Raw genomic sequence first — 59,365 nt, forward strand, 5'->3', positions numbered from 1 at the left:
AAGTTACGAGCCTCGGTTTAGTATACCAAATATTATTAATTTCTCGTGAAACATCCCACTAGTCAGTTATTCCAACTGATATCCAGTGATTATTTGTTACCAGCTTGTTATAATTGGTGGCAGCCTTAAAATTTTCCATGGGACTCGTCTTTTTTGTTATCGAATGGTTGTGTTTTAGTTAACTAAGAAAAAAGTGTTTCTCATCACCACTCCACGTCACGCTACGCTTCGTCTCGGTAAGTCACATCACGCACCTTATCTCACATCTGAACACATCGCGTCACGTCACCTTAACTTCACACACACGTTGCGTGGCATCACTCAAACTGTCACTTTGACAGTCGAGTGATTTTCGAAAAAAAAAAAAATGCTTCACAAGAGAAAATACTTGTTAATTGTTTAAACAATGGCATCAGTCTATCTAATAATTTATTTTCCTTTATACAACTTGTCTTCACGTAAGTCCTGAAGGTTCATTTACAAACGTAAACGTAAAATCACACGAACGTTTAACATAAACGGCGAAACAGTTTTCGTTGAAACTATCAAAACTGACTATAAATAAAGTTTGAATGGCTTTTGAGACTAAAGAGTGAGAGGGTATCCACATGATCAAAACTCTAAATTTGACAAAATCACAGCGACAAGAAGTTGAGAAATGCTGGATCTTGTATAGACCTGGATCAGTAAAATACTTGAGATAATAAATTGTAGACGGAAAGACTGATCCATTACGGCAGTAAAAAGTTGGATATATAAACTGAGAAAAAATATATGTATAAAAAGGCCATGCTCTTCAGCCGCTCAGTATAAATAAGTGCGACGAGCAGAATTGATGACATTAAATCTATCTAGCTAGCTCTTGACCTTTCAGCTTCATTTATTTCATTAATTTTTATACTTATTGCGTTCGACGTAGAAAGAACGCACTATACAGATTGGAGTCGAGATTGTATGGGACAGTTGGTCTATCAACGAATGGATCTTGGGACACGTATCTGGTATCCCCCGCAGATTTTGCAGGGGCGGATGACATTATCACCAACTTGGGGAAAGAGAGAAAGCCTGGGATCGACATCATCCAATGCACTTCCTTATCTTTGATATAACGTTCCTGTAACGTATTTTCTCATTCTATTCTTATTGCCCTCAAGGTTTGTTCTCCAAACCGAAATCAGTTTCCGGGAATTATTATACATATTTTTTTCAGTTTATATATCCAACTTTTTTGTTTTCGTGTTTTTCACTGCCGCAAAGGATCAGTCTTGCCATGACGCCGGCAGGTCTTTCATATCAATACGACTTCAGCTGTGTATTCACGGTACTCCTAATCGTCTTAAACCTTTATTGCTCCAGTATCAACATGGAAATTCTCCTTACTCTTCCCTGTATACTTCTTGTATTGCTTGTTTTGAGAATTTATCTAAAAATCAAGAGATTTCATTTTTGGTGATTATTTCTCTTATTCTCAGAACCTGAATGCTTGATCAAGAAGTGGAATTGTAAGGAGAAAATAGATGTTGGTCACTTTTGGGGCTTAAAAGGTTAACTGGACGTGCAGCCAGATTGGGTATCGTTTCACAGCTTTTGTCTTGAACAGGGTATCGATATTTGTTTTGGTCAGTGAACTGAAGCCGGTTCAAAATCACATACCAGAATTGAAGACTCTTACGTCGGAACGAAGACCTCCTTGGTAGTATACAGGATTGGTTCATTGCATCGCACGGTCGAAAGGAACCTTATACCTGTATCGTGTAAGCGTCGTATGACTCTTCGTTTTCAGCAACTATGTATGTTTCACATTTTCAACGTTTTAACAAACAAAATAGTTTCGTCATGCACTAAACCAAAATGAAAGTCAAACTTGTAAGAATGCATGCAAACACCTTTGAGGTTAAACACATTTACGAAAAGTACCCAAAAGTTGGAATAAGATTGTTAAAAAAAATATTCTCATTTGTACAAAACTTCAGTGAAAAGGTATCGAGATAAACCAGTTGTCTCCTGTTCAAGCTCTTGAGTACTATAGCACGCAGAATTGTTTAATCTCGTTGTCGCCTGATATAGGAAAAGTCTTTATGTGATGATTGTTCGATCCCATTTTGATGCCTTCTCGACTGTCGATGTCATGGTTCATCTTAAGACCATTTAAATGATGTCCGTTCCGTCCTTGTGTTTTCCCAAGATTTGTAAGCCTTTCAACCTCATTTGCCAAAGTTTCGATAACTTTTCTACACCTTTTTCGTTCTTTACCTATTGTCGTCGTAAGTTCGTCGACTTTACGCTCCAAAACTTCGTTTCGCTTTCGTTCGTTGTCGATCTGCAGATGCAATTCTCCGATTTTCATCTCAAGTTCCCGGATTTCCCAGGCGGAGTCGGATCCAGGTTCCCGGATTGGTTCTTGTACAATGACTTTGGTGGGTTCTTTGGCAGACAGTCGCTGCTTCAACTGCAAGTAATCCAGTTAGAAGCTATTAGTGACAAATTAAATTCAAAGCACGCGACTAACTGGAAGCGATTAAAGAAAACATATCAAGATGCAGCTGACCCCGAACATCACACATGGTATTAACATTGACCGCAGTGGTCTTGTAAGACGTATAATTCATAATTCGTCAAGATAAGTACAAAAAACAGACGTCAGGTGGATTATTCATTTGAGACAAATATAATAAATGCGTCTCTTTCGCGCGTCTGAGAGACGCATAAGACAAAGCGGACAAACAATGCGTCTTAACCCCTTTGGCGATTCGATTGTTTTCGAACTCGGTTTCATCTGATTAGAAATTAAACCCAACGCACGAAAAAATACTAATCATTTGGCGAACATGATACGCTTTCAATTTCTTTCCTCGGAACTAATATTGTAAGTTGTGCTCACTCTTTCTCTCGACTATACTTTCAGGACCTTTTTACTGAACTGATTTCGGGTCATCCCATGTTTACGCCTGCTCTCTCGAGATCACCGGATTCTCGGCGGGCTTTGTTGTTAAAATCTCGTAAGCTGGGATGACCCGTCAGGTTTAGGTCCCAGACTCTAACTTCAGCCTGAGACGGATAACGCGCCTTCCAAGGTAAATACAACCACTGGCATAGACTTTAAGCCGGATTAGCATAAGGGCCAGCAAGCATGAAGCAACTTCCAAGGCAGATAGATAGTTTGTGCGCGGTAATGGAACATTGAGTTTATTCTGAGTCCCTTAGGTTATACTGCAGGTTCTCGCTTTTCAAATCTTGAACATAAGTAGTCTGGAGCCAACCCTTGCAGAGGTCTACAAACCATCGCAGCTCTTTGGATTTGCTGCTGGCGAGCTAGGGTTTTTATCCAAGGAGTTACAACAAATAACTAGCAACCGGATCATTGTTTGAAAAAGTCAAAACACGGGCTGCTTTATTTGGTACAATAGCAGTGAAGAAGGACGATATTAGCTTGCATAAACAGGCGCTTATTTAGCCGAGCGCGGAGCGCGAGGTAAGCGGAAAAATAAAAATAAAAAAAAAGCCTGTTATGCAAGCTAAACAACATGAAATGCGTGGGCTTCCTACCAAGACAACGCAGTGAAACGTTTACTGAAGCTAAACAAGAGGCGTACAAACGTACGAACAAACCATGAAATTTTGGAACCTCACAAGAGGATGTTAATCAAAGTTCAGTATTTACCGTACCTTCTTATAGTTCCTGCCAGTTTTCTCCAGGGACTTGTAAGTCTTAATGTACTTTTCATGCTGCGCATGCGCCATTTCTATAGTCCTCATTGCGGCGACTGCGCACAGCTGACTTGCATTGCTCTTGACCACGTGATCAAATGAAGAGCCCTTACCAGACTCCCACTCGTCAAAATGTTCTTCCCATAGCTCCTCCTCGTAGATGTTGTCTCGCCCCAGGGCAAGCACGGGATCATGGTGTTCCTTTCGGTTAAGCTGGCTCAGTTTTTCGTTGAGAAAATCCTGATTCTTTTCGTCCTCCTGGAGAATCAAAATAACAAGGATGCCTGGTGTTTAACGTACTGAAGTTTAACGGCCCGGAAATTTACTCATTTAAGTATAATAAACTCTGCAAAGTACAGACCTTCCGCGCAGTCTTAATCGGGAAAACTTATTACTAAAAAATAGAGAGCCCGCCCTTGTAAAAGGCACTAGTATGAATAAGCAATTTATTGCTAGTAACTTTCTCCAAGCACTTTACATAAACTAAAAAAAAAACTAGTAATAATAGTATATGAAAGGTTAGGAATTTCATAAGCCGGAGTAGAGAAAAGGGCACGAAAAACTGTGATTTAGGTATTTAAAGTGCTACTACGATCAAACTTCATGTCACGTATGAAACAAAAATGCGTTCTTTACAGCTTATCCAATGTGCCTGTAGGACCAGGCCGCAGGAACATGGCGGTTCAATGGCGGATGAAAATTCGTGGAGTTTGAGCGCAATAAAAAGGCCCTTTCCTTCATCTTATGAAGATATAACTTAAAATCGTGTACTTTAGGACATAAACTACCAATCAACCAAAAATAAAAGGTCTTCGACAATTTGATTGTAGTAGCAGTTTAAAAGGGCCGGACAGACCCAACGAAACGAAATGCAGTGTTTCTACTGTAGGTATGTGAGGGGGGTACCATTTCTTATTGAAGGTATGTAAAGAGTTGCCTTTTCTTTCAAAAATGGTACATAAAAAGGTAAGGGTTTGGACCTTGGGGCGAAGCCTACTCGTTTAAAACTCAATAATTGTTGTATTTTAGCCTGTTCATCACTGTATTCGTATATTTAACCTCATTTTCTTTAATATAGCAGCTAGATGTGATATATTGTCTGCAAATAGCCACTGTAATACCTGGGGGTCATACTTTGTAATTGCAAATAATAAACTCGACTCAACTCCATGTAGACCCCCCTCCCAAACTGTGCACGTCCCATCCCTTATTTAGATCCCTCTAATGTGATTTAAACAACTTAAAGTATAAAAGAGGTAGACTTGAGAAGTAAACAAATAATTAAGTGAATGCGTGCAATGTTTTATCTAGCATGTGCATGCCAACATAAAAAGTTAGCCGTTGAGACAGATCTGCTTGTATCGGTATTACATTATCCGGGTCAAATGCTTTCAAAAAACGCTGATAAAAACAAGATTTCAGTTGCTGCTTGAAAGAAGTAACAGGTGCAAGTGATTAGATGTGTACTGTAGTTTTGTCTGTCAAATTTACGAGACAGTTAGATGTTAACGTGCAGTCGTGACTAGGTACGTAACGGAAAAACAAGACAACGCGAGTGTGATATCTTAGGTGATAACAAACAAACAAAAATTTAAACGACACGCCATTCAGGTCGACGAGGAAAAAAGGAGAAATTGTACCAAATCAGTCACGAAACTGAAACCACAAGTAACATACTCTAAACTCTTTTTTATATATAACAACGCTGTTTATAAGACGTTGAGGCTGAGATTGACCAATATTTCACGAACCATTCCACGGCCAGGCCGCTTGGCTGAGAGTCACTAAAGAACGTTATTATTTTGACTATTTAAGCGGTATGAACTCAGATAAGGTAAAAAGAAAACTTTAGTCTGCAAAGTCCACATAACTTAAATGCCGAGCGTTGGCTGGTACGATATCTTGTACGTAGAACTGGAGTAAGCCGTACAAGCATGTCACAGATAAGCGATATACATGACAGCAAATCATAATCTTTAAGTAATGGTCCGGATAAGAACTACAATCTTGGACAGAATAAAAAAAAATTAAACCCCGTCTCCCCCCAAAATCAATGATGAATTCACGCGTGTAAAGAACTGGGGAGAGGGGTGTTCGTAATTTTTCATTTGATTTGTCCAAGATTGTAGGTAAAAAGAACAATAGGCCGCGACTAGGTTCCTGGTCTCACATGCGTATTGATTTATGGAAATGCTCGCGCTCACAGCAATAACAGGTGACCAAGAATTGATAGGAACATCTAAAATTGCAAAAAAACAAAAAAACGAAAACAAAAACAAAAAAAACATTCAGCCTCAGCCTCGAAATTAGACGTTCATGTAAAACAACAACAACAACAACAACAACAACAAAACAAACAACAACAACAACAACAACAAAAAAAAAACATTGCGTACTTAGCGAGGAATGTCGAACGGAACCCAGGGTCAAACGGTCTCAAAAATCTGAATTCTGAATTCATCTCGACCTGACTAAAACGTGTATTAACGCCGGGACGGTATTATAAAACATGGCACGAACAATGTGCGCTATTGTGAAAGCAATAGTCAACGCGTGATCTAATGCAATTATCAAATAAAAACAGGTTACAAAAGGTGAAACAACTATACTTAGCTGTGTAAATAAACTGAGAGTAACACCTGTAGAACATAACTTTTGCCACCAGACAGACAAGAAGGCATCTAAACAATGACAACTCGATCAATGTTCGTGGACGAAGTCGGATTAATTTTAAAGCCGCTTTAACTTTACTGAAAGAAGGATTGCATTGAAGAAAAAAGCCTCTGAAACTTGGTCAGACTGATTCTTCTGAAATACAGGTCTCCAGGGATGAGCTGCATAAAATTTAACGTCGGGCGTAACTGCTAACGCCAGACCTTCAGCCCGATAGCATTTACGCCTGCCGTTAAGTTTTATGCAACTCGTCCCAGGAGCCTATATATATAAGAGGCTCATAGTCATGGTCCCGGGACGTGTCATAAATGATTCATAATAGAAATCGACTTAAGACAATTCTGACAGAAGACAATAAAGAACAATAACTCCCAAATGGCTTTGTAACATATATTTTGCGCACAAAAGGCAGCCTTAAAAAAGCAACTGCATGCCCCAAACATTTGATCGATCGGTCGCACACGAGACGTGAAAAAGAGAATATCGAGCGCATGCATAATGCTACATTTATTTTGAAAACACAAACATACCTAATGCGTGATAAAGATTTATTTCTGCATAGCCCCTACTGCAACGATTACTTGAGCAATTCAAAAACGGGGCCTTTGTAAGCTTTTTTTTATAATGAATTTCAAAGGTTCACTTCACCGGAACAAATGAAAGGGCGGATGTTCTTCTATCTTTAGCACTTAAATCCCCGATATCAAAATACAAATTCTTCTTTCTTGTCCACATGCACTTCTCAATGTAGTAGTGGGGAGAAAAGTGATGTTACAATGCGAAATTTCATGCTGACCACTATTCGGTCTTTATAAAGGGTTGAACACAAGGAGCAGACAATGTTTTTTTTCCCCAAACCTTTCGATATGCCTGAAATATATCTATATTAGTCTTTTCGAGGGGAAAAGGATTTTGTTCGTCGATTTCGTAATTAAAGAACGGCACTTATTTCGATGACAAACTCAATGACATTTTGTGGAGGTCACTGATCTCGCTGACAAGCTGGGTATAAAATTTGATACCTTTGAAATCAGTAATGTCTGAAGTCAGGCAACATCGCGACTGAACGTCGGGAAACAGTCCATGTCGAGGCAAGCATTCGTTATGATACTTCGCATTTGTGAAATTTTGAATACAGAATTTGTCAAGTAGATCAAGTTTTTCCTGAATTTGCGATCACAAGCAATTATTCAATCGCGATGTTATCCCGACAGGGTCGATAGGAAAAAGAGATATGTACCGAATTTTCCACATGTTTCGAAGAATGAATATATTGATTTGATGGGCTTATAATATGGCGTGTTTCATGTCTGACAGATGTAGTTATCTTGAAACGCAGGAAAAACTAACGTTCCGAATCCGGTATATCTGCGGTTGTTGACCACCCAGGCAATACCGTTTTTGAATTTTCATTTCAATTGTCCATTTTCATACGGATTCCACCATTAAAAGTCAGTCCGCAAACATGCCGGATATCCATTCATTAAAATAAATCGCTCTCATGCGGTTTCCAGCGTCAGTGAAGTACGCCATATATTTAATCGAACGACCATCTATATCTTAAATATATTAAATCGAACGACCTGGAGATCTAAGACCATTTAAAAGGCTCTGCTCAACAAAACATACAAAGATCCAAGCGAGATTTGTCACGTTTCTCCGCCGAAAGTAAATAGGTAAATTCGGGACAGAGTTTATAAATAAATTATGAATGCAATCTGGCAATGTGATTTCGCGAAGTTTACATAAAATCGCGGGCCTGCGAGCAGCGATCATGCAACAATGAGCGCTTTTGGCTTGCCCGCGAGGCTAAATCAGGACCATAAGAGGGTTTCTGCGTAGAAGAACTTGAGATGTAAACGGAAAAATGTGCCTTTTCAAACGAATAGAAAATCGGAAAGCCAAATTCTGATTTCCGTCTGAAGAGCACGTCCATCTTTGAAGGGGAGTTGAAGAATACTTGCCCAAGCGAAGTTTTATAATACTGCGATCGATTACGCGAATCCGAGCAAAGCGTTCGTTTTAGAACGAAACATCAAAGAGCGCGCGTAGTTTAAGTCTATGTACTCTGTGTACTTTAGCTACTTTATGATAAACAAGATAAAAATAATATCAAAACTGTACAATACAAACCAGCAACAGTTCAATGATCTCTTCTTTGAGTTGAAGCTCTGCTTCAAGGAACAGCAGCAATTTCATCATGTTTTCAAACCTGCTTTGGTCGGCGGCGCCGCTCGAAGAGAACGCCATGGCGTGTGATTAATATTCACAGGATAATGTTACTTCACCGCGAAGAACGCAATGCTGTGACCAGTGTCAGGCCAAAATAAAGGGCAGCTTTCACATCTGTTGACGGCTAAGTTTTCACACTGTAATGACGTGCAAAATCTGCTTTTGTTCCGGAGCAACCCGGCGTAATTGTCATTCAATTGAGCGCAAACACACGACCTTACGTCAGTATATTAAAGTAGGCGTAAGCTGTTATTTATACATCTCGGCAGAGGTCAGGCACTCAACAATCGTAATATCTTGACAGTTATCTCACTGAATTTTACAATAGTCGACGATTTCTTCAATCTCTGTGTTATGAATTTTATTATTCAGTTAGCACTTTACAAATGAGACCCAGCTTTGCAAGACAAAAGAATTTTCTTTTTCGCTCTGTTGTCACAAAATTCCGCCATTCAGAGTTCAGTGTGCTAATCAATGTTTTTGTGTGTGGGGAATCAATATCAACATGCCAAAAATTTTAAAAGACGTATGAAAGAGCTTGAAATAAAGAACGAAATTCCAATTTCTTATCAATTACCGGCTATAGATAAGGTGTATCGATATACCGCGTATCATTACGTCTAAAGTTCCAATCATAATTGGAAAAGACTTACTTGTTGAGAGGAAGGCGACTTTAAGCTAAAACAAAATAGAAAAAAAGAAATCACACACAAAACAACAACAACAACAACAACAACAACAACAACAACAACAACAAAATTAAAACAGAAGAACGCCAAAGTTTACAAGTTTCTCACTGATCGTTAACCGTGCAACCTCACGTTGATCACGCACGCAGGCCATAGTCTTGATACTCGGCTTCTAAAATATTGGCTTGCTAAAACCCCTTGGCTGCTAAAATGCATATGTACCGGACATGACTACCAAGTTTGCTTTTGAGTAGTTTTATAATGTTTATGATGGCGATCCTGAGTGGTCGCAGCTTTTTTAGGGCTCAAAGACTACTGTTTACAACTTAATACAAAGAAGCTTTTTTGAACAGCTGTTTCACGAACATACTTCACAAGTTTACACCCCTTAAATAAACGGAAACCAAAATTAAAGCATATAATTGTATAAATTGAACTTGAGTAAAGCCAGATTTTTTTGAATTAATGAAAGGAGAGGTTTTGTAGGCTTTTTCTATTGTGGCAACCTACTCTTACATTCTTTCACTTTTTTCGGTTTGTAGCACTTCCTCAAAGAAGACGAGAAATGTGTGTTCCGTACTACGGAAGGGCAAAGTGAGAATAATCAGTGAAATTTCCGGCAATTCTGGTTTTCTAATATAATTGGTATTTGGTCCCACTATTTTGACGTTTCTCGAAGTATTCCTTGTATATAATCATACCTCTTTATATACATTTTTATTTGGAAATACTTAGTACTCAGGTTGAAAAAGGTGCCTTTTTACTTTGATTCAACAAAAAAAACCTGGGTAATTTCAATTTTGGGTCAACAAATGAAAATCGAAATTAGGTACCCCTTTGCTTGCCTGCCACAAATTTAAATCGAATTTTGGTCCTTTTCCGTTTACTCTCTTCGCTAATTTGGTACCTTATTTCAATCTTCCTACCAATATATTAAAATCAAAATTTGGTTCCTTTTTCGCTTTTTTTTTAATTGCGAGTGCCAAGTGCCAAGTGAAAGAAAGAAAAGCAACAATTCACACAAGGAGAGATCTAAAAAATTAGAAAAAATCTGAAAAGGATTGGTCTTATTTGGCGCTTGAAAATAGATACTGTAGCTCAGAGTCCTCGTCTTTGAACAAACTGTTCCACAAACGGACTGCCAGATAACTAGAAAACTGCAGACCTAGCTAGTTTTCTCACTCCTATTGGTGGGAAAGCGTGGCTGAAATAGTGCGCTTTTAAAAATGTTCCTTGGTCATACCAACTACCAACCAGGCATTTGGATATAAGCAAGCTGACCAAAACACGAAGCCGGTACTGACAGTATATTGGGTCGTATACTTTGAGTAGTGAAGGAAAGAAATTGCTGAAAACGTGTTCTCTGAAATATCCTACCATGTTCTTACAAATTTACCGAGTTATTTAGTTCTCGGTGAGCGAGGCTTTTTGTCATAGATTTTTAAAATCGCTAACCCACTCCGATATAGTTACAACAACATAACAATTGAAAACAAAGAATTCATAAATCATAACAAAAGTCGTGGAATTACAACGCGACAACCAGGAAGACACCAATTTAATTAACGAGTCCGGTATGATAACAGAATTCCGAAAACCACCCAAACGACAGAGCATTCAACGAAGGAAATGTCTTCCTCGAATTCAGCTGTTATTTAGTTTCTCAAATATGTTGGCAGCATTGGATAAACTTTGAACAGGAAAATTGCTGAATTCAGCGTGACCTTTCGGAGGCCTCGTAGCAGGCTGTTTTAGAGAGGGAGGTGGAAGGAGAGGAGACTGGGGTGTTTCCCCCCTCCTACCCCTCCCCGAAAACGCGGGCTACTGGCTAGGCAAGCAACAAGTGGGAGAGGGTGGTGGTTCAAATAGAATTTCTTGACCCGTACTTCCCTGTGGTTCTGTTTATTACCTGAAGCTGCACAATGTGATTCCAACTTTGAGTTGGTGGATGACAATTAAATGCTATATTGCGACCAGCACTTTCCTGTGGTGCTGTTAATTAAGCTGCACGCGGTGGTTCTAACGTTTGCGTCTGCGGATGAGATCTAAGGCCCGTATAAACGGTTTTAACATTTGACCATCATTCGTTCAACAAAAGTTCAACGGGTGTTGGACAAATGTTGAACGGAGTGTGAACGGCTTCAACACCATTCAATATTTTCGAGAACAAAGGAAATGTTGTATGGATGTTGAATGAAAGTAAAACTGATTGAAAATTTGATTCAACTCGCTTTCAACATTTTTTACGCTTTCAACAATGTTGGACGACCTGTTCAAACGTCCCGAACATTTTGAACGCATATTGAACCAAAATGTTGAAACCTTTTAAACGGGCCTTTAAATATCTTGACTGTTTAATCTATTGAGCAGTACTGTGGTACTGTTAATTATGTTGCACAGTGGTGTTTGGCCACCAGGCCTTAATTTCTCTTTTCTAGAACAAACTAGTTCAACAAAAGGTCGATCTTTCTGTTTATATGTGACATGAAGGGATGGCAAACCATGAATATGCCCGAATTTGAAAAACAATGCGCAAAAACGGTAGGTTAACGAAAATGAATGATCCATTCTCGTTGGCGGTGCCATTTTTTAGAAGATAACGTCTAAATTTGTAGGGTACAGCTTGTCATGATTTATAAGGCGAATCTCGCTTCCACTTGGGCGATCAGGCCCTTTGGTGGGGAGCAGGGTTGGCGTAGTGGTGGGATCACTTTCGTCCCACCAATGTGACCCGGGTTCGATTCTCAGACTCGGCGTTATATGTGGGTTAAGTTTGTTGCTGGTTCTCGTCCTTGCTCCGAGAGGTTTTTCTTCCGGGTACTCCGGCTTTCCCCTCTCCTAAAAAACCAACATTTCCAAATTCCAATTCAATCCGGAATCTGAGGGCCACAGGTTTGTCAGTCGTAACGGACTGTTAAGTGTCCCCCTCTTTAAACAATCTTAATTATTTTAATTATTTGAAGGTGAATCCAATAAAAAGAGAGGAACAGAGAAAAGACAGTTATAGACTTCAAGCTTAATTTGTTTAATAATTTGGTTATAAATAGCTATTTTAAAACAGTTAATAGATCAATTCATATTTCACGTACAAAAAATAATGACGCTTGAAAAACCAAAATTAAACCTCTCGCAATCAACACTGTCCCAATAGTTTCATATTGGAGGGCTGATAATACAATTAAATAATTATGGAATTAAATTTAAATACAATATAACTATTTTGTAGAAATAAAAATCAACATTGTCTGTTACTTTTTGCCTTATGACTTGTACCCTTTGAAGATTTAATGATAACTCGGTACAACCTTCATTCCAGTGCGAGATGAAAAATTTTATATTGTGCAACCTCGTTCCTGGGAAGAGGAGAGACCCTGGGAACGAGGTTGTATATTGTGAGTACATGGATTGTATTAATTATAGAATGGCTGTATCTCTTTCATTCTGGAAGGAAATGCGTTTAAAAACTACTTCGGAATGATTACCTATATTTAACACAGCTGCACCGAACTTGTATCAACATGGGGCTGTTTGTGGACCAGCATCATGTGACCTGCTTAACTGCTGGCACAAGAACTGTGACAAACTAGTACTGGTATGAATATTGCACAACTTTTATGTAAACATTTTTTGGTTTATAGAGCGGTTTTCAATTGAGTGTCGTAAAACCAAAACCAAACTAATTACTCTGGCCCAATCGCAACAGATGTAAACAACACAACGAGCCAATCAGAATTCGAAGCAAATACATGTAACTGGCGCCAAGCGCGGGAAAACGCGTGCGGCAAAAACACGATTGGTTTTGGTTTGGATTCTCATTGGTTGAGAAAGTGGCGCGAGTTTTATTAACCAATCACAGAGCGTAGTAATGCAAAACCAAAGCAAACGCGAAATTACTTTCGACACTCAATTGAAAACCGCTCTATGACTGTTGTAAAACTCAGACCAAAGATATAATATTTAAACAATCACAACAAACTTAAACAATGAAATAAACCAATCAGAACCAGTGGCAGGCGTTGGAGGACATGCAACTGCCCGGGAAAATGTGCAACTACTGTCCAGTGCGGGAAAACCCGATCGGTTTTGGTTTTACTCCTAACTGGATAAGTGTGACAAAAAAACCCGCCTGAAATCAACTAGTTGATTAGGACATACTAGAGAAGCTCTACTTCTTTTTATAAGCGCAAGCTTTTGTCAACCTTCAGCATACAGGAAGAAAATCAACTACATTGCAGTTTCTATAGTTTTGGTTAAATCTAATAATTTCTCCTCAACATACATTGTTATTTGTAATGAACCTAGTTCCTGCCAAATTCGAAGAAAGATATATGTCTCCAAATCAGCTACCGTAATTGGTTTAGACGTCTCATCATCTTTAAATACAGCAGGGGAGAATACCACGTCCCCTCCCCCCTGCAAACTGAAAAAGCCCCAAATACCCACGTACATTTTGACAATGTTATTAAGTAAAACCTGAATAGCCAGTTAAGTAACAATGCACTTAGGCCATTAAACCTTTTGTTGCCTCTTTTGTCCGTGGATGAAATCCTAAGTCTGGCAATTCAGATAAAATAAGCTACAGTACTGAGCATCACTTTCCGGTAGTATTGTTTGTTTTTCGACATTCTGTAAAAAAGAAATTTGGGATTTCCTCCCAACTGTTTACTTGGACAATCTAACATTTAAAGTGAAGTTGAACTGTTCCTTTATCACTGCTCCCCAAAAGAAACTTCATGCCACCCACCACCTACAGGAAAAAAAATCTTTCCAGTCATCAACAGCGAGTCTTGAGAGAGGACTTGGAAGAAGCGTACAGTTATATATTAGCTCTATAATCAGTAGTATGGTTTATATCTCTAGAAAAATCAGTTTATACTGTATTGATAGAACTTTGTTCGAGCTCAGAAAACATATTATGCCAGTTTTCTTTTTCATTCTTTCTGATCAAAATCACTGAAATTTCTCCCATCACTTTGGTCTCCTGCAATGCAGGCTTGTGTTTTCTTACCTTACTAAAAATCATTTTGTTGGTCCCCGATTACATTGTAATAAAGGCTTTCAGTGATGTCATATGGCCCCTCTGAAGCAACCACGATTAAATCCCTGGGATTAAATCGCTATCAACGAGCACTACTGGAAATAAACATTTCTGATTTAAATTCGAAAACTCTCTTTCTTTCCATCGATGTGCCTTAGCCTCAAATACACATCAGTGCCCAGGCCTTCCATGGACTGCAAATGTAGCGATCCACCAAGGTACGCAGCATATGCGCGTGATGTTGGAAGACCAAACCCCCATCCCGCCATGGGACCACCGCTGGGTGAATTGTTTGCATGCCCTTTGCATAAGTCAGAGAAGATATTGTCATTGTCTGAGGGTCTGATAGTACTTCGATCCCCCATGGTGGTGAATGAATACTTGAAAATGTCCTGCAGCTTTGACTCAGGGATACCACCTCCACGATCAGAAATTCTGAGAATAAAGATACATGGAGCAAGGTAGTTAGGTGAACTCTAGCTTGCTGAGACCACGAGCCAGTACATAAAACAAAGTATAACTTAGGCTGTGGCTTAACTGACACAACCAGTGGGCCTCTAAATCTGTTTACAAGTGGTTTATTTTAAGTAGGTAAATGGTTTTCTAGTCTTGGATGCAAGCCTTCTTGTTACCGTGGACAGTAGACAATGTTTAGATATGATTGTTGGCAAAATTGAAAATGGCTTACAACATGGTTTTATTAAACACCGTCTTAACTTTCTTTTATTAACTGACCCTTGGTGAACTAGGCTAGGGTCACTTTGCTTCACTTAAAGGGGAACTCCGGGGTAAAAATGACCTATTTTCCTTTGTTTGGCCTTTGATCGATGTTTCATTTTTTAACAAGATCTTTACCTGGCGGTTTATTTCAACGTAGATATTTAACTTTATATACACGTAAAAAATGCAAATAGATTTCCGCCATCTTGGAAAATTTTGAGCCGCGACTAACTGGTCAGCAGTAAGTTGTGACGTATCATCGTCAAAGAGATTTCGCGGGACTTTCACAAATCCTTCACAAACACTGCTTCCACAGTTCTATAAAATAGGTTGTATTCAAATTTTAAAACGAGTGTTGTGGGGTGTTAATTGATTTGCTTGCTTTTAACTGTGTATGGTTAGCTAAAAATGGTGAGCTGTTGTGTTCCCGATTGTAACAATCATTCAGAGAAGACAAAGAGGAGAGGGAACACCGTAAGTTATCATGTAATTCCCCAAGACTATCGGACGAAGGCATGGCTGGAGAGGATAAGACGCTCAGATATGCCTCCACTAGAAAACAGTTATGTTTGCAGTGAGCATTTCCTCCCAAGCTGTTTCGAGCTGGATCTCCGAGCACAATTAACTGGCGAGAAAGGCAAACGGCAATTGAGAGACGACGCTATACCGTCCGTGTTCAAATACAGCCATGATCACGAGGCGAAGAAACCGCGACTATCAAGCGAACTTCGCCTCGAACGGCAAAGACATCAAGAAGTTAGTAGGCGATTAATTACTTACTTGTACTTGTATTTAACGCAGAATTTTGGTAAATTAATGAGAGACCGACCTTGGGAATCAACCGAAGTTGTAATTATTAATTTTATTATCGGAGTTCACCAAGCAGTAACAACACTTCTGATTTTTCACTGTGTTGATTTTCATATTAAAGTTTAAATAAAGAATGCTCTTGCTCTTTTTTATATTTGTTTGGTAAAAGGATCTTCTTATTCATAAGGAGTAATTTTTATTTTTACCCCAAACAACGTTAGTCGAGTCAGCGAGTGTGTAATTATCTTGGAGTATTGCGTTACCTTTGCATTCTTGGTTAGCCTTGCGGTGTCATTTCACAGTGTAATCGACAGTCCCAATGAAATTAAAAGAAGCATGTTGTTTTGTCTGAGCTGTTTGGACTCTAAGCTGTAGGTCAAGTGAAAATTAGTCTATCTTCCTAGTAGACATATAAAATATACTCTAAACTTGAAAGGAAACTTCTGTCATTTCAATTTTCCTACTAGGCTGTTGCAGAGCTACTTGCTGCTGAAAATGAGGACAACCCATTTTCAGAAGAACCAATAAACCATGCCCCCTTGAGTGATGACAATATTTGTATGAAGCCCACTCTTTCAAGGATAGAGGTGCATGATATTGGTACTCAATGCTGTTTTGAACCTGTTACACAAAGAAGTGTAGCAATCCAGACGGATACTTGCAACACATCAGTGAATGCAGTTGGTTGGGAGAATGGTAAGGTCGGTGGTCCCCCCCTTACAAGAGGACCGCTGGATACTCCCCACCATGTGGATACATGTGCCGCAGAATGGAAAGTTGTCCATGATCACAACTATGCCATGAACGTGCCCAAAAATGTAATTTTTCCTACCTATGACCATGACAGCTTCAACATACCCATACCTCCCCAGCATGGTGTAAATGCTATCTCATCTGAGGACACTGCAGATGCTTTTGTGAATGGTAATGAGAGTGATGCAGATGATGGTGATGATAATGACGATGAAGACATGGACCCCAACTGGCAATTGCCTGATGATGACAAGATTTTATCAGATGATGACATTGTGCCACCTGAAGATGAATTATAAGAGAGCTCTCCTGACAAAGAAAAAAAATTACTCGTTTTTGGGTCATGCCTAAATAAATTACTTAAAAGATGTCCACGGTGTGGTGCAGTTGTCATCCATCAGAAGAGGAAAACAACTGGAAGCATGCTGTCAGTTGAGCTAACTTGCCACAATGGCCATAAAGAGCTGTGGGAATCCCAGCCGGTTGTTAAGAGGAAACCCCTGGGAAACTTATTAGTGGCAGCAGCTATACTTTTTACAGGAAACACCTTCTCAAGTATCAGTCGCCTTGCCTCATGCCTCAACCTTCAATTTTTTAGTGAAAGTGTTTTTTATGAAACACAACTTAAATATTTGTTCCCAGTTGTTAATGAGGCATGGGAGGCTGAAAGCAGCATTCAAATCAATAAGCTTACATCCAAGGAAGTTGTTAATCTTGACGGGGATGGGAGATGTGATAGCCCTGGACATTGCGCCAAATATGGCACATACACTTTAATGGATGAAGACACAGGAAATGTGGTGGCTTTCAATGTTGTTCAAGTCAGTGAAGTGTCATCATCTAATGCTATGGAGAAAGAGGGCTTTACCAGGTGCATAGAGATGTTGGAAGCTAAAGGAGTTAACATTGGCAGGGTTGCAACAGACCGCCACGTCTCCATCAGCAGCTGTATCACCAAGGATTACCCACATATCAACCATCAATATGATGTTTGGCATCTCTCCAAGTGGGTGGTAAAAAAGCTTACGAATAAAGCCAAACAAAAAGGTTGTGAGGAGTTGGCCCCATGGATACAGTCCATCTCCAATCACCTGTGGTGGTCTGCTGCAACCTGCAATGGTAGTGTCCAGCTTTTGCGAGAAAAGTGGAAATCAGTTTTGTATCATGTGAGTAACAAGCATAAGTGGTCTGGAAACACCCTTTTCCATCAGTGCTCCCACAGACGCATTCCTTCCTCTGAAGCTAAGCAAATCTGTTGGCTCAAGCCTGGCACACCTGCTCACTTAGCTTTAGAGGAAGTGGTTTTGAATGCCAAACTTCTAAAGGATCTGGCAAAGCTTACTGACTTTTGTCACACTGGCAAAATTGAGGTGTATCACTCGATGATGCTTAAATACTGTTCAAAACGGGAGCATTTCTCGTACAAGGGTATGGTTGCTAGAACCCAGCTTGCTGCTCTTGACAATAATGCCAATACTGGCCGCAGCCAAGCCATTATTCAGGAGGGTGAACATGCAGGTGAAGCACGATACAAACTCTGCTTCCCTAAAGCAAACAAGCGGTGGGTGGTCAAGCCTATCAATGAGAAGAAGTCATATGACTATTTATCTGGTTTGGTCTCAAAAGTTGTCCAGCGTGTTGAACAAGGAAATGTAGTTGCCCAGCCTATGGCTGTAGAATTACCACGAAACATTGCCTTACAACCAGCACCAACAAAAGCAGATGCAATCAGACAACACCGTTCACGATTTAATTAACCCTTTCCCTCCCAGGAGTGATTGATATCACAGTTCATCTTACATTATCAATACATTGTCATTGACAGGTGATGAGAATAAAGAAAATTATCAACTAGGTGATATTGTTTGATATAACACCAAATTCTGCAACTATCATTTAAAAGAAATGTATATGTTTGGCGAACAGTCAGGAAAATACATTATCAGAAAGTGGGAGTGAAAGGGTTAATTATTTATGCATAAAGAAAAAACAGAGAAATTCACAATGTTTACTTTTTCTTTTAAATCTATCACACAAAGAAGTCTTGACAGTTCCACTTAGCTTTTCTAGAAAATAGAGCTACTAAAACAATAATCCCTTTCAGTGTAAAATATTTACAGGTAGCTATAGATCAACACCACAAATGAACTGTATATTTTTGTTCGGGGCCAATGTAATTTGTGGATTCCAAGTTGAAATGTGACCTCATGTTGAAATTTGGTGGTCAGTTACCTGAGGTCATTCTCTAATATAATCAACAACTTATGAATTTTATAAGTTCCATTTCTTATTAGTAAACAAATTAAAGCACATGTATATAATGTGCAAAATGCCATCCATGGTAATCAATATGGAATTAAATCGGTGTCATAGAAGTGAAAGGTATAAAACCTCTAATAACAATTATTGAGACAGTCTTGACCAGTGATGTGCACAGCTAGCAAAGTAAAATCCATCAGAAAACCCCATTTAGAGAGATTATTCATCTGCATAGTGAAATCCTTCAAAAACAAAGTCGTCCTCTAGTCCAGTTGGAGGATAAAAATTCCGAATGCACATCACTGCACAGGATGGAAGAACTACCCTAATCTCCTTACCTAAAATTCCCCAGCACCATCGAGTCAATTGTCTATAAGCTATATGTCTAAAAAGTTTATCTTCTCGCCCGTCATATGGATGTTTATACTGTTGCTTGTACTGATACCAAGCTGTCTGCAGGACCCATCTATTTATGCAGACTGGGTGAAACCCGGGATGTTGGGTGATGCAAGAGGGTTTTTCTTCGCATTCACCACTTGTCACAGCCTCGATAAGTTTATTGTTGACAGGTTCAATTTCTTGACAACACACGCACGACTCCACTCTTCCCATGATTTGGCAATTCTCACAAGTACACCTAAATAATGAAACCAAACTTCAAATTTTCCAAAATCGGAAGACGAATAGGGTGCTTAAAAACCCACTTGTTGAAATGTACAGACGAGAACCTGGGCGGCGAAGCATTGGTGACCATTTATAATTTCACCAGCATTCTACCAAATCGTACAGTAAATTGGTTACATTTCAAAGCATGGTAAGAACATAGCCTTGCTGTCAAGTTTTATCTTTTCTTATGTTTTGATTTGCTTTAAGCCAAAGAAAGCGAGGCACTAACCAACAGTGTATGGATTGCACTATTTTATAACTCTCAAAAGGATTAGCGTCAGGAAATACCTGAGACCATGATAATTGCAGTACACTAAATAATTAAAACTTAGTTCCCGTAGCTACCCGGCAAGAAAGCAAGGAGAAATACACAAATGCAAAAGACACAGATAAGATCATTTTATTTAGATAAAGGTCAGTGGAACTATCACTGAAGATACATCGAAAGTTTACATGACCAATACATACCAGTCTAAATTTTGCAATCGAGGATTTGTAGCTTCGTCGTCGCTTTCGTCGCTCGCCAGATCCTCTGGATTGCTGTCTGCTTCACCCGAATCTCTCCTTGGCTCAAACTGATACGGCTGGATAGTGAACCTTTGGATGTCTCGCTCCTCGTCGAAATTATCCGAATCGGACCCAGATTTCGCCATCAAAGCACAGTAATTTACTAACTGACACAACATCGACAAACCTGAAAAGCCCTCTAAATGTTATACACAACTGGAAGACGCGCAAAGATCGGATTACGTTTGACGTTCTGACGTCACCAAACGATGCGCTGACCACTATCTGAGCAGACGATCCAATTCCAAGATGGCGGAAATCTATTTGCATTTTTTACGTGTATATAAAGTTAAATATCTACGTTGAAATAAACCGCCAGGTAAAGATCTTGTTAAAAAATGAAACATCGATCAAAGGCCAAACAAAGGAAAATAGGTCATTTTTACCCCGGAGTTCCCCTTTAACAGTGAAGATCAGTCCTACATAATGCTACATTCAGCATTACTCTTAATTTCAGAGACATGTTTCGACCGTTAAACAGCCATCATCAGATGCAAAATAAGTTACAAGCTAAATTTGCTATCCAACTATCAAGACCATTGGGATGATCTTTTGTTGTCACACTATGTTGCCCCATTTTGAGCAGGTAGATTGCCAAAAATGTAGGAAAACTGATGGAGAAAACTTCTGAATTTCAAAAATCGTTGCTGAGTGTACGAACCCACTCACACCAATCCCCAACTACACATTAGAAAGCTTGGAGGATAGGTAGCCTCCACGTGAGGAGGAGTGCGTGACGTGGGAAGGAGTGCATGACGTGGGAAGGAGTGCGTGATGTGGGGAGGAGTGAGGGACGTGACGATTCAAAGAACATCTGCTATGAGGCTAGAGGATAGGGTTACAGTGAATATTTTTTGTGGATCAGGGATAATTCAGCCTTCTTTACAATCTGATGTCAGGAGTTTAATTTAAACAAAGAATAGAAACATGGTGCTGAAGACAAATATGCGTAAAAGTTTAACACTTACCTAACAAAGAACTCTGTGTCATTACTGCACAATGTGACAACGATATTTGGTACTTCCAAAGGCCTGTCCAAGTGTTGTTCCACACTGGCTCTGGAAAATACAAATTTAATGTACATGCATGATTATCATTATTAATTTACGGTGAACACTCATGTACATGGGTGCTTTCCATTTGTCAAAACTGGTCAGCAAACCAGACAGTTCCCTTTAGGGAAAATGAAAATTTGAAGGCCTGGTTGTATACTTCAAAATAGTGTGTACCATTTATAGAGCGTACAAGTTTAAAAATTTCGTGGAACAATGCCTTCAAAATGACCCAACGATTCCATGAGCAGACTCACAAGTCTAGCTGACCAATTCTGACAAATGGGAAGTGTCCTATGCTACATGGAATGGCAACCTCAATTTCACTTTTATAAGGTGTATAGACCTGATGTAGCAAGTCTAGACGAACTGAGTGAAATGAAATATTATAAGTGTAGTATCATGAGGGCTGTGAAAGGCGAATCCCTGAATAAAATCCTCCTCAACATTAACCATTTTACTCCCATTATCTGAGTGTTAATTCTCCTAACTGACTGCCATATGTTTCTTTTAAAGTAAGTTCACAGAATTTGGTGTTACACCATTAACCAATATCACCTAGGATTTCTTTATTTCCTCATCACCTGTCTGGTTGACAATGTATTGATAATGTAAGGGGAAATTACATATTGATAACTCCTGGCAGTGAAAGGGTTAATAAGGGAGGGGTTCACGGTTCTGCACATGTCCATGAATCAAAATACTTTTTGGCCTTTGCTCGCTATGACCCAAGCCTGTTTAATTTAATTTGTTGTTTATGAACCATTCGCAAGGGAATAGGTAACTCGGGTGGTAATTTTTTCATATGATTGCGTTATTTTGCATGCAAATAACTGTAAACACACCAATGCTAAATTCAATATCGACAATATGAGTGCAGTCCACTAGCAATTTCTGTGAATTTTGGTCATCAGTCATTTTGCTTGGACTAATTATAGAATGTAACTACTGAAATATATGTGAGTGGGATTTTTAAGGCCATAAAGTTGATAAGAAAGACAAAAAAGCATTTAGATTCATGCACATGCCCTGAAACGTGAACCACTCCCTTTAAGTCATAGTAAGTAAATAAGGATATTGAAAATAAAGAGAAATCTTTGATGAGATTTGTGCTCACTTGGTAGGCCTGTGAGTGTCACAAAAACTCTTTGCAATCTTAAGATCTAATTTCATTGGACCTTTCACAAAACATCTTCTTGGCTGAGGGAATGATCACTGTCTGCCTCACTCTCTTTGATTGACGACATTGTGGAAGAATTGGAAAATTTGATCGACAAGGCCCAGACACTCACAGTATCTTCTCCATTTGTAAACAGCATGAGAATGGCATTCCTTAAACTACATCACATGACGTCACATTCTGAACCTTCTGGCCTTCTTAATCCGCAGCGACGGTGGGCCGCAAAAGTATAGAGTTTTAAAAAATTGCCAAAAAATCATGTTTCAAGCAAATCGAAAAAATTTTGTGCAGAAAGTCTTTGGGTGATCTGTAGATAATAATGGGAAAAAGGTGGCAAAAATAGGTTATGTGCACTCTAAGGGTAGGGTCACTGTTCATTGCTTTCTAGGGCTGGCTCCTGGATGTGTGAAGTGATGACTGTAAGCTTGAACAAAGAACCTTACACGAACAAAAGAGAGCAATAAAATTTGAGTTTAACTTATCACAGAAGAGAATACTTTAAGAGAAAGTCTCTTAAATGTTGAAGCTTCAATTTTTACTTACAATACTTACCTCATGGCATTTTTCAAAACTTCTTGAAGAATGTACTCTAGTGGTGCAGGGATGTATGGAAAAACAGCTTGTGTGTGGCCATTGATAATAAGACCTGGAGCTATTCCATATGTGTGTTCACAGACCTGCCTGCAGGATGAATTTATGTTATATTTCGAAGAGCGCAGCGATTCAGTATCTTGCTTTTATGACATACTAAGATTTTATGTGTAGGCTTATCAGTCAGTAAATTGCTTCATGGCACAAGTAACAGCTGAATAAGGGTTGACCTAAATCATGCTGGCATAATTTCAAGAATAATTCTACAGCTGGAGCATCAGGCATTATGCCAGACAAACAGTGACATTTTAGTGTTATTTTACAGCAGAGAAGACATTGAATTGTAATAAATTATGGTAATTTTACTCATTTTGCCAGCAGAATATTGTAAAAAACAAACTGAATCAAGCTGAATATAGAGCTGTGGCCCTTTTCCAGAACATTATTTTACAAAGTCGAATTGAACATACTATTTTGTGCATGAACAAACTACATGTAACAATGGACTGCCAGAACAATAATTATTAGGGTGTGTGGGTGGTTTGAGAGAGAAATGCATTTAATTTTTGGTCAGGCATTTTAATTTAAGGCATACTCTGTTTTGATTGTGATGCCAAAAAGTACCCAAGTTTTCGAGCATGCTTCAGAGTTCTGATCCTACATCTGAACTTTGTCATCTAGTGATCAGCTGGGAGACTGCTAGCCTAGGTAGTCCCAAAGTCATGTCGTAACTTACTCCAATCAACCATTTTACTTAATAAGTGACATTGCTTACCGTAATCTACATAAAACTGAAATGAATGACCTTTTTGATAAGCGTTTAGCAATGACCAATGAGAATGTTCACTGTAGTAGCACAAAAGAAAGAATTTCTTTTCATTTGGACATTGAAATGACATGTTCATGAAGGTACATGTAGTTAACTTTCAAGTCATGTAAAGTGAGTACCAGAGCTGTCACTGAAGCCGTAGTTAAATTCTGTTGACTCTAGATACTGATTTGGACCAATTTGTTACAATTATTTTAGTTAAAGGGTAAGTATCAGGCAAATTTGATATCATTTCAAAAACCCCAAATGTTCGTCTTTCAACAGAAACAAAACTACTAATAATTATGGTCTAGTTTTGTTATAAATTACTACCCCAGTGCAATAAAACTGTTGATAAGTGCCTCTGGCCAGAGACAGAGTAGGTCGGTATGGATTGAAACTTGAAAAATGTTAGGCTAACGTTTTTCAAGTTCTTGCATTTTTGTTTCCAAAATGTGCCAGAACAGATCTCGAGTTGTTTCTTTCAAGAATTGAGTTTCTTTCCTCTCGTTGTTCTAGAATTATTTTGAAGCTAACTGAAGGTTTTATTTCACTATTTTTAACGAAAGAGGTAAAAAAACTCCATGATACTTCCCCTTTAAGTTAATTCTTCTGGATAGGGTGTGAAATGTTTGTTAGTTGAGAAGGAATTCAACACTGTACGTGTTATAAGGAAGAGACTTGAGTCAGGAAACATTACCACAAGAACTTACCTTGCAAAATCCCCAGATCTTTCAACAATTTGTCTTAAGTTAAGATGGGTGCAAATAATACCAATGTAATTTGGCTGAAATGAAAAATCAAAAATTTTAATTTAAGAGGTCAAAAACTGGGAACAATCCGACAAATGAGAGGCTACTACAATGGGTGCTTTACCTTGTCAATGCTAAGTGCAAGGTGGTGTTCTGCTAACATACGGATTCCCAGCCGTGACGTCAAGGTACGATTGAGAAATGCATCTACTGTCTCATACTGCAAATAAAGCAGTTAGAGGTAAATTCACAAAATTAATATTTATGACAAGCTGACTCAGGATTCAAATGCCAGCTGTTCAGAAATAGTGTGCTATGACTATCTGTGATTCAATAAGGAAGGTCCTGGAGGACACCCTTAAGTGCTCAGCACATGTACATGTAAGAAATAGTTCTGAAAGTCCTGACATAATGGGAGATCAAATCTGTAACTATTACACTTGTAACTTACTGGTACATTTCGCTGACATTCGTAGAATCCCTCAGCTAAGTGAGTAACAACACTTTGATGGTCATCCAGGAGTTGTCTGATCATGCGATTGTATCTCTCCTCTAGTTCAAGAGTTTCTACCTACAAAGTTATGGAAATGGTGAAAAAATGGAAAATAGATGGGCACTGCTCATTAATTGTTTCATTTAGACTGACTAATTAAATCTCTCCAGAGGCAGGTACCATGTTAAGCGTAAAATTAATGGGTCCCATCTTCTAACTCAATCCACCCTACCGCTAAATAAACAAACCCTACCAGAAAAGATGGTAACTAGTACATTAAATGACTATTCTTAGCATACATGTATATGAAATCCCTAAAAACGCTCATAAAAAGCAAAGAAAAGTTCTTAAGAGCCACTGTCTGTAAATATCGAGAATCCGGCGTCAGTCGTGAAATTTTCAATTTCTTCATATTTTGCCCAAATAACCTCTATAGTGAGTTATTTTCGAAAATACGTGAAGTGTACTTTCTGGAATTTCGACCTTTCACGAAGCGAACAAGAAGCATCCCGATTCCAAGCAGAACCGCACATTGTAAAATCTACCGATGGAAACCTGTTTCGAAATCCTGGATGCATCAAAACAGTCTTATACTCAAAGCTACAATCCCTTTTGATTGAAAATATTATTATGTAACACTTGTGGAAAACAGGAGACGTGTAGTTCAAGCCGTGAAATATGTAATTCAACGCCGCGCCGAGCAGATATCTACAGTACCACGCACGTGTACAAGACGCAAGATTGCTATTTCGTTCCGCTATTATTTTACCGTTAAAACTAAAAAGAAGATCCTCAATATCATGCATGTTGTCGTCTTCCTTCGTTCATTCTTATCTCGAGATTTTTAAGCTCTGAAGGGAACACGCCACACGCCAAAAAACAAAACAAAACAAAACAAACAAACAGGACGATCAAATTCCAAGACAAATGCAAATAGCCACAAATTCAGTCCCGATTTAGTATTCAGTTGATCAAGACAACCACACATTTGTTTTATATTCCAGTGACAAGGCATAATGTACATCAAATGATTAAGTGGACAAAGTAAAAACAAACTATCGGCAATGCCAAAGTACCATGGGAAAGCAACTGTTAACAAGGTAAACAAAAGAATGTCAACCTCACCGGTCTTTTTGCAATCCTTGAGAAAATGTAGTGAATTCCTAGCTTCTATAGTTATGTATGCCAAACTTGCTTCTATAGGTATATTTGGCAGCCGGTAGACTTGTTTCCTCCAAAGGATGTGATAAAATTCAGTACGCTGCGGGAGTATTGCAATAATCTTCCGTCAGGTACAAAAGTTACTTTTATAATTGGTCAATCACGCCATATGGTCCAGATTTCTTCCTCAACAAAACGTTCCAGAACGTCGTTTGTGGCCGGATTTTGAAGTAGTTTTGTTGGCCTGTCTCAATAACGTTTTTTCTCTGGGAAGCCTGCTAACGGTCACTGTTATGGCCTTGTCGGGAGCCGTGTGTATGTATGTATGCATACACACGTATGCGACTTTGGTTGGTGGTTTGTGCGGCTCCAGTTCAGAGAATCCAGCAACTGTTGGAATGCGTGACAGTCTATCGCGCGTCCAAGGGCATCTCGCATTTTGCCAAGAAAGGACAGTTAGCGACGATTGTGGAGTGGACAGTGAATCAAAATTGCTGCTTTCCCAAGCAGGTAAGGTGTCAAATAATTATAAACTTCACAGTACACATTGTCACGCTCAAATCAGTGGAGCCGCGCGCGTTGCACGTTACGCGTTGGGAGGGGGTAGGGGGGTGGGCAATGAAACTGGGAGGTGGAAAGAAAAATCACAGGAAATTGTTCAACAAGGCTGCGGCTAAGGCCTTGTTTTTTTTGGCTCCTGTGTTTAAAAGCAAATGGTTCTTTTTGGACCTAAAAATTAAAATAAAATTATTTCCAAGACAAAAGTTTAAAAAATCCAATTGCTTAAAAAAATCGTCCAGCATCAACATCCTTTCCTCCACTGTGCACGCGCCCGAAAAGAAAAAGGTAAGAGGAGAGAGCCGTCGGTCCCTTGGAAGATTAGAACTTCTAGCTAGCAGGATTCCAGCTTGATTATAGCTCTCAGAGTTAGAGCCCCTGCTCTGAAATGAAAATGATGATGATGATGATGATAATGATGATGATGAGGAGGAGGAGGAGGATGATGATAATGATGATGATGATGATGATGATTTAAATATGAGCGAGCACGATACACTCCTTTTTTTTAGTTTGTAACTTTAAATTTAAAGTGAAGTAATTTATTTAATGTCAAAATCACAGGGTTTACTTGCGCAATCTCCCGAGCCAGAGGCGCATGATAAAGTGCTTCCCTATAATTATTACTAGATTGGAATTCAATTTGATTTTTGAGGAGAGGGGAAAATCGGAGTACTCGGAGAGAAATCTCTCCAAGCAAGGACGAGAACCAACCATTAACTAAGCCTTCTTATGACACTGAGAACTAGAATCGAACCCGGGCCATATTCAAACCAAATTTCCGGAATAACTACCTACATGATAATGACGACGAGGTGTGCTCCTTTTTCATCTTTTTTCATGTTCAGCCAAGCCTGACGTTTCGGCTCGTTCGATGGGTGCCCGATGGCTATGCCATGCTGATGAGCCCAAAACAGTTGTCTACACAGGACTACACACTCAGAGCAAGAGGGGGAGTCGTAATCTTCCAAGGGACCGACCGTTTTCTTTTCTTACCATTTTTGTTTGTTTGTTTGTTTGTTTTTTGCGGAGGGTAAGGGCCGGGCCTGATGCTGATGCTTCTGAGCAACTGAATTCTTTTTTCAACTTTAGTTTTGGGAATAAGTTTTATTTTTTAGGTCCTGAAAGAACCATTTGCATTTAAACACAGGAACCAAAGAGAACAAGGCCTTAGCTGGAGCCTTGTTGAAATTTTTCCTTTGACTCAATGTGCGCGAGTTTTTCCACCTTCTAGTTTCAATGCCCACCCATACCCCCACTCCCCCCAACTCCCAATGGGCGCCTCCACTGATCTGAGCCCTAAAAACCGTGACAATGTGTAGTCTGAACCTTCAATTATTTGACATCTTACCTGCTCGGGAAAGCAGCAATTTTGATTCACTGTCCTCTCCACAATCGTTGCTAACTGTCCGCGAGATACCCTTGGAAATCCTTTATACATCGCGCGATAGACTGTCACGCATTCCACAGTTGCTGGAGCCGCACAGGCACCAAGTCGAATATTTACTCACCGTTCCCGACAAGGCCATAACAATGCCTGTTTGCAAGCTTCCCAGAGGACAAAAGTTATTGGGACAGGCCAACAAAACTACTTCAAAATCCGGCCACAAACGACGTTCTGAAACGTTTTGTAGAGGGAGAAATCTGGTACTTTGACATTGCTGAAAGTTTGTTTTTACTTTGTTTACGAAATCATTTGATGTACATTGTGCCTTGTCACTGGAATATAAAATAAATGTGCGTTAATCAACTGAATACTAAATCGGGCCTGGATTTGTAGCTACCGCGTTTGCATTTGAATTTGATCGCCCTGTTTGTTTGTTTTGTTTTGTTTTTTGTTTGTTTGTTTTTTTTTTTTTTGGCATGCGGCGTGTTCCCTTCAGAGCTTAAAAATCTCGAGATAAGAATGAACGAAGGAAGACGACAACATGCATGATATTGAGGATCTTCTTTTTAGTTTTAACGGTAAAATAATAGCGGAACGAAACAGCAATCTTGCGTCATGTACACGTGCGTGGTACTGTAGATATCTGCTCGGCACGGCGTTGAATTACTTATTTCACGGCTTGAACTACACGTCTCCTGTTTTCCACAAGTGTTAACATAATAATATTTTCAATCAAAAGGGATTGTAGCTTTGAGTACAAGACTGTTTTGATGCATCCAGGATTTCGAAACAGGTTTCCATCGGTAGATTTTACAATGTGCGGTTCTGTTCGGAATCGGGATGCTTCTTGTTCGCTTCGTGAAAGGTCGAAATTTCAGAAAGTACACTTCACGTTTCTGTCCCTCGACAGGACACTTTTGTCGGGCCGCCTTAGCAATTTTTAAACAACAAACTATAAAGAATGGGCTTTAAGACCATGCTAGTTTCAACTTCAAATTACATGTACCAGTATGCTTTTGTTGCTGTTAAAGTTAGCTAAAATTACCTTATCCGCTAAAGTGCTGTAACTAGGGTAATTGTCACAGCCAAAAACAAGCAGTTTTCAACAGCTTTCTCAAAATAATTTAGTGATTCAGGGAGATCAAGAGTTCTGTTATGAGTTAACCAAAGTACATCGATAGATGTTATTGCATTGATCTGAACGAGCGAAAAGAAAATGCATAATTTTATTGTAGTTCCGACGCCGCCGGAAGGCCAAAATGGCGTTTTTCGAACTTTCTTAGATTTTGAAAAAACTAAAGCGCTTCAGGTCCTTTGAACAGTATTTTCGAAAATAACTCACTATAGAGGTTATTTGGGCAAAATATGAAGAAATTGAAAATTTCACGACTGACGCCGGATTCTCGATATTTACAGACAGTGGCTCTTAAAAAGTTCAAACCTACATGTAGCGACTACACCATGTTGTTATTTTTGGGATTTTTAACATGTTATTTTCAGTTTGTATATTTATTTCACTGATTTATAGTGTCCCCAATTAGCGCCACAGTGCTAAATACTTCGACACTTAAATAAAGTCATTTTATTTATTTATTTATCTATTTATTTATTTATTTATTTTACTGGGACGGCAAATTTTGCAAAAAAATATGGCTTTGTATGACTGTGCTCATTGGCGGTGCTAGGTTTGCAAGGTACAATGTATTGTGGTAAAATGTACAACTCCCATCCTTTTCTGTATGGTGGATTGATCCCTAATCTCCATCCATTCATTCAGAGCTATACATTGTATTTGGGTGAAAAGGGGCTAGCATTTGAAATATCAGCTTGTTATGGTGGCCAAATTACTCTACCAATCTGGAAAACTGCCTCTGTCAGTGCTTCCCAAAATTGTGACCCTAAAACATCCTATGAACAAGAGAATAGATAGCGCTGCATGTAGCCTTTACTTGTGCCATTGGATTTTAAGTTACAGTCCTCCCAAGGTATGTTCTGTACCAAAAAAAGAAAGAAAGAAAGAAATACTTCACCCCCTCTCCCCACCCCCAATACAAATACCGGTACTATTTACAAAGACTTATAGAGCTTAAGGTACAGACTGTACCTGTGGAAATTTGGAACACCAAAAAGAATTAGAACACCGGCCATTTCTAGTAGACTTGTGGCCTGACACGGCACAAGTAATGGATAACAATAAGCCAAGGGCAGATATTCATAATTTTATGGTACTGTACAATTATTATAATTGTACAACTAGACTTTTTAATGACATTAAAATACTGCATTTGTATGCAAAATTAACCAAAGATACACTTGCCTTGGGAAATTTATTTAGCACACTGAAAGCTCTGAGGTATAACTCATACTGCAAAACAGAAAAGCACACAAACATATTCAACAAAATGATAATAAAACAAATCTTCATGCACTTACATGTACATGTACCTGGTTAAGATGCCATACTTTATATTGTGACCCAAATAAATGAGTGAAGGAAAGAAAAAACAAAGGAAGGAAGGAAGAAAGGAACGAAGTAGGGAGTGAATGAATGGATTAGTGAATTCTATATGAATGTTACTCCGTTCCTAGAGGACAAAAATATACACAAGGTATTGATAGTAATAGTAATTTAGACCACAGGTATTCCATTTTAGCCATTCATACATGTAGCTTTAATTATTATTAATGGTAAGAAAAGTAATTTTCTTTTGAGCATGTGTTAATGTTCTGGAAGCTCCTGAAGGGACTACCCTGAGCTTTATAATTAACTAAAGGTGTCTCTCTGTCTGATTTAATACTCCAGGCCATGTCAATCCATTCACGAAGAGTGGAAAAAAATAGATGTATACTTATTAACTTACACCTGTAAATTTATGGCCTCTTGCATTTTGAAAACACAACTGGGTTCATCAAACAGACATCAGTTCAAAAACTAATAAGGCAAATTTGGCACATTTACTGTCATGTAATGCTTTTCATATTTTAATGTTTTGAACAAAATAATCCTTTCCAATGATGCCCCAACACATTTATGCCTGTTTTGGCATTCAATCAGCATCTAAAGTTCTTGGACAATGACAATTTTTGTTTGATTTTACAATAACTATGTGTGAAAATAAAAGACACTGTAGTAGTCACAAATGTTAAATCCCATTAAACTGGGGCCAATTTCATCACTGTCTTGTAGTTTGTATGGTTGGCCCTTGTAATAAGTGCATGAAAAACTGAGTTTAATATTAAATTAATGTTACACATCGGTCTCTAATCCTTCAAGTCCCAATTAGTGACCAGTGCCTAATTTCTCCCTACAATATCACTACTTAATCAAACATCCTGGTCATGAGAATAAAAGGAATGATCACCAAAGATGGAATGTCTTGATACAGTTGATGTCTTGATACAGCGGACACCCTTGGGTCCAGAAAGAGTGTCCGCTTAAGAGAGGTGTCCGCTTATGGGAGGTTAAAAATGTACTGTTTTTATGTAGCTGAAAATTTGACCAAGTGTCCGCTTACAAGAGGTGTCCACCTACGGCAGGTGTCTGTCAACAGAGGGTTGACTGTACATGTATTTTAACAAAATTAATTCTCCATACTAGTACAATAAGAAACATATCAGAGATCAGTGAGTAGAAAATGCATGTTGATATAGGGGCTTTTTAAAGGGTTAATGTTTAGTGAACTCACGTTTGAACTGTTGATGAGCTTACAAGGGCTCAGTTTGTAAACATACAAGTGAAAAAGCATCACATTCATTGACATGGCCTGAATGTATATACTCATACTAATTCATAAAGTAAAGGTTACATACCACATCATGAATGACTGGATTACAGAGCACAATATGTGGGAGTTGCTGGAAGTCAACTACTCGGCGGGCTATACGAATGGGCAATTCCTTGTGCAGAAATTGGGCACTTTTCTGAAATTTAAAAAAAGATACTGCAAGTACAGTACATGAACTGAAATTGTTGAAGCATTACAAAGTTACTGGTCTAACTTTTCTTGTGCATTGTACCTATTTATAATAATTTGGTTTGTGTTCTGAACATTTTGGTTTATTATCTGAGGTTGTATGGCATCTGGTGTCACTTGACAATTTGCAGTGCAGAATTGTGCAGTTCCAGAAAAAATCCATACCCACCACATGAAAGTTCATGGAAATTGCTAGGGGGAGGTGGGTCTTAAAAGTCAAAATTGTAGAAGTAAAGTATGAAGCTAAATTGGAATTTGCTGGGGGACAGGGGTGCAAACAAAAACCTTCCATGGGGGAGTATGGATATTTTCTGTAACTGCACGCTGACAGGTGGATCTTGTGTTAGGTTACACCTCCATGAACTGTGTATTTAGGATTTCTACTGGCAATGTTTTTAAACTTTTGGGTAACAAAAGACGGCACTTGTTGTGAAACACTAAAACGTGGATCATTGAAGCCAAGTTGTAGCCAAAAGTACTACAACATGCCAGTAGCAGGAAGTTCACATTAGCTTTTTAAAGTGATGAAGAATTGGGGAAAAAAAAAAGGAAATATCGGAAACTCAGGCCTGGATTAAGTTATAAATTTTGTCTAAATAATCATATAGAGAACAGCGAGAACCAGTTCAGACACTTGATAAATGATAAATGACTTGATTGATAGCATCGCTTTCTTGGTGTGTTGTGTAAGCCAAGTTTGAAGCTCATTTTGTTGTAAAGCGAAATGTGGTATGTGAACGAGTAAAATTCAACCCTAGAAGTCAACAGGATAGTGAATCCGAGGGAAACTTTATTACGGATTTGTAAATTAGTGTGCAGCTGAATACCATGTGTTCATTCAGAACGTTAAGGGATGATTGATAGAAATTTTATCGGCTCAAGAGATTAAAACTCCCCGAACAACAGCAACTGGATCCGTAAATGACCTTAGAGAAGACAGTAACAAAGACAAGCCAGTCGAAGCAAGACCCAAAGTCCCCTATCCAATGCCAGACCATGCATGAAGCCTCACTTTGCCACCCTACCCTCAGCTTTACTGTTCATTTTTATTCACAGTGATCTCTTTAAGACTAAATTCTTCTTAATGATACCCTACTCTAGACCAAACCTTCCAAAGAAGGTTGCTGGGCAAGTGTGTTGATCTCATCTTAGAAAGGAGTGGGTGAAATCAACTTCTCTGCGGTTTCTATGTATAGAGTTTGCGCTTTCTTCAAATAATTATGAATTTTCATGTGCAGGTGGCACTGAATTGGTTTTATAACTTTGTTATCAGTTTAAATAAATATGTGCGTAGGCGTGCTAGCCCTGAGGACCAACACACCCTGTCTACCCTCTGCATCTCAAAAATAGAAATCCTGTCACACTAAATTTTTGAACATGTAACCCTTTGGGTAACAACAGATGTCCTAAGAAACTGAGAATAATAATGTGTGTAGGCGTGCTGGCCCTGAGAACCAACACACCCCAGCCTGTCTCTATGTCTCAAAAATAGAAATTCTGTCACACTAAATTTTAAAACATAAAGATCACAAGAAATAACCTTGTAGCAATTGAGAATAATTTAAAATTTCCATCTACAACATCACGAAACTATAACAAACAATTGGACTGAGCGTATAATGAAACTAAGATGAGCTTAAGCTTATGTAAATCCAGTTCCTAATAAATTTTAATTGAGGAGAAACAAATTGCCACAGTTGTATGTACTTTGCACCGGCCGACTTCACTTCCTGAAAATCGCGTGCATGTAAGCTTACACATTTCATCAAAGCAAAATTCACTTACCAGTAAATGCGTTCCATCTTTGAATCTTCCCGCCCAAAGCATTTGAAATGGTGTAAGACGAATAGAAGGCTACAAGGTAACAAAGACCGGTTTAAACACGTACAGACAGAGTGGCTTGAGACTAGCAAAACTTCCCTTCAGCTTCAAATGTCACAGCTAAGTATTTACTGTGAACAAATACTTAAGCTTGACAATTGATAAAATAAAGCGTGACTAAAACTTAAGATAAATGCGTTTGTACCGAACACTGATGTAGTGTAACAAAAAAATTAACAAACCTTGTTGGCAGCGTTGTCCAAGGACTGTTGTTTTACGTTAGACCATGCTTGTGTTTGGGAGCCAAACATTAACGTGTTAAACCTAATCTGCACGACACTGCTTGGGCAAATCATCCAACAGTTTGGGCTCCGCCATGAGTCCACGAATGTCTTTGTAAACAAACGACTCATGCCGATTTAGCGATTGTGGAAGGAGAGTTTTAAGGACAACATCAATTCACAGCAATGGCTAGCTCGTCAGACAGGTTCAACTTGAACACACAGCAAGGAACGGAAATCCTTTATGCGTGGACAAAATTAAAGTGTTAGCTATCCATTCGTCACCAAATCCTGCACGAATTGAAGCCACTCTGGTTACGTCGAAACGAAAAAAAAGACAAAGCCAGGAACTTCTTAAACTTGACCTACTTATCTTTCTACATTTTCACTGTACAATTGTGTGATCCACTATTTACATCTAGTTTTCATGCAGTTTACATGCAGGAAATAGAGGAGCGCGCTCTCGCGTTAGCCAATCAGATTGACACAAACTGAAGAGGTCGAAGTCTCCCATGTGAAAAGCACATGACATCTCGCCATTGTCTTTGCACGCGTTCACACGCGCGGGAACCACGCGCGGGTCGACACGTCTATATATGTTGGAAAATCTCGTGACCCTTACTTCCTACCTGTTAGAAGAAGGAAAAGAGAGAGAGAGAGTCTTTTTTTAAATTTCTTCCTCCCTAGAGTGCTCTCTAGAGTGATCTATAGTTTTTTTTTTTAATTCATTGAGTGCACAAACAAATTATAACACGCTTGTTACAATACAGTGCTAAAAAAAAAAAACGAAACTACCAAGTACAATGCGATATTACTAACAAAGCGAAACGATACCTACGCCACTAAGAACAATACTAACACTACGATACAATGCAATTACTCACAAATTAATAAATTTAATTTAGTTGCTTACAAATGGATAGTATATGCCTTTACACAGCTAGACTCTTAACGTTAATTGTTTAAAAAGTTGGACCATTTTTTATTAAAAGAGAGTAGTTTATTGGTCATAATTGCAATGTATTTTTCTAATTCAATTTTTTCGTTTACGAGGGTGACAAAATCTGTGAACTGGGGTCTTTTATCATCTTGTACTGCATTAATGTAAAGAAAATATTTTCACCAATTATGATCAGGTGATTTAGGGCTAAACCGGACGATGTGAATTTTAAAACCCCATATATAATTTCGTTTTGCTCTAACGCAATGTTTCCTCTACATGTAGCATTGAACCACTTTGTAAATTTATTCCAAAAGGATTTACCAATTGGACATTCCACAAATAAGTGGAGTGGTGTGTGATCAATATCATGGCAATAAGGACAATCGGGTCGCTGTTTCTTTCTCATCTTGTACAGCCGAATTTTGTTTGTATACAGGATATTATGAACTATTTTATATTGAAACATGGATAATTTTACCTCATTTGTGACACTAAAAGGAAGTGAGTAGATTTTTTTTCTTTCTTGAAAGAAAAAGCCGCGTTCAATGAGTCTTCTCTCCGCAGTTGGAGGAGGGAAGTGCTGGTGATTGAGTAAAGTATTGTAACTTGTTTTGCCGGCATGTGAGTTTTTCGATTGCAAGTGGTACGTATTCAGTTGACAGTGGAAGACATTCCTGTTTTAGCATAGTTTTCCATTCCTGTGGTATAATACTGTAGAAAGTTACTATTGACGTTGTATTTCTGCATGAAGGTTGAAAACGTCATCAAGGTGTTACCTTCGTTGTCGAAAAGGCACGAGAGACTTTCAATGCCTATTTTTTTCCAAACAGGGAAAAAAACAGATAACTTGTTTACTCGAATAAACTGGTTGTTCCATATTGTTTGATTTAACACGTCTCCTTTTGTTTTCGGGTTAGTGCTATTAATTTTCTGCCAGTGGGAAATTATATCTTGATAGAATTTTGGTAAGTTTTCATCCAAGGGTAGATATTGAATGTTATAGTTACACCGGAAAAGAAGGTTGCCGCCAACATTAGAAAGTAAGGATAGTGGGATAAATTTCCATGGTCTTTTATCATTAGCGCACAAGCGCTTTACCCAGACTATCTTTAACGCTTTATCAAATAACGTAAAATCTAACATATTAAGTCCTCCCTCCTTCTTATTTTTGATTATAGTCGTTTTTTTTAGTTTTGGATTCTTGTACTTCCATATGTAATCGAATATTATGTTATTAACTTCATCGGTAAACCCTTTTGGAGTGTCTAAAACGCTGCAGATAAAAGTTAGTTTGGATATTGCCAACGTTTTGACTATATTTACTCTTCCATGAAATGTCTCGAGACGACCAAACGTTCAGTGCCTTTTTAAGTTTAGGCAGCTTTTCAAAGAACTTTTTTTTGTTGGCAAGTTCTTCATCATATGAGAAATATACACCCAAAACGTAGACCGGCTCATCACTTAATTTCAGATTTAGAATGGAATCCTTTCTCTGACGCAATGATCCCAGCCAAAGTATTTCTGATTTAGATTGATTTATTCGAAGACCAGAACAGTTTTCAAATTGTGGCAGCAGATCAAAGAGCTTGTGAACAGATCGAATATCTTTAACAAAAACAGTTGTGTCGTCGGCGTACTGGGTTATTTTTATATATTTATTTGGATCAATTTGAATATCTTCTATTTCCTTTGAGCGTTTAATTGCATTGCTTAAAATTTCTACACCAATAACAAACAAGATCCCTGAGAGCGGGCAACCCTGCCTGACACCTCTGCTTAGATTAAAATGTTTGGTGGCAAACCCATTGTTCAAAACACAACTTGATATGTTATTATACAAGACTGTGATCCATTGTCGTAATTGAGGACCAAAGTTAAAAACTTCAAGGCATTTTTGAAGGTAGCACCATTCAATAGAATCAAAAGCTTTTTCAAAATCAAGAAAGACCGCTATGCCTGAAATGTTTTTCTTTTTAGTAAAGGACATCATGTCTGTTATGATTCTGATGCTCTCACCTATATATCTACCCTTTACGTATCCTGTTTGATTCGGGCTAATGATCGTGGGTAACACTTTTTCCAGGCATAAAGCTAAAGCCTTTGTGACAATTTTGTAATCGTTGTTCAATCGGGAGATTGGTCTCCAATTTTTGAGATATTTTTTGTCTTTGTCTTTCTTTGGTATTAACGATATAATACCGCGTTTTTGTGAGATTGACATGTCACCATTTTCAAAAGCATAGTTAAAGCTATCAACCATGATTTGACCAATGTCATTCCAGAAGTACCGGTAAAAGTGATGTATAGTTTCGTTTATCGCAAAAAAAAAAAAATTGTGTAGGGGAGGGGAAGTTTTAATCTCGTACCCAGGTCCTCGAAGACAAAGCCTGGACGTAAGTGGAGAAACCGATTTATGAAATGTTTAGCCCCACCGTAGGATTAAAAGCGTAGGGTGAGGGGGGCTTGGGAGGCATACCCTGATAGTAACAAATTTGACATAACACAAGATTTGGGTGTGGAAGTTTCAGTGGAAGTTTACCCGGGGTATCCAATCGATGGAATCGATAATCGATGACAGTCGATATCAATCGATACCAATCGATAAGATTCGTGTGGTTATCGATTGGTATCGATTATCAATACCAATTGATAGATAAATTGGTATCGATTGGTTGCAGATTGATGAAACCGGAATCGACGCATAAAAAACACAACTTAATACGCAGTAATTATAAGCACATTTCATTTTAATGTTAACAGGAGAACAATACTCTCTTCTTTCTCTTTAACGTTAATGCCCCGTCCACAGGAATCCGTTTTTTTTTTGACAAATTAAAAGTTTGTTCCATGGGCTAATCTATAGACTTCAAAAAACGGAAAGTGGTTTGGATCGTGCCATCACAGAAAAATCCTGGTTACAGGAGTTGTACTTTTGCAAACAATGAAATTGCCAACAACAGCAGCATGAGTTGTTGCAAAATAATGAATAAAGCAGCAATACCTAACCTAATAATAACGAACCTAATCGTGCTTAAAACAAAGACTGATCACATAAATACAATAAATAAATACAAACTGAAAAATCTATAAAGGCGCCAATTTTGTCTAAAAGAAATAAAATATGCAGCAAAAGATAAAAAAGCCATCCTTTTTTTCACCATAGTGGTAAGCGATGAGCCTTTTAGTTTTGGTTTTTGGTATATTCTGGGTCGGAATTTGTTTTACCAATTTCGTCCCCAGGGCTTCCTAAAAATGGCGGATGATCGGACAGGTAGCGTGCGTGACGTCTGTTCAAGGTTGCTGAGTCAATCGATAGCAATCGATGAACGGTTTTTGTGTGGTTATCGATTGGCCTATCAATTAACTAATTTTATCGATTGATCGATTGAATTTCCGATCATCGGTTTCCATCGATTGGATACCCCGGTCTCATCCCGCCATCTTGAAAATTACCCAGAGGACCCTGGGATCGGGGTCAAGTATCGGATTGCCCGCCATTTTTAAAGCTTTTTCGGGTTCACAGTTGTTGAACCAGTACTCTGAAGTAAAAAGCTTGAAACTGAAAAAAACTCTTGGATATTCTTGGATTTTTGGAGAAATGCCCTTGTACAAAGCTTGGGACGTCAAGAGACAGAAAAGGGAGCCTGTGGGTAGCAGGTGGGTACAAAGAATTAGGCCTTATCAGGGTTTTCGACGCCATTTTGACGGGTAGGCAAACAGGCTTGAAATAACAGTGTGTATGGAAATCTGATGTCAAATAATTTTCATAAAACATCGCTTCTGAAAAATTCATGAAATGGAAACTTTTTGTTTTATCAATGGCTGTTGATTTCAGAATTCAATCAATGATTGTCTCAGTAAAGAGCGAGGACATCATAATCTCTTATCTGAGTGGATTTAGACAAACTTTACCCACGCAATTTAATACGGATCTAATAACTTCTATCATAGTTAAGTGAAGGCAATGGTTATAAAAAAAACTGACAAACTTCTTTGTTATATGTTTTTGTTTGTCTTTTTGGCCTTGACCCTGTACAAACAACAATAGAATTTGGAATGTGTTAGAGCAACTGACCAATCGAAATGTTTTTGTTAAGATATTCAACACAAAGGATTGTGCAGGGTCGCGGCCCTTCCAACATAAACTGCAGCACCATTGTTTTCATGGCAAGGTTTCATAACCAGTCCGTCAAGTAACTATGCTTCTATCGTTTTTAGTCACTCAACATTAATTATTTACTTATATAAGTGTACTTGAGAATGACGTATTATTCAGCGCAGTGACTGACACAGGCATACTCGGAAAAAAGGAAATCCGAGTGCTCCTATCAGGAGTTGAACCTAAGACCTTCGGATAACTAGCTCAGTGAGTGCTCTACCACTGAGCTACATGAGACTCGTGGGAGCTAAGGCCATTAAACTAAGTTCGTGGGTCAAACATCCTGGATACTGTTAGGATAAATGTAAACTGGTGGGCAAATGTAGAAAAGAATAAAGCAAACCACATTTACAAGGTAAGCTAACGCTTTTGATCAGAACTGATCTTAAGGACTCTGAATAACCAACCCGCCGAGAGAGCTAGACCATGGCGTTTTAATACGTCACTGCAGTTTGACGATCAATAAAAAGTCAAACCGTGGAGGGGGAGCGATTGCTGAATATCATTCACAGATCATCACAATAAGCCATATATCAACGGTTGTAATGCCAGTTCTTTTGAGAAATTCGTAATACGTGAAGTTCCTTCAACAAAACCACACTCTCAAACTGTTTCATGACAATGTGCTCTCTGCTTACCCTTCTTCGGCGTGAAATGCAATTCTTTCGACGAACGTGGTTTTTCGCATTTCAGTTCGTAAGATTGAAATTCACTTTCTTTGAGCCGATTTCTGAAATTATCAAAAATCGGGCATATGGTAAAACATGGACTGGAGTGGAGTGGAGTGGACTGGATTTGTAAAACATGGACTGGATTGGTAAAAGGTGGATTAGTAAAAGGTGGATTGGTAAAAGGTGGATTGGTAAAACGTGGATTGGTAAAAGGTGGATTGGTAAAACGTGGATTGGTAAAACAATCAATGAAACAATAAACTTTATTTTGTTTGCAGATCCTTTTCTTTCTCTTTTTATCTTGATTATCCATACAGTGATCCGATCGAACAATGTCAATGGTATACATTCCAAATAATTCATTCTTTACTTTTACTATAAATTCACTTCAACATTAACTGTAACGAAATCATAATAAGCAATAATTCCCTAGTTTTCTTTATATTGTATCAGAACGTAAATGTAATATTTCCGCATTAGTTCAACGACAACAACAACAAAAAAAGAAACACTGTTAACACTGTTGAATCAACAAAAGTTTTACAATAATGTCCAAACGTTCGGTCTAGTAACGAAACATGGGAGGAAGAAAGTATTCTAGAGGACTGGTCCAGGGGGCTTACCATCAAACTGCCCAAGAAAGGGGACTTGACGAGTTGTGGAAACTGGAGAGGTATCACCCTCATGTCTATTGTCGCCAAGGTGTTGGGAAGAGTCTTGATCAAGAGAATTGTTGCTGGAACGGATGCTGAGTTGAGAAGAGAACAAGCTGGCTTTAGAAAAGGAAGGAGCACGACTGAGCAGATCTTCATATTGCGAAATATAATTGAACAGGTAGCCGAATGGAACACCAGCCTCTACCTTTGTTTTGTGGACTACGAGAAGGCCTTCGATAGCATACACAGAGACACTCTCTGGAAGATCATGAGGTGCTATGGAATACCAACTAAGATCGTGAAAATGGTGCAATTCATGTATACTAACTGCACATGTGCTGTGGTAGATGGTGCTGGAAGATCAGATTGGTTCGAAGTGAAGTCAGGCGTCAAATAGGGTTGCAACATGTCAGGGTTCCTGTTCCTCTTGGTGATTGATTGGGTGATGAGAAGATCAGTCGAATGTACAAGGACAGGTATTAGGTGGAGGTTGACAACTATGTTAGAGGACTTAGATTTTGCAGATGACTTAGCTCTCATCTCAAGTACATTCACGCAGATTCAGTCGAAGATTAACCATCTCAGTAGTAATGGTAAAGGAACAGGCTTAAAGATTAACACCAAGAAAACCAAACTGATGAGAATCAACGCCAACAGCAACAACACAGTTGTTATAGATGGGCAGGAAGTAGAGGATGTGGATTGCTTTGACTACCTAGGAGCAAGAATAACCAAGCATGGAGGGGCTGAGGACGATATCAAGCACCGTCTAGGGAAAGCTACAGGAGCATTTAACAAACTAACTAAGATCTGGAGAAGTGGACAACTGAGCAAAAACACTAAGATCAGAATATTCAAATCCAATGTCGCAGCAGTGTTACTCTACGGATGTGAAACATGGAGAATGACAAAGAGGGACGAAAGAAAGCTGGACACATTCCTACACAAGTGCTTACGTAGACTACTTAAGATCTATTGGCCAATGAAGGTGACAAATGAAGAGGTTAGACGGCGAGCAAAAACCTGCTCCATCAGTGAACAGATTAGGAGACGGAGGTGGCGGTGGATAGGGCATGTCCTGCGCATGAGCAGCGATCAGAACCCGCGCATTGCCCTAACTTGGACACCGGAGGGGAAGAGGAAAAGAGGGCGGCCGAAAGAGACCTGGAGAAGGACTGTGGAAGGAGAGAGGCAGAAGATGGGTTTTGACACTTGGGGAGAGGCTGTCATCGCTGCGAGGGACAGGGTGGGATGGAGAAAACAAGTCAACGGCCCTATTCTCCCAGAGGAGATAAGGAACTAAGTCAAAGTAAGTCATGTTTTTTCCTATTCTATGACGGAGACGCTAAAATTTACACCAAACTGCTTACTCAATGTAATGATGCCATAGGAAATGTAAACGTGACGCCGGTTACTTCGCCAAACCTAATTTTCTCAAGTGTAGAATTTGTTTGATATACTAATCGTTCTAGTGCGACTAATAGCTATGTTTATGACGCTCCTCTTATTTTTCTACACATAATTGAAAATTAATTAAACAAGCCCGTTACACTCTTCAGCTAAAGAATGAAAAAAGACGGTACCTACATGCAAAATTTCGCGATTTTTGTTGAAACATCTTTTTTTTTTTCAGCAATAGTTACCTATACTACTAATAGTTACTGTGTCGGGATGTTTAATTTAGAAAAAAAAACTAAATACAAACGCAGAAACGCCAAGTCTGGTGAAAGCCATAGCCTTGTGCTCTGGAAGAAGAAATGGCACGAGGTCGGACGGCGCTTGGCAAAGACTTGATTGAAAGCCAGGAAACGCAGCGGTGACACAGTAGAGGTTGACATGGCAATAAACTAAAGACACCTCAGGAGAGACATGCTGCATGCCATCCTTGACGTACTTGCGATGTAGTCTTGTTGTTACTACCAGGTCATTTGGTGCTTGTGGTACCAGGCCTTCTGGCTTAGAGAGTGCGCGCAGCCATAACATCGGGACACTCTGCTGTCAAGAAATGAAAATAAGGCGAATGCAAAGATTCCTGTGGGTGGTTTAGGACGTTGAGGATGGCACACCTGCATGTTTTCTGGTGGCTCGTGGCCCTGCCCAGGAAAACAAGGCAATGTGTGAGCGGTGGTTGGACCAAATGGGTAGTTGTAGGCGAATGGAGAATTCTCTGCAATACCAAGATTAATGCTAGGCTGCATCTGAACATGGTTTGGATGACTCTGCCAGGCTGGGGAATGGTCTGGAACTACATGGCTTGTTGGCACGTGAGCCACTGCGTTGTTGCTAGGCTGCAGAACCCGACTACAAACGGTTGGTCTTCCTTCCGTTGAAGATTTGTTGCTGGCACCTTTCCTTCGCCGCGTACCACCTTTTTGGCCGGAGTTCTTCGGCATATTCAGGTTGGAAATTGCCGAAAGTTTTGGCGGCCGCTTCCTCCCTTTAAACCAATGAAGGAACTCCTTCAGAGAGTCAGCTGTCTCGGTTGCTGTCAAAGTATGTGAACACATGCTGTAGCTAGCCCAATTTACACAATCTTTGTCGCATTGCGCCTTCCCAGATTTCACATTGACTTGAACTTGTCGGGGATTTCTTGTCGTCTTGCTGTGGACCATAAAACGCACTGTGACGTCATTCTCTTGGTCTGGAATTCTCCACACCGCCGATATATCCTTCACCATCGTCGCCGCTTTCTCAAACATTCCTTGCAGTACAGGAAAGGGAATCTCAATTATCTGAGCTCTTTCAGGAGTTACAGACAAAGTGCATTGAGTGTCTCCATTTTTTTCTTTCTGTGTTGTTAGATCCCTTCTAGCGTCAGACATCGACGCGGAAAAGAATTTCTTTTTAAGAGAATTCTTCTGAGGATCGCTCATCCGGAAAAAGTCCTTTTCTTCTACACCAAGGTGAGAAAGCTCGACAGCTAACTGGTATTCTCCACGATTAATAACAGCCAAAAATTGTTCCTCGTGCTGCCGCCTTATTTCAGTCCTAATGCGTTCGATTGCAAGTGGAAGCGCGATTGCCTTCTTTCCATATTTAGAGTCATCCTCTGCTTTAACGAGGCGGTTCATACATTCAATGGCGTTCTGAGTGTAAACTTTTGGTGGGAAACCCAGTCCACACATGGAACGAATGTCAGCTGTGCAGCAATTGCGGATTACATCTGCCTTTTCCTTCACAAAATAGCCGCAGAATTTCGCTCCATTCTCGTGCAAGCTTTTCCAGTTCTTCATGGCATTGTCGAGAGCCACGTCAAACTCTTCAGTTGAATTACAATCCACGAGTCCGCCCTCCGCTACATTACCCATGCCCTTTCCAAAAATGTCGAAAAAGATCTCTGAGGCTGCGATTCCTCCAATGCCCAGTTCATTTAGCTTTCCCTTAACATTGTCCTTCAAATGAATGTCATAACGGAGGTGTTTGGCATGGACAAAAACTTCTGCCATTGCATTGTACAAGTTCTCCTCGCCATCCGTACCAAAGACAAGAACATTGCTCGTTTCTCTACGATATTTTGTCATAAGAAGGGGCAATGTCTTGTATGAAGTTAGCAGCTTCTGTTTATGTAGAATTCCCGGGCCTATGCATACTGGATGGTGTCCCTTCTCCGTAGTCAGCATCAAGTTGCGGTAGGTGGTGAATGTATAATAGTAATCAGCAATCTGAAATGTGCAGTCCACTCCCAGAATGCAAAACTTCTCAGGGTTAGTGCAAAAGCGTTCGATGTCAATCAGCTGCTGCTCCGTAGCGAGAAAGATGATTGGCTCTGGAAACAAAGGTATTTCTCTGATCAGTATGTCTTCTTTCCGACCCTGTTGTTCTTCTTTTGCTTTCGCCAATATTTGCAACAGAGGATCACCAGTGGTTATTGGTGGATCAACCTTCCGACGCTTTACCTCTTTGTTAAGTTTGTAAACCTGCGCTCTATTCCTGGGAAAATCTCCAGACGACTCAACCTTCATAATTCCTCCCTTCTCGTCTACAATAGCGTGCACTACTTGACGGGGGAGTAGTTCTTTTAACTTCTCGACCACACTCTCTTTGGTACTCTGCATCGTACGCTTGAACGCTCGCGCACCTTCCCTTTCGCTGTTTCCGTGGCTTTTGACCTCCACCTCTTGCTCTCCATCTCCAAAAATGTATTGTACAACGACCAAATGTTGGGGTAAGGTTGACGATGCTTGACATGCACTTATAAAGGACTTGCGTAAGGAAGGTAGGCTTTTGTTACTGAAATACTGTCGTTGTACTGTGTACAATACGTGACCGGCTGGGCAATCGTCGGGGTGCTCGTGTCTGCAACATTTACCATTTTCGTCAATAGAGTAATGGAACTTGGGTGAGCCCCTACATTGCCACGCCCCCAGATCATCGCACCGGACATCGGCGGCATGCAAGTGTTTGGAGGTGTCTACTACAAAGACAGTATTTTTGGAAACGTTTCTTGGGATACCTGTGGCTATAAGTGTACGGTCGAAACATGGCTGAAGTATAACGTTGGCCGCTTCATCGGTAGAAATTCCTTTCGTCAAACCCCACTTGTACACCGGCAATCTTTGATCGCCATCATAACATCTGAGTTCTGCGATAACGCCAAGGGGTAACTCCTCGCTACTGTCATTATTACCCAATTCAGCAACTCTTTCTAAAGGAAAAGCCGGAGTAATAAAAAATTATCAGATTGGAATTTAGCTTAGGGAAAACATCAATTGCAATAATAATAATAATAATAATAATTATTATTATTATTATAAAAACAATATATAATTATATAATAATAATAATAATAATAATAATAATAATAATACATATCAGAATTAATCAAACTTTATTGTGAGTAAAAACTGTGAAGACTATTTACAATACATTAAAAATTCTAATACGATAATATTATTATTATTGTTGTTATTACTATTATATATATAATTATGCAAATTCGAAAGCCAAAATTATCCTGCCCTCATAACAGTCAGAAAGCTCGTGTCATTCTCAGGTAAGGGAACTACAAAGAAAACAGTGCGTTTTTCAAGTAACAAGTAACAAGTGACGGTTTCTTCTTGTTTCTATCAGCAATAGGTTGTGGTTCCCCCTCTATTTCTTGATGTATATCTGGAAAAAAAGGTTTACTTTTACTGTTTATTGCAACGATAGATTTTTTCGTTGAAGATAGACTTTCGTCTCTCTGTACCGACAACATTTCAAAAAAAATCTTTGAACAACTACCTTACGAGAAGTGGGGTAGGAAATGCGTATTTCATTTCTGAATAAAGGGAAAAGCGATACATATGACTTACTACATGTACGAGCACCTATTACGCAGCAACTCTAAATTAGGTGGCCAGTTATCAGTTATTGATTTGTCCAAAACCAAAGAACGAAACTACAAGTTCGAGTTCGTAATCCCCAAAATTTCGTTCAACAGAGCAAACACATTGCAATTCAGTTTTGGCGAATGCCGACATTGTCATGTGACTTTTCCCGCGCTTTTCTTGGCATGGCCGCGCACAGCGGGTCAATTTGCCTTTGAAAAGGATTTCAAAACTATAATTTTGGGGGCAGCTAGTTATTCAACTTGTGTGGTATATACTAAAACACTCGGCTAACTCCTAGGCGCGCCGTAGGACTCCTGCTTTACTCCATCGCCGATAAAAGAACATAAGCAGAAGAGGTGCAATAAGCTTATGCTCAGCCATCTGTAAATTTGTGGTACGATTTTGTCTACTTAACAAACGCAGAACGCTTGAACTTGAAGGTTTGGTGTAACGAAAAAAACTTTCTCCTAGCTATGTAGAAAAGTTAAACTTAAATCAAATTTTTGCAGGAATAAAATTTATTTATCGCTAGTACACTTTCGTGTGAAACATCTCCTTATATCAGTCCGGATTATCCCAATCTTTTAGGACAGTCGTGACTCGCGTTTCAACCAATGAGAATCCATGTTGCTATTCACGTATCACATTCCAAAACAAAGGAAAAAATTTCAAGATGGCGGACGAAGAGAGAGAAAGAGTCGTGAGCTTTGTAATCTTTTTTCGAAAGGTATTTAAATCACGAGAGTGCTCGAGCTGAATTAAAGTTATGAAAAGAAAGGAAACTGTTTTCGCATTCAATATTACAGACGAAATTCCTTGGATAACGATTGTCCTCGGACAGAAGAAAGCTCAAAAAACGTGATCGTGATCGAGCTGCACGGGTCGGCAATGTGGTTTGTCGATCTAAGTCTTTCTATGGAAAGAGACCATAGAATTGGTAAGCATCTCTACTCTGTATTTTCACTATTCTCTATTAGATCGTTTATTTTTTTACGCACTGAATTGATTTAGACGTTGAAATAAAATGTTTATTCTATCAAGCGATTTGTGGGCTGAAATCGACAGGACGTTCATATTTGCAGTTCCTCTAGTCATTTTTAAGAATTTTTAAGCTTACTTCAAGACAATTACAGTATTTTTTGTCCAAGTACTTCTAGAGCTTTGATATACTATATACAGAAGGCCTTGTATTTATAAAGTTTGTTAAGCTTTGGTAGGCAATTTTGCATGTAGAATAGTTTCTTAGTATTTTAGTATCAAATTCAATTTGTCTTGTATTTACAAAATTGTACCATACAAAGAGGTTTAGAGGTTTTGTCAAATATGTGAAATGGTGGTTAATTATTCCAATGGAAATCAGAGCTAAAACATCATCTCTTGCAAAAGGCAAGTAAGGATTTGCTAAAAATTTGTAAAATACCCGGAGTAGTCAATCGATAAAAATTGATATCGGAAAATCATTCGATAAATCGATATCTATCGATAAATTGAACTTAAACGATATCGATTTTATCGGTCAATCGATAAAATTCGATACTCACACGCCGACCAAGTGTTAATGTTATCGATTTTATCGGATTCATCGATCGTTATTGAATCGATAAAAATTATCCTGTTTCCGTTGGGGGAGCGTTTGATTGTGACTCTTTAAATGTAGATTTCAAAGGCGGCAATGAAATGATTTGTTGACAAACACTGTACAAGAGACCAAAGAGACTGCATTATGATTTTCTTCCTGATTTTATTGTTCGATTAACCGGGTTCGATTACAAACGTAAATTATTTTTCCTTTTCCGGGTTCTCGGCTTCAAGATTGTTGTCTAAATTTTTTTTCGTCCTTTGTTCCGTTGGTTTTGAAACCACGTTTAACCTAAGAAATATGGGGAACAAGAAGAATTTAGATTACGAACACGAGGGCGTCTAGATGATTTGTTTATATCTTTACTCAAAAAATCACGAAAATCTTTCCCTTTAAAGACTGGGTGAACGTGCGATTGTGTTACATCAGCAAATAAATAAAACAGTGGAATAATCAACCAGGGATCTATATCGGATTTCATTCAAATACAACACACACTGAGTAATACTAAAAGTTTATAGAAAAGATGAAGCAATTTATATCGCTTTACGAACAGGGAAGTTGTTATAAGTGTCTCTGCGAGTTCTTTACTATCTTTAGTTGTTGCCGTTTCGAAAATTAGAACGATAATTCAGTTTCGATAAAATCGATAGCCCTGATTCAGAAATCGATAATTATCGATTACTCACAACGAAATATTTTATCGATTTTTATCGAATTTCGAAAAAATTAATCGATTTTTATCGATTGTTATCGAATGCTATCGATTATCGATATTATCGATTGACTACCCCGGGTAAAATAACTCTTGGTCAGGGCTAAGAAGTGGGTAGAAAGCCTAAAATGGACACAAGCCTCAATGTTTTGTTTTAAATTTAACTGCAGTATGCGATAAAAATGTAGTCTTCAAATTAAAATCAACTTTATTATTATTTTCTTCTTTCCACCCTATTTTCTTTATTTTTGGCATTGCCTCTTGGCTGAACACAGGACCTGAAACAAACAACAGTTTTAATCAGCGTTGCAATTGGCTACAACGTCTTTGAGGTTTATTGCATTGCTAACAAATGTCAGTTGTGGGAAACGTGATGGCGTAATCAAAATGGTTAAGCTGTGCACTGGACTCCAGTCCGAGCGGTCCAGATTTGAGCCCTGGCTGAGATGACTGTGTTGTGTTGTTGGGCAAGAAATTTTTACTTTCACAGTGCCTCTCTCCACCCAGGTGTATTAATGGTACCAGCAACTAAATTCTGTGAGGGCAACCTGCAATAGACTAGCATCCGATATAGGGGATAGGTGCTTCATGCTACACTGAGAAACTGGGTTGAGCTTAGACAGTTGTGGGCCACTAGGCTCATGACGACTTTAACAAATGTCAATTACAAAAATGTATTTTTCACATCATCTATAAGACTTTAGAATATAGTTACCAGGTGGTTACTGCATTTGTCTCATGAAATCCAAATGTGCAAGATGTTGCTGCATGTGTACGCAAAGCTGATTAATTTTAATAATTTGATTATAAACCGCATTGTGATCGGTCAGATCAAATTTATTTTATCACATGACACATGCACCTTTTATCAAGTGCGTGAATCATGGGATATTTTATCAAGGAAACAATAAACTTGTTCCTTGTGCATTGCCTAATTATATATTAAGCGTCTTAACAGTTTGAAAACCAATAAAAAGCGAGTCTTTCAGTAAAATTCCTGTGTGCTTGAAACAACAATGCACTTGGTCACATTTGCTATTATTATTTTCTTTTCTATTTTACATGCTCAGAGTTTTGACAATCAACTTGTCTCTGTTTGCATGAATATTACTTTCTGGTGCAATCAATTCTTATTGGGAGGTGGAGAGATTCAAATTTAATTAATTGGTTAAAAAATGAAGGAGATATGTCTTGTTACAAATTTATGCATGCATAGTTTTCAGAAAATCAGAAACAACTCAATGACAGAATTTGACTTCGGTGCTATATTCAAACAAACCTTCACTTCCATGTGTTCATGGCCCTCAATGTCAGGTAGATGAGCTCTTACATCTTCCTCCACCCTTTGTGTCATTCCCTGGACACTTCTAGAATCCAGGAGCAGGGAAGCACTGCAAATGGCTCAACATGAGTCTAGCAGTGTCTGGAAATGGGGATATACTAGAGCCAGTTAGAAAATTGTTAACAGACAAGCCAATACCGGTGGTGCTGGAAAGAGACATGCACACGTGTGGGGAGCCAAATGAGGTGGACAGCAGCACCAAATAATCATTAACCAATCGCTCAAACCAATAGCTTCTCTTGGCACAAAATAGTTTTATTTTTAGCAAATTCCATTGCCTTATTGATGTTGATACCAATAATAATATGCAACAGTAAATTTCAGCAGAGCCCATGTCTTCGAGGGCCAACCGCTCAGGGGTATCGACATTTAGTAAAATTGACAAGTCCCCCACAGTGTGGAAAAAAATATTCAAATGCCCTGTGGTACAGTAAAAAAAGAATAAAATAAAAATTATTCTAGTTATCTTATCCCCAAATGAGCTCTAAAACACAAGGTGTCAAGTTCCCAAGGGATTCCAAAATGGATGGGATAAGAGAGGGACAGCTGGGAGGGTGGGGGGGGGGGGGGGAGGTTGACACCACCTTATTTTACTGATGCATACTCTTCAAATAAAATAGTTATTTAATGGACACAATAATTACTACAAGTTGCTTTCTTCCTACAGGACCTACAGCTGACAGATTTTGTCATCCATGTGAACAAATTAATGTAAACACACATGGGCAGGTCTTGAGGAGGATTCCCTCAACATTTAACTCAGAAACTTCAAAAACCAGATCACAAAAATGATGTGAAGTGTACTCTAATTTTAAAATAATCAGGTGACTGACATTTTTAAAGCTGGCCCCAGTTGTTCAAAGGCCGGATAACTTTATCCGCTGAATAAGGCACTCTTCAGCATCTAAAATATACTTCACGTTAAATGTTGTGCACGGTTTTCGTACATTCCCCAACTAAGCAGTGGTTAGAGTGTGCATATTTGCTTGTGCACGAGGAAATACTGAAATCTTTGCACAGATTGAAACTGTCAGATAGTGACTTATCCACTGGATAAAGTTATCCGGCCTTTGAACAACTGGGGCCTGGTCTCTAAATGTTTGCTTCCTCAGCCATGGTCAGATTTTTTTAAATTAAAAATACAACTCATTAATACTGTTTTGTTATCAGATAGATATTGTTAGACTACAAGAAGTGTCTTATATCTCTCATGGATAGTTGAATGAGTAAAAAATGTAAGCGAGCCAAAAAATTCTGCATGGGAGACAATGATGTATGTTTGGTGCTTTCCCTTGTTGGCACCTATTCGATTATCCTTGAATTGGATGCGACTACTCTTCGACTTTTATCTTTAATTTTCTGCCCACAAATACTGCAAAGAGCCTCAAGTTTTTCGAGGTGAACTTCCATGCCAAGATAAACAGCCCTATATAAAGAAAACAACAAATTAAAACCTATTCTCCTCAGCGAGGAAATGAAAATAGGTCCAAATCACGCAAGTCTATCTTGTTACTCTCGAGTGTAATGAAACAGCGGTTTGGATACAATTTCACTGCCTGGACTTCTACAAAAGTCTACCAGAAATCTAGCTTATCTACCACGTGGACACTTCGCATAACGAAAGTTTATCTACATAACAACCGGCAAAAAATAATGCAAGCTTCGTGAAAAATACGTGAATACAGGAAAAAAACAAAAATTGTTCACCTACCTTGAGACCACACCACAAAATGGCCCTACATCGCTTCGTCTCTTACTCGAAAGTTCACTATAAACGCATCTATAAACACTATGATCGCATCCAAAATGGCCGCTCGATGTTTCGTAACTAAAAGTCCCGGATGACTGCTCATACGTAGCTACAGGCAACGGATTTTAACATTGTCCGAGCCATTGTCCGGGCTTTTTGAAAACCGGCCGCCATTTTCTTCAGAACAATGGATTCGTGACGTCACGACTGTCCTAAAAGATTGGGATAATCCGGACTGTATATCTCAACACAGCCCGCATAAATTGGATTATGACACCTTCGCTCGCTCACCGCTTTTCCTACAAACCTTTTCTTTTCTTTTTCTTTTTAAGATTTCTAACGGCTGTTTTAACGAAACTTTGCATCCCTTTCTTGTTTTAACAATTATCTAAAAAAAATTATTTGAGAAAAATTCGACCTTTCTTCCCCATAAGTAACCTTAATTAGTGTGCTGAAACAAACATGCAATGTTTTTCTCACGTATTAATTCACACTGGTCGATTTTTACTCTCCAGTTTACGAGTACTCTACTCACTCTTTAGTGTGAAATGCTTATTTTTCGTGTTCTCCAAGCGCTCGGTTTGGAAAAAGCACCATTCATACTGTGAAATAGTGACATGTTTAGACATTCGAGTTATTTTTAAATGAAGATTATTACGTCACCACGAAATTCACCTCTGTAAGCGTGACTGCATGGTTACCTCTTGCTACCAATATATAAACCATTTTTCTAGCAAAATAGGAAATAACGTTTATGCATATAATTTTTCTAATTCGTTTCTCTCTTAATAGCGTGAAAGGAATGAATATTTTTTAAGTTTCTTACACCGTCAAATAAAATAGTTATTTGCAAGTCTCAGCAAATCATTAGCAAAAGTTTCACATGACGAAATAAGCATATCATGCTGTGATTGTTATGCCGGGAAACCACACAAACTTTTTAGGGCGCAAAGAACAGTATTTTTCACCGAATTAAACTTTAACCACCGCGCGACTTTAACCTCTATGACGTTCTTGTTATTAATCATAATGTACCCTTCAGTAAATCAAGTTGTGAATCAAGTTCTTGTCATGCCAGTCATGTACGTTCTATATAAACAAAACGAAAGCGTACTACTTAAAACTATTATACCGGAACGGCAGTGAATGCTGCCATGGGGAGGCAGGTGACTGCTGTTATGATGAGAATAAGAAGGGGAGGTTGAAAGAGTTGAAAATGACCCATGGTGCTCATTTGAAACCGGAAAATACAGTGATGACAAGAAACGTGTAAAACAACGGAAATGTGTATTTAATGACATGTTGAAAGTACAAAGGAAACAGAACTTACAATTGTATTTGTTTGAAACTGTTAAATATACAATAAATTGTAGTGTGATTTTACTTAACGGTGGAACAGACTTCTGAGTTATACTTACTGTTACTAAGTAGTGAGCGTTTCTAAAACGCCCTCTATTAGAGTGATTACATAAAACCCCTGAAACAGCGTGACATACAAGGCTAAAAATAGTCGTGGTTACACACACCTTGGGTTTGGGCCCTTCCGGAGGGTAAATGGCTTGGGTTTGGTTTAGCTCAGGTTTCATGTTACCCTTGGGGATGCGGTTACACAGTAAAACAACTCCCCTCAGGGTAAAATATAATTAGATGTGATTTCACACTGACCATGCATGCAGTTTGGTGGGAAACGCACAGATCAACAGGCATGACACAAATCGAGATCTTGTAAGCTTAATTTCAGTGATTCTCCTGCTAATTATTCGACAGTCCTCCATAAATATAGCCATCCAACAGTTTCTTTTTTTTTTTGCGAGAAGACAGGGAAGAAGGCGCAAAAGAAATACCTGTTGTAGTAGGAATCTTCGGTTTGACTAGCGTTCCTATAAACAAATAAACAAAAAAATTTTAACTTGATCAACTTCGAAACTGATAGTCTGAAGAGGGAACTCAGGAGAATAAAGAAAGAAATACTCACAGTTTATATGCACGAAACCCTGCCATGTCACCTTGTGCTACCAGTACAGTAAGCGCAAAATTAGCCAAGCGTATCAGAGGTCAACTCAGAGCATAGCAGGCAATTTCCTGTGTTAGCTACGTTCTGCATGATGATTGGCCAAGCCACCTCAGGGAGCAGATAAACCGTACTTTTCAGTTCAGGAACTGTCATGGGAAGTTCTTTTGTTCTCTTTGATGTATCCATGGAAATAACCCAAAGGCAGTTTCGGTTTGGGAAAAGCGGTTACACACAAAAACATCCTTACCCGTGGGAAAATGCTAGTTACCCATGGCTAAAAGGGGTAAGTGTAACCACAGCTATTTCGGACATTTGAAATGTTGTTTCCTGTTGCACTTGTTTATTTGGTAAGATAATGAATCTAACTTTTGTTTTACGGGGCGTATAAACAAACACCAAGAGATCAAGTTTGGAACGAGGCGTATAAACATGTACTAAAGAAATGAAAAACGCGCCGAGTGCATTGTTGAGTGATATAAGCACGCGGGAATTTTTAAGAACACGAGAGAAGTGCAGAGAGGCACGTAGGCGAGTGCCTCTCTGCACTTCTCGAGTGTTCTTTAAAATTCCCAAGTGCTTATATCACTCAACAATGCACGAGGACAAGTTTTTTTATTTCTTTTATAAAATATAAACAATCGCAACTCCTCAGACAAGTGCCAATTTTAATGAATCAGCATCAAGTTTCTCCTTACGCGAGATAACGCGTAATTTAATAGCGCGCGCTCTACGATCACGATAGGGCACGCGGACAGCGCGCGCAATCAAGTAAAAAGTCAAACTGTTTTAGTTTTTCGTCACGTCGTAAGCAATTTCAAGAAGTTAACTCCAAGTCAAGTTTAAGTTTTAAGGTGTTGAGAGACAAGTTGAAGTTAATTAAAAGGCTGGAAACATCAGTACAAAAGACTGTTCTCTGCGAATCGCTGGAGTGAAAGCGCATTGTGTCTCTGAATTTCTCAGATTTTTCACAGGCAAAAAATCTGACGTGTGCTCCGTGCATATGTACAATTTATAATGCACGCACCATACGTATGCTTCGTGCATTGTGGAGTTATACAGAACTCAGTTTGACCAATCACAGTGCTTGCTTGACCTTGGCTATTTTATAACAAGTGATCAAGTTTAGAACGAAGCGTGAAAATTCACACTAAACGAAGCAATGGAAAACTAAAGTTTACTGACCTTGCAGTGAATACAATGATTCGCGTAAATAAAAATCTGATAGAAAATAAAATGTTGTTTACATGTCAAGCATGTCATTGAAAACGACTAACATCCAGTAAAACATTTGAAATGCGTATGTTATTTACATATTCATGACTTAAGCTGAGCTAAAATGCAGTTTTGCCCTGCTGAAAAAAATATAATCAGAAGATTGCACGATTGGAATTAAATACGCTGTCTCAGCGATTTCGGCGCGGCCGGCTTCGAGAGTTCTAAAACATGGCTAACCATGAATGATTCTTCTACAAATACAGTCCTTGTATGCATTATTTGCTTTTCGCATGAGGTAGTGTTCAAATTATAGTGTAAGTACGTAGCTTGAGTGCCTACGTTTTTTATTTAAAAATGAACAAAGTTGGAAATAATCAACGCAGATAAGCTTACGTAATCAACAACACAACTTTCAAGAATTTGCCTTCACTTTTACCTCGAGGGTTCTCGAGGATATACCTGACGCTGAAATTGCAAATATATTGCGTTCTGAAATTAAAAGAGATTCAGTTTAGAAAATATAAACGAAGTAGAAACATTCCGCAAAATCAGAGGCATTCAAAACGACAAAAAATACTCACCTTGATTTCTCTCCCTTGCTCTGTCCGAAACTGGAAAAAGCAAAGCAGCGCGTTGTATTGTGGTGCCCACAAAATTAACCACAATTCCTTTTTCCTTTGATCTTTGCGCGACCACAATCCTTTGCATTTTGCAAGAAAGCTCTCCCAAGGCCCCATAAGTATATTTCTGTGCCGATTAGAGTTGCTGCCTTGCTCGGTCGCTTCAGACTCCCTCGCTGCGGCAGCAATTACGTAACAGATACGCGTGACTGTTCACGACACTTCCCCTAGTTGATCACCTAAAGGCTGGTTTCCATATGATCGCAGATCGCAGATCGCAATAAGATCTGCGATCGTCTGCGATCATATGGAAACCAGCCTTTAGATAGAACATGGTTCTATTTTCTGCGATCGTCTGCGATCACGATCGCAGTATCGCAGAAGTAGTTTCCATATGATCGCAGACGATCGCAGACCTTATTGCGATCTGCGATCCGCGATCATATGGAAACCAGCCTTAAGTGTGAATCAACTACATTCGCTTTGAGAAAAACTAAGATTGTATCTGTGACCACAAAGTTCGATGTTTTTTTAATGTTCGCGTTATTCACAAGGATAAGAAATCAATTATTCAAAAAAATTTGCCGATAAATAAACAATTTACAAATAGAGGGGGGCGGGTGTAAAAATTGCGAGATAAAAGTGTAAAAACTGTAAAGTTAAATCGAATGTGAATGTGAATGTGGTAATGCTATTGGCTATTGCTTTGTATGGGTTTATGTAAAACTACGACACTGAAAAAAAAATGTTTTCAAGATGAAATTGCAAAAAACATTCTCTAAAATATTAAAAAATAAAATAAATAGTAGTCTTCAAGGTTTCTACGTTAATTTAACACTGGGTTTAGCCGCTTTCTCGTCCAATACAAAACAAAATACAAATCTTACCATTAGTTGGTGTCACTTGGTCTGCGTGTTGAGAAGCGTGACAACCATGAGAGGGCTGGCTTTTGTCAAGCAGGCGGAGAGCGTCGGCTGCGGTGGGTCTAGACTTTGGGTCAAATCGTGCACATGATTTAAAAACATCTTCAAGCTGCCGCCATTCATGTTTACGGAGGTCCGCGTATTTGCTGTCATGTCTAGGTAACTGCTTTTGTCTCAATAGATCTTTCATGGCGTTTTGCGTGAACGGTTCTCCAGCTTCTTCAAATTTACCCCTGTACGGGCTGGTGAGATTGGGGTTCACAAGCGAGTACATGAGAAGACCTAAACACCAGATGTCAGCCTTCTGAAGATCTTCTTGACTTGCGAACTTCAATTCGTCGAGCTGAATCTCTGGTGCCATGTAAACAGGGGTACCACGACAGGTAGATTCCGTTCTTGTTTCCAGAAACGAGCCGGTCTGGATGTCTAGTGATCGGCTGAGGCCAAAGTCTGCGAGTTTGCACACTATTGGGCATTTACCATACGATGTTGCGATATCATTCTTATCGTAGTGCTGGTTGCAGACGAGAGTATTCCCAGGCTTCAAATCTCGGTGGGCAATACCGTTGCTATGAAGAAAGGCAAGTCCAGTTACTGCATCTCTAGCACAAACCAGTAACACTTCGGCGAATGAAGAAAAGTCGAACTCATCGTCGACAAAATGGACGAAGTCCTCTAGCGTGGACACTTTTTTCTCAACGCCAAGGGGACCGAAGTCGAAGCACGAATGCTCCATCATGATTGCGTGGGGATCCTGGCAAAACTTTAAAAAACAGGAGATGTTTCGGTGGCCTTTCACGCTATGCAATATAGCAGCTTCTTATTCGAAGCGTCGTTAAGCATCTGCCGCTTCCCCTTTGAGTTTCTTGATGACAACACAATGCTCCTCGTCGGTGCATTTCGCCAAATAAACAGATCCAAATGTGCCACTCCCTATCTCTTCCTTTATGCATATTGTATTCCATCTAAACTCTGGCAAAGAAAACTGCCGTCTTCGCTTTTTAATAGAAAGAGATGGAAGCTTGAAAGCCGCCATCTCGATCACGAGCGCGCCGTGAAGCTTTCGCGCCAAAATTTAAATTATGCAAAATTAAATTGGTCAAAGGTCAAAACATTCATTCCAGCCGTACTATTTATGGATGCATGTATCAGTGGTTTTCACTGTCACGCAATCAAAAAATAAATTCGAAACCATTTCATGAAAAAAGCTGATAAATTCAAATGTTATAAACAACATCTCCCAGTCTCAGTTCTGTTGTTTCGTTACTAGGCCGAACGTTTGGACATTATTGTCAAACTTTTGTTGATTCAACAGTGTTAACAGCGTTTCTTTTTTTGTTGTTGTTGTCGTTGAACTAATGCGGAAATATTGCATTTACGTTCTGATACAATATAAAAAAGACCAGAGAATTATTGCTTATTATGATTTCGTTACAGTTAATGTTGAAGTGAATTAATAGTAAAAGTAAAGAATGAATTATTTGGAATGTACACCATTGATATTGTTTGATCGGATCACTGTATGGATAATCAAGATAAAAAGAGAAAGAAAAGGATCTACAAACAAAATAAAGTTTATTGTTTCATTTTATTGTTTTACCTTTTACCAATCCACGTTTTACCAATCCACATTTTACCAATCCACGTTTTACCAATCCACGTTTTACCAATCCACCTTTTAACAATCCACCTTTTACCAATCCACGTTTTACCAATCCACGTTTTACCAATCCACCTTTTACCAATCCACGTTTTACCAATCCACCTTTTACCAATCCACGTTTTACCAATCCGCCTTTTACCAATCCGCCTTTTACCAATCTACCTTTATCAATCCACCTTTTACCAATCCAGTCCATGTTTTACAAATCCAGTCCACTCTTCTCCAGTCCCTCTTTTACCGTATGCCCAAAAATCGGGCGTCAGGCGTGAAATTTCGAATTCCTTCATATTCTGCCCATATAATCTCTATAGTGGAGTATTTTCAAAAATAGTGTCAAAAGTGTCATCAGCGTGTTTTTTTTTTCGAAATCGGGCAAAGTTGGAAATACGGCAAATTAGCGTCCTTTTGGTCACGAAACTTACTGAAAATTACCCATTTTCATCTCGCTCGTAGAAAGAAACGCGATGTCCTCCATTAATGAAATGTTTACAAAATATAAATACATCCATCATAATGCACTAGCTAAATTTAGATAAGCTTGAAAGTTGGAAATGCTTCGGCCGTTAGAAGAAACCCCATTTCGGCAGTTTAAAAATTTAGCAAATTTCGTCTAATTTCAACACAAAAGAAACCCAATTGGTACGTCAAGTTTGAATTTAAAATGTAGACATTGTTGAAGCACAACCTTTGTAGTTTACTATGTTTAAATATTTCTGGCGGCACTGCAAAAGTACCCCGTCGAGAGACCAAAATGTGAAGGGTACTTTGACACGAGGAGAGCCTGTGAAACGAACAACGGCCGTAACGCTACAAATTAAGTCCTTTGTTGAATTATCACTTGCGACAAAGAATATGTTTTCTATAAGCTGTACAGAAATTGCTAATGGTAGCTTATTCCCTGTTGAACTTAGTAGGATAACATTTTGTATGATTTTGTCAACTCATGTATTTTTACACATGTAGAAGTCAGGATAATAGGCACATTTTCTGCATTTTGCTATTAATTGTGTAATTGGAAACTGCATGTTTACATTATTCTGCTTCGGCTACTTTCAAAAATACAACAGTCAGGAAATACCAAAAGTCAGAGTATTTCTAAGCTTTACATCATCTATTGATTGAGTTTTTAAGACAGGAAAGGCAATTACTTTAGAATTATGAAGCAAAGATTGTATAAATTCACTTCGAAGAGGTCAAAGTTAACAGCATGAGATCAGCTATGTGATTGTCGCATCGCAGTATAAATATTTATGAAATTGCTATAAAATAGCAGTTTATTCTAGCCCTGAATTCGAAAAAACTCGCTAAGGAAGACTTACCACAGTGATCTGATCTGCAGCGCCACTAACTCTTTTTAAACGGAAAAAGTTGAAATCCTTGTAACTGCGTGACAGGCGTGATCAAAACCGCGTGGGACCTGGTAACCGAACTATCTTCCCACGCGCTACGAAGGCGAACAAGTAACAAACGAGAAACAATTCGGTATTTTACCTGTGTAAATATGTAGTTCTTCAAGTTCCTAAACCAGCCGTCTAGCCAAATATACACTCCCTGTGCTGAAAAAAAACCTTTTTTTTTTCTTGGCGGGGGGGGGGGGGGGGGGGGGGAGGAGGGAGGTTACTTGCGTGTG

General features: G+C 38.9%; 3 protein-coding genes and 1 pseudogene across 4 annotated transcripts; 1 reads left to right on the forward strand and 3 right to left on the reverse strand.

Moving 5' to 3' along the window:
- Positions 1–388: 388 nt before the first annotated feature.
- Positions 389–8,631, reverse strand: LOC146450196 (uncharacterized). The gene is made up of 3 exons (XM_085100652.1): positions 8,515–8,631; positions 3,667–3,966; positions 389–2,449 (listed from the first exon to the last, which is right to left on the reverse strand). The coding sequence occupies exons 1-3, from the start codon at positions 8,629–8,631 to the stop codon at positions 2,024–2,026; spliced, it is 843 nt and encodes a 280-aa protein (XP_084956778.1). The 3' UTR covers positions 389–2,023.
- Positions 8,632–12,303: 3,672 nt separating this feature from the next.
- LOC146450197 (branched-chain alpha-ketoacid dehydrogenase kinase-like) lies at positions 12,304–34,594 on the reverse strand. Of its 2 annotated transcripts, none has more exons than XM_085100638.1 (10): positions 34,135–34,594; positions 33,857–33,925; positions 31,908–32,018; positions 30,415–30,462; positions 24,950–25,069; positions 24,623–24,718; positions 24,460–24,533; positions 22,900–23,028; positions 21,084–21,173; positions 12,304–14,775 (listed from the first exon to the last, which is right to left on the reverse strand). In XM_085100638.1, the coding sequence occupies exons 1-10, from the start codon at positions 34,303–34,305 to the stop codon at positions 14,457–14,459; spliced, it is 1,227 nt and encodes a 408-aa protein (XP_084956764.1). In that variant the 5' UTR covers positions 34,306–34,594; the 3' UTR covers positions 12,304–14,456. The 2 variants fall into 2 exon arrangements, with proteins under 2 accessions (XP_084956764.1, XP_084956763.1); XM_085100637.1 differs by having other exon boundaries at positions 24,950–25,065; positions 30,411–30,462.
- On the forward strand, positions 15,992–18,406 carry LOC146450198 (uncharacterized; annotated as a pseudogene).
- LOC146450199 (uncharacterized) lies at positions 18,509–20,513 on the reverse strand. The gene is made up of 2 exons (XM_085100640.1): positions 20,017–20,513; positions 18,509–19,519 (listed from the first exon to the last, which is right to left on the reverse strand). The coding sequence occupies exons 1-2, from the start codon at positions 20,232–20,234 to the stop codon at positions 19,102–19,104; spliced, it is 636 nt and encodes a 211-aa protein (XP_084956766.1). The 5' UTR covers positions 20,235–20,513; the 3' UTR covers positions 18,509–19,101.
- Positions 34,595–59,365: the final 24,771 nt, after the last annotated feature.

The sequence above is a fragment of the Pavona decussata genome, unplaced genomic scaffold (assembly GCF_977016875.1).
Source record: "Pavona decussata unplaced genomic scaffold, jaPavDecu1.1 SCAFFOLD_482, whole genome shotgun sequence".
NCBI lineage: Eukaryota > Metazoa > Cnidaria > Anthozoa > Scleractinia > Agariciidae > Pavona > Pavona decussata.

Coding starts and splice junctions, on each gene's coding strand:
- LOC146450196 (XM_085100652.1), bottom strand. CDS start 8,631: ATGGCGTTCTCTTCGAGCGGCGCCGCCGACCAAAGCAGGTTTGAAAAC. Junction 3,967..8,514: donor AGATCATTGAACTGTTGCTG/GTTTGTATTGTA, acceptor TTGATTCTCCAG/GAGGACGAAAAGAATCAGGA. Junction 2,450..3,666: donor CTGGCAGGAACTATAAGAAG/GTACGGTAAATA, acceptor GATTACTTGCAG/TTGAAGCAGCGACTGTCTGC.
- LOC146450199 (XM_085100640.1), bottom strand. CDS start 20,234: ATGTTGTGTCAGTTAGTAAATTACTGTGCTTTGATGGCGAAATCTGGG. Junction 19,520..20,016: donor CGATTGCAAAATTTAGACTG/GTATGTATTGGT, acceptor TTCATTATTTAG/GTGTACTTGTGAGAATTGCC.
- LOC146450197 (XM_085100638.1), bottom strand. CDS start 34,305: ATGAGTCGTTTGTTTACAAAGACATTCGTGGACTCATGGCGGAGCCCA. Junction 30,463..31,907: donor ATCCAGTCATTCATGATGTG/GTATGTAACCTT, acceptor TCTGTTTTGCAG/TATGAGTTATACCTCAGAGC. Junction 23,029..24,459: donor AGATCTGGGGATTTTGCAAG/GTAAGTTCTTGT, acceptor TTCATCCTGCAG/GCAGGTCTGTGAACACACAT.